A 72,089-nucleotide genomic window follows, 5' to 3' on the forward strand; every position below is an offset into this window, starting at 1 on the left:
TAAAGATGGTTTGAAGGCCTCACAGATGCAAAGCCCCTCACCCCCCTCCCCGCACCCCCCAGGATGAGCCAGGGTGATACCCAAACATGAATGCTTCAGCCCCCTGACCAAGCCCAACCCTCCTGAGGTGTCTTCCACCTTCTCCGACAACTGGGGCAGCAGTTCTGGTGCCCTTGAGCTTCAAGTCAGTAAATGGTAATGACTACTCACCTCCTCACGCCCCCTCATTAACCATTCCACCCGGTTCCCGTTTTTAAAAAGGTGTATTAAATGACACCCGCATGACTTCCCACTGGCAAGTCGGGTAATTCCTGGGAGGTCGTTGCATTCGACTTCAATCTCGTTAATGAGATTGAAATGAATGCAAATCAGGACAAATAATATTCTCGCTATTATGGGGCAAGATCTCGAACTTGCAATCAGGAGCGAGCTGACTGAATGGCAAAATGGTTCGCATCCGGCACGAATCTCGATTTTGTCCTTTCCCGCTATTCACCCAGCGTTCCTCGATTCGCAATGAATCGTTCCCAATGTCTCAAATTATATATTCTCCAGTTAATCTGCAGCAATCAAACCCTGAACAGGCGCCAGAATATGGCGACTAGAGGCTTTTCACAGTAACTTCATTGAAGCCTACTTGTGACAATAAGCTATTATTATTATTACTTTATTATTATCTTGTATTAGGCATCTGTTTGAAAACAAGTAAATGGTTGGAATGAATATCTCACTTTTGCAACATCTTAATTGCATCTTTTGCAGACAAACCACCTGCCTGCATGTTCATTCAAGCTTTTTGAAAATATTCCAGCAACAGACATATATAATAGAATCAATTAAAAAAAAAAAATCCTACATTCATCACATCTAATTAAACTCAAGAGACTGTACAGCCTACACCTCCCTCTGTTTCTTATGTAAATATATTTGTAAAACAGAAGCAAAGTTTGGAAAAAGTTTAATTTGGATAAGCACCAAAAATATGATGTGCTGGACTACCACCTCATGCTGTAACTTTTATAATATGTATATTCATTGCTGTTTCTAAATTTTAAAACAAGTCCTTGGCTGAACTTGATTCTTAAAATGACTGAATATACATCTGCCTGTGACTTCAGAACAAAAGAAGCCACTTTGCCGTTTCGGAGAACTCACACCCCGTTATCTCTGAGGAACCACTAAAAATCAACTGGGCACTGCACAGCCCAGCTTCAAAGAGAGCTGTACAAAGTCTATTTGCATCTGATAACCCAACTTGCCAGCAGAAGAAGGAAGGGCTGCAAAGACAAAGGTCCTTCAAACATTTATTTTAACTCATAATGGCTAGGACATTTGGCAGCCTTTGAGACCCAGCTGAATTCCAGACAATGGATAGACATCCTTTCTTGAAAACCTAGTGGAGAGCTGGGGAGGGTGGGGAGGGTGTGTGTGTGTGTGTGTGTGGGGGGGGGGGGGGTCATGTGACTGAGGTCGCTGGCTTGTTGAACAAGTAAATATTGCCTCACTGAGCTGAATAGCTCTGTCTGCTGCTTTAACATATGACCGGCAAACCACACAGAAGGAACACTGCCTTAGGGGATGCAATAGTGTAGTGATATTGTTTCTGAACTAGTAATCCAGAGACCCAGGGACATGCTCTGGAGATCCAGGTTCAAGTCCCGCCATGTTAGATGATGAAATTTGAATTCAGTAAAAATCTGGATTTAACAGTCTAAAGGTGACCATGAAACCACTGTCAATTGTTGTAAAAGCCCATCTGCTTCACTAGTTTCCTTTAGGGAAGGAAATCTGTAATTCTTATCTCGTCTGGCCTATATGTTGATTCTTAAATTCCCTCAGGGATAAGTAATAAATGCTGGCCCAGCCACCCCCACATTCCATGAATAATTTAAAAAAAAGTTTGGACACCTGGTCCCCAACTACTGTTGGAAGTTCTGTGCCATTGTCTATAAGACTAATTCACCTCTACGTGCCTATCCCATCTTGTGAAGTCCACACCATTGGAAGAGTTGATTCTACAGCATCAGTTTTCAGCCTCCATGAGGGAGTACCTCATTGGAGATCTATTCTGGTCTCTGGAACTCACGTAAACCAATATTTATTTTCTCTGTGATCCCTGTACTGTAAATCTTTCTTTGCGCTATCCCTCCCTTTTCTTTGTGAGTGGGGAGGTGAGGTTACAAATCCTCCTCCCCGCGTTTTGAATGTGTGAAAATAAACTAAACACTTGAGTTCATCCTATCTGGTTGCTGTGGGGTTATTAATAGAAATTTGGATTGCACAAAAAACCATGGGTTGGGGAAAATACACCATTGCTTATAAAGATGGAAACAAATCAAAACACCTTTCTGTTTATGGATGGGTGGTGAGAGAAGAAAATTGTGCTGTTCAAATTAACCCCCCTCCTGCCCAAAACAATGACTTAGCAAAATGTGGTCCAGTAAATCTTTATGAATGACATTTCGGATCTTCAAATGGGTCTGGTATAAATGTATTTCCTGATCTGGTTGTTTATGCCTCAATGAATGAATGTACTATTGTGTAATATTAAGCCAAGTTTGATTCCCGCTTTATGCAGAGGTAACTGATTTCAGTTGAAGCATTTTTTTCTTTCATGACCTGTCTTTAATAACCACATTTATATGTTGAATTAAGATCACATCTCATTCTTCTAAATTCTAGCATGATTTTAACCCCTCACTAATGCAAAATAGTCACGGCTTGAATCTCCATGGAAGCAAGAATTAAAGGAGCCAGCCTCAGTAATACCGGCTCCAAAGAAACGCCAAAGGTAGACCAAAGGAATACAATCTACGAAACTGGAGGAAGACAATTGAGGGAAACCAATCTCAGGAGGCCACGTAAACCAGCCAATAGTGGAACTGCTGCATGTTTTACACTCTGCCCAATACTCTTTCCCAGCGAACTCAATGGGAAATAAAAATCCCCCTACATCTGGCAGAGTGTGAATCGGGAAGCTGATTCACTGTGGACCATAGCTCAAGCCCAGGACCTAGTTTTCCCCCAGTATATTCCGGATTGAACAAGGAGCTTGCAACTTTAGAAACAAGTCCACAGTGCAGCACGGTGGAGCAGTGGTTAGCATTGCTGCTCACGGCGCTGATGTCCCAGGTTCGATCCCAGATCTGGGTCACTGTCTGTGTGGAGTTTGCCCATTCTCCCCGTGTTTGCGTGGGTTTTGCCCCCACAACCCAAAAGACGTGCAGGGTAGGTGGATTGGCTACGCTAAATTGCCCCTTAACTGGAAAAAATGAATTGGGCACTCTAGATTTATAAGAAAAAAAAAGAAACAGAAATCCATAAGGGAAAGAGTCGTTACCAGAGGTTGAATTTTCATCCATCAACAAGTGATCTATCACTTCCGGTGGCGGCTATGAAGGAGTAAGTTGCACATTTGATGACTCCCACTCGGGTCGGACCTTTGGACCTTTTCCCCCCGATTTTCTACCGGACTTGAATTGAAAAATTGATGACAGAGGCAATTGTGTACTGAATTCCCACATCGGTGCATGGAGAGAAGGACTAGAAGTGCTCGGAAAGGCAGAAACAGAAATACAGAGAAGGCTTGGGCTGGAGCTGCAGTGAGAGACAGCATGGCGGAGGACTGGACCGCTGGCTTGTCGACACAGCGGTCAAGGGAGCAGCTGATGCAAGTTATTCAGGGAGGCTTCGCTAAGCAGAAACGGGACTGCTTGGACCAGATAAAAGAGTCAATTGAGTGGCTGGAGCTTAGATTGGATGCCCAAGATAGAGAAGGCGCTGGCTGAGCAGGAGGAACATCAAACTGCGGTGGAGTTGGAGGTGGTGATGCTGAGAGACCAGCAGAAGAAGCTCCTGGAGAAGGTGGAGGACCTAGAGAATAGGTCCTGCCGGCAGAACTTGAGGATTGCTGGGCTCCCAGAGGGGTCCGAAGGAGCGGACGCTGGGGCATACATCGCAGATATGTTTGAGAAGCTGCTGGTGGATGGGGCATTCTCCCGACCCTTGGAGGTGGACATAGCTCACAGAGCACTCGCGAGGAAGCTGCGAATGGGAGACCCCCTGAGGGCAATGGTGGTGAGATTCCACAGGTACTTGGATAAGGAGCGCATTCAACAGTGGGCCAAGCAGGCACGGAGCTGTAAATTGGACAATAGTATCCTGCGGATCTACCAAGACCTGAGTGCGGAGGTGGCCAGGAGAACAGCAGGCTTTAAACAGATCAGGTCGATCCTTTTTAAGAAAAAGGTGAAGTTCGGACTGTTGTATCCGGCCCTTCTCTGGGTCACGTACGAGGAACAGTACTTTTATTTTGAGTCGCCTGAGGACGCGCTGGACTTTGCGAAAAGGAAAGGACTGGTGATGGATTGAGAACTTTTGAACTTTGCTGCAGCGTTCATGTTTTTTTAATTTGAAAAAAGTTCTCGTTTTTCGTTTTGTGGAAGCTGTCTCTAATGCCTTCTGAGTTTATTTGGGACCAGTGGCAGAGCTGAGTGAGTTAAGATTTACATTTGTACTGTTGGGGGATGGAGGTGTGCTTGGTTAGATTTTGGATCTCTTACTTGATCTTCGTTAGCTTTTTTTTTCTTCCTGTTGTTCCTGTCGGGCAATTGTGTGGGGATTGTATGTATGTATGAGCGGGGGGGAAGGTCGGGGAGGGAACAATAGGTGGGAGACTTTTCGGCGCCAGGGATGGGGGCCACCAAGCTAGCTGGGCGGGCTAGCTCATGGAAGCATGGTGGGGGGTGTGCATATGTTAGGTTTATTAAATGGGTTGAATTACATTGCGTTGTTACTAGGGGGGGGGAGGGGGAAAAATGGTCTGCTGATGAGGGAGGGACATGAGCTAAGGGACAGAGAGGAGGTTGGGGGTGGAGGCTGCCTGGGGGCGGGCCGGTGGAGGCGCGGAGTACGGGATGGAGGCTGGCCCAAAAGAGGGAATGGCTGATCGGTGAAGGCGGGGGCAATAAGCCCCCGCCCCCCCCCCCCCCCTCCCCCAAACTAGGCTGATCACCTGGAATGTTCAAGGGCAAAATGGGCTGGTCAAGAGGGCATGCGTGTTCTGGGGACTGAAGGCGGCGTGGTAATGTTGCAGGAGACGCACCTTCGAGTAGCTGACCAGATTAGGTTGAGGAAAGGCTGGGTCAATTAGGTCTTTCACTCGGGACTAGATTCAAAGACTAGAGGGGTCGCGATCCTGATCATAAGCGGGTGGTGTTTGAGGCGGGTAGAATAGTCTCTGATGTGGGAGGTCGGTACATTATGATCAGTGGGAAGCTAGAGGGGGTGGAGGTGGTATTAGTAAATGTGTATGCGCCAAATAGGGATGATGTGGAGTTCATAAAGAGGATGCTGGGGAAGATCCCAGACCTGGTCACGCACAGGTTGGTCATGGGAGGGACTTTAACACAGTTATTGACCCTGGCTTTGACCGGTCAAGCTCGAAAACGGGCTTGATGCCAGCAATGGCAAAGGAACTAAAAGGGTTCATGGAGCAGATGGGGGGGTTGGGGTGGATACATGGAGATTTGGGCAGCCGAGAGTGAAGGAGTTCTTCTTCTATTCACACGTGCATAAAGTGTATTCCCGGATTGATTTCTTTATTCTGAGCAGGGCCTTACTGGCAGGGGTGGTGGACACGGGGTACTCGGCGATTACAATCTCAGACCATGCTGCGCACTGGGTTGACCTGCAGGTTAGTAAAGACAGTAACCAGCGCTCACACTGGAGGTTAGATGTGGGACTTTTAGCTGACGAAGGGGTGTGCAAGCGGCTGAGGAAATGTATTCAGAACTACCTGCAGGTCAACGACATGGGGGAAATTTCAGCAGCAGTGGTCTGGGAAGCATTGAAGGCGTTGGTTAGAGGGGAGCTGATCTCGATACGGGCCCATAGGGAGAAGGTGGACAGGGCAGAGACGGACCGACTGGTTAAGGAGATACTACAGATCGATAGGAGGTATGCGGAGACCCCAGAGGCAGGGCTTTTAAGGGAACGGCGGAGGCTGCAGGCAGAGTTCGGCTTGTTAACCACAGGGAGGGCGGTGGAGCAGCTGAGAAAGGCGAGGAGGGCGATCTATGAGCATGGAGAGAAGGCCAGCAGAATGCTTGCACAGCAGCTTAGAAAGAGGGAGGCAGCCAGGGAGATAGGGAAAGTAAATGACAGAGATGGGAACCTGGTTGGGGATTCAGTAGGGGGTGAATAAGGCGTTTAGGGATTTTTACAGTAGGCTATATGGGTTGGATCCCCCACCAGGGCCAGAGGGGATGAGGCATTTCATAGGGGGGCTGAATTTCCCAAAGGTGGAGCTGGTAGAAGGGCTGGGGGCCCTGATCGGGTTGGAAGAGATAGTGGAGGGTAAAGCCCCGGGGCCAGACAGGTACCCAGTAGAGTTCCATAAAAGGTTTTCTGGGATATTGGGACCGTTGTTGATGAGGATATGCAATGGGGCAAGGGAGAGAGGGGTGCTGCTTACGACGATCTCGCTGATCCTGAAGCGGGACAAGAACCCGGAGCTGTGTGGGTCCTACAGGCCGATATCCTTGGGAATGTGGACGCCAAACTGCTGGCCAAAGTTTTGTCCTCCAGGTTCGAGGATTGTCTCCTAGACATTATTAGGGGGGACCAGACGGGGTTTTTTCATAAAATTTACAGTGCAGAAGGAGGCCATTCGGCCCATCGAGTCTGCACCGGCTTTTGGAAAGAGCACCCTACCCAAGGTCCACACCTCCACCCTAACCATAACCCAGTAACCCCACCCAACACTAAGGGCAATTTTGGACACTAAGGGCGATTTATCATGGTCAATCCACCTAACCTGCACATCTTTGGACTGTGGGAGGAAACCGGAACACCCGGAGGAAACCCACGCACACACAGGGAGGATGTGCAGACTCCGCACAGTGAGCCAAGCCGGAATCGAACCTGGAACCCTGGAGCTGTGAAACAATTGTGCTATCCACAATGCTACCGTGCTGCCCACGGTTTGTTAAGGGTAGGCAGTTGGTGGCTATCATAATATGCACCAGTATATCATGGTGCAGACACACACTGATGGACACACAGTGGGACCAATCAACATACACAACATCGCAGCCAATCACCAGTGAGAGCACACGCACTGTAAAGACAGGGGGCATCAGAGTTCCCGCTCATTCGAGTAGCAGCTAGCTAGGAGCACAGAGCTCACAGCCTGCAACACAGACATTCACCATGTGCTGAGTGCATCAACTGGTTAGGACAAGGCAAAGGTCTTTAGTTAAAGCTAGTATCGTATTTATCCACAGTTCAAGTATGTTTAAATAGTTAACTTTTTAATAAAATAGTGTTGCACTACTTTAAGTGTTGGTGACCTGTATGTGATCCAGAACACCCAACATGATGATACCAGGAGTGGTTGCATACTAGCACTTCTTAGGCCTACCTGCAAGTGATGTGCCTTCCCCCAGGATTCCGTCATCCTGCAACATGGACAACATCAGCCCGCCGCCGCCACTCCGCATCGCCGACAACCTCGGAGCCAACTGGAAGATTTTCAAACAAGTCTTCCAGCTCTTCCTCGAAGCCACGGACAGGGAGGGCGCCACGGATACCAGAAAGATTGCTCTTCTCATCTCCACGGCCGGGGACCATGCCATCCTCGTTTTCAACTCTCTCACCTTTACAGATTCCGAAGACAAGACGAAGTTCAAGACGGTTCTCCTCAAATTTGGCACTCACTGCAGCGTAGAGGTGAATGAAAGTTTTGAACGCTATGTGCTCCAGATAATGCTTGAGCAGAGTCGGGGAGAGGGGGGGCTGGCGCTGCCAAATTTTAGTAACTATTACTGGGTGGCGAATATAGCCATGATCAGGAAGTGGGTGTTGGGGGGGAGGGTCAGCATGGGAGCGTATGGAGGCGGCTTCATGCAAGGGCACCAGTCTGGGGGCATTGGTAACTGCGCCTCTGCCGTTCCCGCCGGCACGGTACTCCACCAGGCCCATGGTGGTGGCAGCCGTGAGAGTCTGGGGGCAATGGAGGAGACATGTGGGAGCAGATGGAGCATTGGCCTGGTCCCCAATCTGTAATAATCACCGGTTTGCTCCGGGAACTATGGATGGGGGGTTCCGGATGTGGCAGAGAGCAGGGATTGAGAGGATGGGGGATATGTTGATAGAAGGGAGCTTTCCAAGTATGAGGGCGCTGGAGGAGAAATTTGGGTTGGCGAGGGGAAACAAATTCAGGTATCTGCAGGTGCGGGACCTCCTACGCAGACAGGTGTCAACCTTCCCGCTCCTATCACTAAGGGGGATTCAGGACAGGGTAGTTTCCAGAGGGTGGGTGGGAGAGGGGAGCATCTCTGACATTTATAAGGAGCTTATGGGGTCAGAGGAGACGCAGACCGAGGAGCTGAAGCGCAAGTGGGATGAAGAGCTGGGAGGAGAGATAGAGGATGGTCTCTGGGCGGAGGCGTTGAGTAGAGTCAACGCGTCCACAACATGTGCCAGGCTCAGCCTGATACAATTCAAGGCCGTTCCCCGGGCTCACATGACAGTGGCCCGGATGAGCAGATTTTTAGGGATGGAAGACAAGTGTGCAAAGTGTGCGGGAGGACCAGCGTACCATGTCCACATGTTCTGGGCATGTCCGAAGCTTAGGGGACTTTGGCAGGGGTTTGCAGATGTCATGTCCACTGTGTTAAAAACAAGGGTGGCACCGAGTCCAGAGGTGGCGATTTTCAGGGTGTCGGAAGATCTGGGAGTCCAGGAGGAGAAAGAGGCAGACGTTCTGGCTTTGCTTCCCTGGTAGCCCGGAGATGGATACTATTATCTTGGAGGGACTCAAAGCCCCCGAAGTCAGAGATCTGGCTAACTGACATGGCTAGCTTTCTCTATTTGGAGAAAATCAAGTTCGTCTTGAGAGGGTCAATGTTAGGGTTCGCCCGGAGGTGGCAACCATTCGTCGACTTCTTTGCGGAAAATTAATCGTCAGCAGAGAGAGGGTTGGGGGGGGGGGGGGGGGTGGTACTTTAGTTTAGAGTAGGGGGTTAATAAAGGTGGGACCTGTAAGGGAGGGAGACGTCTTTTGCACTATGTTTATAGATTCATGTACATTGTTTATTTTGTTGTTGTTGTAATACCAAAAATACCTCAATAAAATGTTTATTAAAAAAAACATAAAAACAAGTGACCTATCAAAGCCACTAGAGTGTAGGGACAGGCATGAAAACTTCAGGCCACTTCAATTTTCCCGAACTCTAAGCAACAGGAGCTCACATGAGCCACGGGCTGATCCGTTCGATCTCCCTGTGCGGCTTATGGAATAAGAGGTCCGTCGCTGAGGAGCGAGGCCCAACAGCAAGGCTCGTTAATTTCACGAGATGAATGCCGGCCCAGAAGGGAACCGGCATCTTCGGATGGTCCCGGCTGAGACTAGGTGGGCTCTTCACTGCTGAGCGGTCTTACTGTGAGAAAGAAAATAAACTTCTTGGACTTCCCTTTTCGGGACTCCTCGCGATCACTGTAGAATTTCAAATCTTTTAGTGGCAATTGAGCTCTCCAATTCTTTCTCTGACTAAAGCACAGGAAAGCCGATTGATTTATCTTCATTTCCCCCTGTGGCCTTAACCAACCGGGAGGATTCAGTGGAAATGTCTTTAATCAGAGTACAATTCACCAGAACTATCAAGTCCTTTGTAAAAAGCATGGTCAGACATCCTGGCTGGTCATGATACTGAACAAATAGTGCTGCAGCTGCTTGGCACTGAACCATCAAATTCGACAAACTAAAGTTGGCTACAAACAGGCCTTGGAACAACTGGGTGAATGGCTCCCAGGTTTTGTGGAAGCCTTCTTCCCACCCACGGATGGTGAATTTGATTTTCTTCATTTGGAGAAATTCCGATAGGTTGGCCAGCCAGTCTGCAGCTTCGGGTGGTGTTGCTGATCGCCAGCCGAGCAGGATTCTCCGGCGGGCGATTAGGGAGGCAAAGACGAGGGCGTCCGCCCTCTTCCCCATGAATAGATTTGGATGTTCTGAGACCCCGAAGACCGCCACTCTGAGGCACGGCTCCACCATCTTGGACATTGCTTCAAAAAAGCTGTCCAAAACTGAGCACATTTGGGGCAAGACCAGAACATTTGGGCGTGGTTAGCCGGGCACCTATTGTCCTCCACCTCCGGGAAGAACCTGCGCATTCGGGTTCTAGTTTAGCTGCATTAGGTACCACTTTTAGCTGCATTAGGCTCAGCCTTGCGCATGTGGCAGTGGAATTGACCCTGTGCATTGCTTCGCTCCAGAGTCCCCAAACTATTTAAAACCCAAAGTTCTCCTCCCACCTTTCTCTCATCTTGTCCAGTTGGGTGTTAGCCCTCCTTAGTAGTCGCACACACATGTCGCAGCAATTCCCCTTCCCTAGGGTGTCCACGTCCAGTCGGTCCTCTAACAGTGATTGTTGTGGTGGTCAGTGATTTGTCCTCATTCCCCTGCGTAAGAAGTTTTTAACCTGCATATATCTTAGTTCATCCCCCCCTGTCAGCTGGAACTTCTCTGTCAGTTCCTTGAGTGTTGTCAGTCAGTTGTCAGTGTAGAAGTTCATAATTGTCAGTGTCCTCCCGTCCTGTCTCCATCTTTTGAAGGTGTGAACCTGTGGTTGTTGCAGGTGGGGGCCATGTTGGACATTTTGGTTAGCCCGAAGTACTGTTGCAGTTGGTTCCACGACCAGAGTGTTTCTATCACCATTGGTCTCGTTGAGCATTTATTCAATGGGGGTGTAAGTGGTCAGGGCCCGGAGAAGCCCTCCTCCATAAGCACCCATACGGCTTCTGGCTCTTTTACCCACCGCCTTGCCTTCTCCGCAGTTGCCGCCCAGTGTTAATATTGCAGGTTTTTGAGGACTCGGCCCCCTCCATGGTGCTTGCTCTCAAGGATCTTTTTGGGATTCCACCCCCCCTCCCCGCGCGCGCGCGCGCCCCCCCCCCCCCCCCCCCCCCCTCCTGCCCCACACTCACACACACAAAAGCCATAATCAATTTTTCTAGTAAGTTGAAAAAGGCCTTGGGGATGTAGATGGGGCTGGATCTGAACAGGAATGGAACCTGGAAAGTATGTGCATCCTGCAAGGGAGAGTGGGAGTGGGTTCCACCTCTGCAGGTCCTTTTTTATTTCCTCCATCAGGTTGATCAGGTTCCATTTGTGGATCACTGTACCGTCATGGGTGATTTGGATCACCAGGTACTGGAATTTATGTCAGGCCTGTTTAAATAGCATTCCCTTCAACTCTGCCCCTCCCCCTTGCGGGTTCACTGGGAAGATCTCGCTTTTGCTCAGGTTAAGTTTGCAGTCCGAGAAGGCTTCAAACTCTCTCAAGGGCACCATGATTCCTTCCATGTTGCTTTGCGGGTCCAAGATGTAAAAGAGCAGGTCATCCTCATTGAGTGTGACTGTGCTCTCATTCTGCTTTCCGGATCCCCTTAAATTCTTTTTCGCCTAAGCGCGATTGCCAGTAGTTTGATCGCTAGGGCAAACAGAAGCGGGGACAACAGACATTCCTGCCTTGTGCCTCTGTGCAGCTGGAAGTACTTAGTTCTGGTGGTATTTGTCCGTACGCGCTCAGTGGGAGCGTTGTACAGGAGTTTCACCCAGGTGGTGAGCCCTCCTCCAAGCCCGAACCGCACCAGTACCTCTATGAGATACTTCCATTCGACTCTGTCGAGGGCCTTTTCTGCATCCAGGAAGATGATCACCTCCACTGCAAGCTCTCTGTCCTACCAAACCCTTCCAGGGCAGAACCTTGTTGCGGCTTCTCTCCTGAAAGTCAATTTCACTCTCTTTGACGCTGAGCAGTCTTTAGCTTCACAGCTGAAGGCTATTTAAAATGAGGAATTAACCTTGTTATTTGTGAGAGCACTTCACGCTCCTGAACTCTCAAGAGTCTCCTCGAAGGCACAGGTGCCATGTCTCAGAGGAAGATGAGTGCATTGCATGACCAGCAAACTTTGATGCCTGATTAGTGTGCCCAAACTCGAGGAACATCAGCACCATAGATGCAGCAGCCAGCAATCAAACACTAAAGAGCAGGGCTTCACCACTCACAGCTAAAGGTACGTTTGTGGATGAGTGGAGGGCAGTTGAACACGGCCTCCCTAATGTTGCTGGCATGGATCTGGGATCCACGGGCTTCTGATGTAGCTGGGTGTGAGTGTGCAGAGCCAGCACAACTGGCTTGCTGGGTGGCACTCTTAGACAGTTATGGTAAGGCTCTGGAAGGCTTGGGGGATTTGAGGGTCTCGGGTTGGGACACCAACTGATTGTCAGTCTCTCTCCTTCTCCAATTCCTTTCAGATATAACAATGTTTGCTGGTGTTGATCCCGCAGAGGCTGCCCTCACATTGCTCGTGGAAGCCGAGGCGGGCAGATCCCATAGAATGCAGCAATGCCAACTCAGGCTGGAGGCGGCACCCCATGTGCAGGGGGCAACTGCTTAGCCTGAATATCCAGCCGCCCACAAGGCTGAGGAGGGACCCAGAAGGGTAAGCCAGCAAAGGCCCAAGGTGCACAGGCATTGTTGATTATTCCTCGAACTGACGGACAGCATATCCCACAGAAGACTCCATCTCAACAAAGGGAGAGAGGGGCACCTGAGCCATGCCCGCCCGTGTTGGAGCAGGACAACCACTGCCGGTGGCCGTAAAGGTCACTGCAACCCTAAACTTATACTCCACCGGGTCATTCCAGGACTTGTGCGGGGACCTGTGTGGCATATCACAGGCATCCACCCACAGGTGCATCCAGGAGGTGACAAAAGCTCTGTAAACCAGGGCATCAGATTATATCACCTTTGAGCTGAACCAGGCCCACCAAGCTGCCCAAGCTGCAGGATTTTACACCATCGTCGGGATCCCCCATGTCCAGGGGGTGCCCGATGGCATGCATGTGGTCTTGTGAGCACCAGGGCATCAGGGAGTGCCCTATATAACAGGAAGGGGTTCCACCCCCTGAATGTTAGAACATAGAACATTACAGCGCAGTACAGGACCTTCGGCCCTCGATGTTGCGCCGACCTGTGAAACCACTCTAAAGCCCATCTACCCTTATCGTCCATATGTCTATCCAATGACCATTTGAATGCCCTTAGTGTTGGCGAGTCCACTACTGTTGCAGGCAGGGCATTCCATGCCCTTACTACTCTCTGAGTAAAGAACCTACCTCTGACATCTGTCTGATATCTATCTCCCCTCAATTTAAAGCTATGTCCCCTCGTGCTAGACATCACCATCCGAAGAAAAAGGCTCTCACTGTCCACCCTATCCAATCCTCTGATCATCTTGTGTGCCTCAGTTAAGTCACCTCTTAATCTTCTTCTTTCTAACGAAAACAGCCTCAAGTCCCTCAGTCTTTCCTCAGAAGATCGTCCCTCCCTACCAGGCAACATTCTGGTAAATCTCCTCTGCACCCTTTCCAATGCTTCCACATCCTTCCTATAATGCGGCGACCAGAATTGCACGCAATACTCCAAATGCGGCCGCATCAGAGTTTTGTGCAGCTGCAACATAACCTCATGGCTCCGAAACTCAATTCCTCTACCAATAAAAGCTAACATACCGCACGCCTTCTTAACAACCCTCTCAACCTGGGTGGCAACTTTCAGGAATCTATGTACATGGACACCGAGATCTCTCTGCTCACCCACACTGCCAAGAATCTTACCATTAGCCCAGTACTCTGTCTTCCTGTTATTCCTTCCAAAATTTCCTGTTATTCCTTCCAAAATGAATCACCTCACACTTTTCTGCATTAAACTCCATTTGCCACCTCTCAGCCCAGCGCTGCAGCTTATCTATGTCCCTCTGTAACTTGTAACATCCTTCCGCACTGTCCACAACTCCACCGACTTTAGTGTCATCTGCAAATTTACTCACCCATCCTTCTACGCCCTCCTCCAGGTCATTTATAAAAATGACAAACAGCAGCGGCCCCAAAACAGATCCTTGTGGCACACAACTAGTAACTGGACTCCATTCTCAAAACTTCCCATCAACCACCACCCTTTGTCTTCTTCCAGCTAGCCAATGTCTGATCCAAACTGCTAAATCTCCCTGAATCCCATGCTTCCGTATTTTCTGCAGTAGCCTACCATGGGGAACCTTATCAAATGATTTACTGAAATCCATATACACCACATCAACTGCTTTACCCTCATCCACCTGTTTGGTCACCTTCTCAAATAACTCAATAAGGTTTGTGAGGCACGACCTACCCTTCACAAAACCGTGTTGACTATGTCTAATCAAATTATTCCTTTCCAGATGATTATACACCCTATCTCTTATAAACCTTTCCAAGATTTTGCCCACAACAGAAGTAAGGCTCACTGGTCTATAGTTACCGGGGTTGTCTCTACTCGCCTTCTTGAACAAGGGGACAACATTTGCTATCCTGCAGTCTTCTGCCACTATTCCTGTAGACAAAGATGACTTAAAGATCAAAGCCAAAGGCTCAACAATCTCCTCCCTAGCTTCCCAGAGAATCCTAGGATAAATCCCATCCGGCCCAGGGGACTTATCTATTTTCACACTTTCCAGAATTGCTAACACCTCCTCCTTATGAACCTCAAGCCCTTCTAGACTAGTAGCCTGAATCTCAGTATTCTCCTCGACAACATTTGTCTTTTTCCTGTGTGAATACTGACGAAAAATATTCATTTAGCACCTCTCCTATCTCCTCGGACTCCAAGCACAACTTCCCACGACTGTTCTTGACTGGCCCTACTCTTACCTTAGTCATTCGTTTATTCCTGACATATCTATAGAAAGCTTTAGGGTTATCCTTGATCCTACCTGCCAAAGACTTCTCATGACCCCTCCTGGCTCTTCTTAGCTCTCTCTTTAGGTCCTTCCCAGCAAACTCCGAAATGGCCACAACATCGAAGTCCCAGGTACCAACCCATGCCGCAAGTTCACCCACCTTATTCCGGATGCTCCTGGCATTGAAGAAGACACACTTTAAACCACCTTCTTGCCTGCCGGTACACTCCTGCAACTTTGAAACCTTACTCATGACCTCACTACTCTCTATCTCCTGTATACTGGAGCTACCATTCAGGTTCCCAAGCCCCTGCTGAACTAGTTTAAACCCTCCCGAAGAGCATTAGCAAATTTCCCCCCCAGGATATTGGTACCCCTCTGGTCCAGGTGTAGACCATCCCGTTTGTAGAGATCCCTCAGGGATCTCCTCGTGCTGTTCTCCTGGGTGGCCGATGGGGGGGGGGGGGGGGGGGGGGGTTGTCTCCTCAGAGCACTCCTCCGTGCCGTTCTCCCTGGTGGTGGGTGGGGGGTGGGGGAGGTGTGTGTGGGGGGGTGGGGGGGGGGGTGGTCCCCTTGGAGCTCTCCTCGTGCTGTTCTATTGGGTGGCCAGTGTGTGGGGTGGGTTAAAACTCTGGATGGCCCGGCCCCATCAGATGGAGATCCTGAAAGACAATGGACATGTTCTATGTGGTCAGTGAGAGGGAAGGATCATTTTGTCTGACATGAACTTCTCACTTGAGGCAAGTCACCTGGGTGAAGGGGCAGACGCAGGCCAACCTCGCTGTGGTTGACTGTTCTCTCATCGGGCAATACGGCAATTTTCAGGGCCTGTTCCCCATAGGTGGTGAGGACTCACATTTCAGGGATTCCGCTCCCACTCTTCCCTTTTCCGTTTATTATGGCCTATCTTCTCCTGCGGGGACAAAGGGCGGGAATTGTGAGCCCCAGGCCTGATCGGTCAGGGGAGTCTATGGCAGGTGGCATATGTGGGCACTGCAGCTGGACATGAAAGGATTGTGTTGGTGAGTGCCAGGCGGTTCTGAGGAACAAGCACGAAAGTCAGATGTGGTGAGGGTGCGAGGTGTCAGCCAGTGGATTGGGGAGGAGGGAGGTTGGTTTTGGGAATTTGATGGGTGGCAGGCAGAACTGATGCCACGAGAGAGGTGGTAAGTTACCCTTGCAGCTCAGTGGGGATCGTTGGTCTTCTTCCGGCAATGGACAACGGTCCTCCTGGTCATGCTGCCTGCACTGACAGCCATTGCCACTGCCTCTCAGGTGACATTGCTGACCCTGCTGCTGGTCCTCCGACCCCCGAGGAGGAACAGACTGCCCTGCCTCTCATCCACACCATAGTTTTTAATCTGTACGACTCTTCTCCAGAGTTACTAGGCCACTGCTGAGGGCAGGTAAGAGTCAACCATATTGCTTTGGGTCAGGAGTCACATGTCGGGACCAGATACGGGTGACAGATTTCATCAAAAAGTGGACAAATTGGTTTTCCAACAATCCAGTTGTTTCCGCATCCTTATCAATAAGACTGGCATTGTATTCCACATCTATTCATTGATTACATTTGAACCCAGCTGCCATAGTGGGATTTGAATCTATAGCTTTGGGGCATTATTCCTGGCTTTAACTATTAGTTCAGTCACATTATCACTGTGCCACCATATCCACTTCTTCACTGCCACCTCAAACAAGGCATTCAAAGATGTTTAAAAAATCCGTAATGAGGGCTGGAATTCTCCAGCCGTTGCGATTCACTCTTCCCAATGGCAGCACACCTCTGCCCGTGGGTTTCCCGGCATCGTGGGGAGGCTTCCCCATTGACAAGTGGCGGGGAAGACAGAATCCCGCTGCCAGCGAACGGTGCGCCATCAAGAAACACGTGGCTGGGGGACCGGAGAATCCGGCCCAAGGTGTTTCTTCCCTACCATACCCTCTTTACATCCCCTTTCACAAAAATCAGCTCCATGTTTATCATTATTGTTCGTGCTCAGCAGCATTGTCAGGTCTGTTTGTTCATAACCTGAACAAAGCGTACCCATAAGTTTTTCTATCAAATATTTTGATTCAAAGAATTTACTGGCACTGGTGAAACTGGTAATTGTTCCAATCCGAGGCTTCAGTTATGATATGAGCAGCACAGGTATGTTTTCAGTCCCTGTTAGCGATATCTCAGCTTATGGTACGTAAAAGAAAGTTCACATCAATCAGGCCTGACTGCATTTCCTGAGAGTGCAGGCCAGAAAAGCAGGTCAGAAACAACACACTGCAATTTATCACAAGTGCCAAAGATAACACAGCACTGCAATCAGGGGAAGAACTGAATCCATAAACAAAAGCTCCATTGATCCTGGAGAGGTCTATACATCCAACGATAAACAAACACTGAAAAGATGCTTGCACTATCAGCCATTACCCAGCCCACTACAAATTCAACTCCAGGCCAGAGTCCATTCATTACCAATGTGAGTTCATTCATTACCCAATGTGAGTTCATTCATTAGCCAGTGAGAGCTCAGTTATTATCCAGTGAGAGTCCATTCATTAGCCACTGTGGGTTCATTCATTAGCCAGTGAGAGTTCATTCATTACCCAGTGAGAGTCCAATCATTAGCCAATGTGAGTTCATTCATTAGCCAGTGAGAGCCCAGTTATTACCCAGTGAGAGTGCATTCGTTAGACAGTGTGAGTTCATTCATTAGCCAGTGAGAGTCCATTCATTACCAATGTGAGTTCATTCATTACCCAGTGAGAGTCCATTCATTACCCAGTGAGAGTTCATTCATTAGCCAGTGAGAGTCCATTCATTACCCAGTGAGAGTCCAATAATTACCCATTGAGAGTCCACTCATTACCAATGTGAGTTCAATCATTACCCAGTGAGAGTCCATTCATTAGCCAATATGAGTTCATTCATTAGCCAGTGAGAGCCCAGTTGTTACCCAGTGAGAGTCCATTCATTAGCCACTGTGAGTTCATTCATTAGCCAGTGTGAGTTCATTCATTAGCCAGTGAGAGTTCATTCATTACGCAGTGAGAATCCATTCATTAGCCAGTGTGAGTACATTCATTAGCCAGTGAGAGTTCATTCATTACCCAGAGAGAGTACACTCATTACCCAGTGAGAATTCATTGATTACCCAGTGAGAGTCTATTCATTACCTAGTGAAGGGCCATTCATTATCCAGTCAGATCCATTCATTACCCAGTATGGGTCCATTCACGGCTGAGTGAGATATTCATTAGTCAGTGTGAGTTCATTCATTAGCCAGTGAGAGTTCATTTATTACCAAATGAGAGTCCATTCATTACCCAGTGAAATATTCATTACCCGGTGAGAGTCCATTCATTGCTCAGTGTGAGCCCATTCATTACCCGGTGAGAGACCATTCATTACCCCATGAAAGTCCATTCATTACCCATTGAGAATCCATTCATTACCCAGTGAGAGACCATTTATCACCCTGTTAGAGTCCACTCATTACCCAGTGAGAGTCCATTCATTACCCAGTGAGAGTCCATTTATTACCCAGTGAGAGTCCATTCATTACCCAGTGAGAGTTCATTTATTACCCAGTGAGAATCCATTCATTACCGAGTTAGAGTCCATTCATTACCCAGTGTGAGTCCATTCATTACCAAGTCAAATGCCATTCATTACCCAGTGAGTCCATTCATTACCAAGTCAAAGGCCATTCATTACCCAGTGAGAGTCCATTCATTACCCAGTGAGAGTCCATTCATTACACAATGAGAGTCCATTTATTCCCCAGTGAGAGTTCATTGATTATCCAGTGAACGTCTATTAATTACCTAGTGAAGGGCCATTCATTATCCAGTCAGATCCATTCATTACCCAGTATGATTCCATTCACTACCGAGTGAGATGTTCATTAGCCAGTGTGAGTTCATTCATTAGCCAGTGAGAGTTCATTTATTACCCAATGGGAGTCCATTCATTACCCAGTGTGAGCCCATTCATTACCCAGTGAGAGACTATTCATTACCCAGTGAGAGTTCATTCATTACCGAGTGTGAGTCCATTCATTACCTAGTGAGAGTTCATTTATTACCCAGTGAGAGTCCATTCATTACCAGTGAGAGTCCATTCATCCCCAGTATGAGACCATTCATTACCCAGTGAGAGTCCATTCATCACCCAGTGAGATATTCATTACCCAGTGAGAGTCCATTCATTACCGAGTGAGAGTTCATTCATTACCCAGTGAGATATTCATTACCCAGTGAGAGTCCATTCATTACCCAGTGAGAGTCCATTCATTACCGAGTGAGAGTCCATTCATTACCTAGTGAGAGTCCATTCATTACCCAGTGAGAGTTCATTTATTACCCAGTGAGAGTCCATTCATTACCGAGTGAGAGTCCATTCATTACCTAGTGTGCGTCCATTCATTACCCAGTGAGAGTCCATTCATCACCCAGTGAGAGTCCATTCATTCCCCAGTATGAGTACATTCAATACCCAGTGAGAGTCCATTCATCACCCAGTGAGAGTCCATTCATTCCCCAGTATGAGTCCATTCATTCCCCAGTATGAGTATATTCATTACCCAGTGAGAGTCCATTCATCACCCAGTCAGAGTCCATTCATTACCCAGTGAGATATTCATTACCCAGTCAGATCCATTCATTACCCAATATGAGTCTATTCATTACCGAGTGAGATATTCATTACCCAGTGAGAGTTCATTTATTACCCAGTGAGAGTCCATTCATTACCCAGTGAGATAGTCATTATCCGGTGAGAGTCCATTCATTGCTCAGTGTGAGTCCATACATTACCCAGTGAGAGTCCATTCATTACCCAGTGAGAGTTCATTGATTATCCATTGAAAGTCAATTCATTGCATAGTGAGAGTCCATTCATTAACCAGTGAGAGTACACTCATTAGCCAGTGAAAATTCATTGATTACCCAGTCAGATCCATTCATTACCCAGTATGAGTCCATTCATTACTGAGTGAGATATTCATTACCCAGTGTGAGTTCATTAATGAGCCTGAGAGAATTCATTTATTACTCAGTGGGAGTCCATACATTACCCAATGTGAGTCCATTCATTACCCAGTGAGAGTCCATTCATTTCCCAGTGAAGGGTCATTCATTACCCAGAGAGCACGTTCATGACCCAGTGTGAGTCCATTCATTACCCAGTGTGAGTTCATTCATTACAAAGTGAAAGGCGATTATTAGCACAGTGGGCTAAACAGCTGGCATGTAATGCAGAACAAGGCAGCAGCACGGATTCAATTCCCGAACCGGCCTCCCCGAACAGGCACCGGAATGTGGCGACAAGGGGCTTTTTACAGTAACGTCTTTGAAGCCGACTTGTGACAATAAGCTATTATTATTATTATTCATTACCCAGTGAGATTCCATTCATTACCCAGTCAGAGTTCATTTATTACCCAGTGAGAGTCCATTCATTACCCAGTGATAGTCCATTCATTACCGAGTGAGATATTCATTACCCAGTGTGAGTTCATTCAGTACCCAGTGAGAGTCCATTCCTTACCCAGTGAGAGTCCAATCATTACCCAGTGAGAGTCCATTCATTGCCCAGAGTGAGTTCATTCATTAGCCAGTGAGAGTTCATTTATTACCCAGTGAGAGTCCAATCATTACCCAGAGAGAGTCCATCATTACCCAGTGAGAGTCCATTCATTATCCGGTGAGAGTCCATTCATTACCCAGTGAGAGTCCATTCATTACCCAGAGAGAGTCCATTTATCACCCAGTAAGAGTTTGTTTGTTACCCAGTGAGAATCTATTCATCACCCAGTGAGAGTACATTGATTACCCAGCGAAAGACCATTCATTACCCAGTGAGAGTCCGTTTATTACCCAGGTGAGAGTCTATTTATTACCCAGTGAGAGTCCGTTTATTACCCAAGTGAGAGTCTATTCATTACCCAGTGAGAGTCCATTCATTACCCATTGAGAGTCCATTCATTACCCAGTGAGAATCCATTGATTACCCAGTGAGAGCCCATTCATTACCCAGTGAGAGTCCATTGATTACTCAGTGAGAGTCCATTCATTTCCCAGTGAGAGTCCATTCATTACCCAGTGAGCATCTATTCTTCTCACAAGCCAGAGACCATCCTTTATCCACTAAAAATGATTCCTTCATCCAGCTCTACCATGGGTGGCATGGTAGCACAGTGGCTAGCACTGTTCCTTCACGGCACCAGGGTCCCAGGCTTGATTCACAGCTTGAGTCACTGTTTGTGTGGAGCCTGCATGTTCTCCCTGTGTGATGTTTCCTCCGGGTGCTCCAATTTCCTCCCACATGTCCCGAAAGACATGCTAATAGGTGATTTGTACATTCTGAATTCTCGCTCCGTGTACCCGAACAGGCGGCGGAGTGTGGCGACAAGGGGCGGGCTTATCACAGTAACTTCATTGCAGTGTTAATGTAAGCCTACTTGTGACAATAAAGATTATTATTATTATTATTAAAAGTGCACTCATTATCCAGCTAGATCCATCGGATATGCATCATCTGTCCATTGTCCACCACGGAGCCCATCTCCTCACTATTAACCATTTCTCAGTTCAGTATCATCTATTGCCATGCCTACCTGCCCAGAATTCATTCATCGTTAAAGTCTTAGATATTTTCCAACCTGCATTACTCACCCTTTTTCCAGCTTCATATTCATGCCTTCCCTAGTCACTATCCATCCACTATTAGAGTTATTTTCCAACTTTTTCCCAATTTGTGATCCATCAATTTCCCAACTTACTTTTCCAGGAAAATGCTTATTCATGTTTTTAGAAGGAACAATGCTGGGTTAATGAAAGATAGGTTAACCATGATCGAATTAAAAACCGGTCCAGATTCAAGGGACCGAATAGCCTACTCACGGTCCTGTACTCTGGAAAAAAAATCACAGTTTCTATAAGAAAATTAAACTCTACATTATCAAAATTTGGTGATTCTATTTGGATACATTCCTAAGTGACAGAAATATAGACCCCGATATTTATTGGAGTGGGGGTTTCAGAGTTGGGGGGTGGTTATGGTCGGCCAGCAATGTGCAGTTAATTTCCTCATCATGCATGAGACCTGTCTTCAGACTTCCTGCCGAGAAGGTCGACTGATTGACAAATTAGGGCGGGATCAGGGATGATCGTGAGTGGAGGAATAAGCTTCCAGGTGCAAGCAACATTGGTATTGTGCAGTTGTGGTGGGGGGATTATTAGAGGTACTTGTAATGTTGTCAGAGATGATCATCGCGGATTTAATTTTGATCACACTGGAAGTTAACAGATCATCGGAGTTGATTTCAGGGGTCTCAGATCTGATTGCAAGGAGGGAGCTGGCAGATCACAGGCAAAAATACAGGGGGACCATTGGTGCAGAGAGATTTGGGGAGATCAAGGAGATGGGAATCTTCACCTAGACCTAGAGGCAACTCTCCTGCTGCTCTTTGCCCGCAAGGAGTCCCGTGAATGTAATTATCTTCTCATTTCCATTTACCTCCCAGGTTTCCTGAGGTTACAGAATAAATAATATATTAATAATCGCTTATTGTCACAAGTAGGCTTCAATGAAGTTATTGTGAAAAGCCCCTAGTCGCCAAATTCCGGCGCCTGTTTGAGGAGGCCGAATCGGGAATTGAACACACGCTGCTGGCCTTGTTCTGCATTACAAACCAGCTGTTTAGCCCACTGTGCTAAACCAGCCCAGAAAACCAGACAACTGCATTGACATATAGAAACTTTATCATAGCTTCCTTGAAAGGGTGCAAGAACTAACCCAAATCTGGGCACATTAATCATGTTTCAACTGAGAGAAGAGCCTAGTTTTTGATTTTTTTGGCCAATAGAGCTTGTTGGTTGGATAACCATCCTCACATTGCAAAGCTCCTCACCATTTTGAGTTTCTGACGTCATTTCCATTCATCAGGTGAGCTGGGGGTTACCAAGCAAACCACCCTCCACCAGCTCCCCTCCACTCAACGCAGCTCACTAGATTTGTCAGAGGACAACTTCCCCCTCGACGTTCACTCGTGGTGTGGTGGGTGTGGGTGTCGGAGAGGCTACTGATCACAGTGAGTGGGGAACCCATGGTGGCAATGCCTCAGCTTGCTCCCTTGGGCCTCACAAGAACAATCCTAGACACCTTGGCTGGTCCCCTTTCCTTCTGTCAGGAACTGGAACTTAACAGCGTCTACGCTGTGCAGGACCTGCTCAGGCCCTACCCAAACCAGGATGCTATTTACAGACTGGGAACTAGAAGTCCATGCTTCAAGAAATGGGTGGGCACTTTGGACAGCCAGAAGTAGGTCCCTTTTAAAATGGTGCCGGGCACATCACCTCATGTTAGCAAGGCGCTAAGCCCACCAACCCTATTTTGAAGCTGACACTGCCCTGGTTACGTCAGGTGAGGTTATGAACCAGAAAAAAGACTAGGTATCATGGTGTAGCCAAAATCTGCCCTGACCTCATGTTGCTCTGGCTCTATGTCCCAGCCTCTACATAAATGATACAAGATAATCCTCGATCAAATTATCTTTACAGTGGCTTGTTCTTTAGCTCCACTTAATTGTTGATACTTAAATATGCACTTTCTATATAAGAAATAATGGTATTATATTTGCAATTGTTATGGATGCCGGGAATTACATTGACTTGAATTACTCTCTGATTCACCGACAGGGCCAGCTATGATCTGGTGTTTGAAATGCAATGGGTTAGCTGCTAACTGCAAGATAACCAGACTAAACTGTGTGGCATTCACCTGAAGCTGTACTGCAGGATTTTGATAAAAATGACACATTTCCTGACATTCTGAATGTTTTATGAGTCAATGTCAGCAGCTAGTTTGTAAATAAATGATCACCGAGACAACAAGAGACAGAATACTGGGTCTATCCATCAGGATGCTTGTGTACTCATATGGGGACGAGGAGCTAGTTCGCCTCTGTCTATAGAAGTCGTAATTTATAATAAAGTCTTGCGATTTGGATACAGACTCTGAGAGGCACAGTTTACTAAATCAAGAGTAGGTTCTCTGGGATCACAGCAATAATTTAAAGTGAATGAAAAAGCCATGGCCGATCACTGAAGTCAACTCCATTACATCCCCCAAATCCCTCCACGCTCCTGGAATTGCTTTTTCCAATTCCACATTTTCCCAGTTTCTCAATGCATTATATTCTGCCTGGATTTGCTTGATGTAAGTAACCTGTAAGCTCACTGTGCTGAGATCCTCCTTGTCACTGTCATAATATACACACAAGTATATGATGGTGCACAGACAGACAGTGAGTGACACACAGGATGACCAATGAACATACAGAACACAGCAGCCAATCACCAGACAGGACACGGCCACTATATAACCAGGGGCACTAGTTTTCCCGCTCTCTCGGGATGCAGCCTCTGAGACAGTCAGAGCATGTGAGCAACAACTAGAACATCCACTATGTGGTAGTAAGATAGTCTGGTCAGGTTAGCCTCAGGTCTCCAGTCAACTCAGCATAGTGTCAACCCACAGTTCAAGCATGTTTATTAGTTGAGAGTTTAATAAAATCGAGTTGCATTTATTCAAATGTTGGAAGCCTGTCTCTCTCTCTGCTGCAGTAAACGCAGTCCTCGCAGACCCAGCTTACCCAACACATCATGGTACCAGTGAGTTATGTTTGAGTTTGACGGACCCACCTTGAGATAGTCTGCCTTTGACCAGCGATCAGCCATCCGGTAACATGGACGGCGTCCGCCCTCCCCTGCCGCTCCGCATCGCCGGCAACCTCGGTGCGAACTGGAAGATTTTTAAGCAGAAGTTTCAGCTGTATCTTGAAGCCATCAACCTCGAGGCCACATCGGATAGCAGAAAGATTGCCCTCTTCCTCTCTACAGCCGGGGACAATGCTATCCACATTTTTAACTCACTCACCTTTGCTGAAGGTGAGGTTCAAAATAGTCCTGCTGAAGTTCGACAGCCACTGTGACATCGAAGTCAACGACAGCTTTGAACACTATGTGTTCCAGCAGAGGCTTCAGGGTAAGGATGAATCTTTTCAGTCCTTCTTAACCCATCTCCGTATCCTCGCGCAATCCTGCAACTACGGCTCCACTTCCGACTCCATGATCCGCGACCAAATCGTTTTCGGGTCTATTCCGATCCCCTTCGCCAGCAACTCCTCAAGGCTAAGCAGTTCACCCTCACCATCGCCATCGAAACCTGCGTCCGACATGAGCACTCTAATGACCGGTACTCCCATATCAAGGCGGCAGAGATGGCGCAGCAAGGTCCCCACGATGCAGAGCGGGTGCAGGCCGTAAAACAGCTCCAGGGCCTGAGTCTGGGTGAGGGCAGCCATTTCGCGCGCTTTTCCCGGGCTTCTGCGCATGCGCACAATGACCGAGGGGACGGCGAGGCCGAGGATCGAACTGCGTATGTGCACACATCTTTCGACCGCACCGCGCATGTGTGGTGGCGTACGGAATGTCCTGACGTCGGCGTCATGACGTGCAACAATTGTGGCTCCGCCCACTTAGAACAAAGAACAAAGAACAAAGAAATGTACAGCACAGGAACAGGCCCATCGGCCTTCCAAGCCCGTGCCGACCATGCTGCCCGACTAAACTACAATCTTCTACACTTCCTGGGTCCGTATCCCTCTATTCCCATCCTATTCATGTATTTGTCAAGATGCCCCTTAAATGTCACTATCGTCCCTGCTTCCACCACCTCCTCCGGTAGCGAGTTCCAGGCACCCACTACCCTCTGCGTAAAAAACTTGCCTCGTACATCTACTCTAAACCTTGCCCCTCTTACCTTAAACCTATGCCCCCTAGTAATTGACCCCTCTACCCTGGGGAAAAGCCTCTGACTATCCACTCATAGATCATAGAATTTACAGTGCAGAAGGAGGCCATTCGGCCCATCGAGTCTGCACCGGCTCTTGGAAAGAGCACCCTACCCAAGGTCAACACCGCCACCCTATCCCCATAACCCAGTAGCCCCACCCAACAGTAAGGGCAATTTTGGACACTGAGGGCAATTTATCATGGCCAATCCACCTAACCCGCACATCTTTGGACTGTGGGAGGAAACCGGAGCACCCGGAGGAAACCCACGCACACACGGGGAGGATGTGCAGACTCCGCACAGACAGTGACCCAAGCCGGAATCGAACCTGGGACCCTGGAGCTGTGAAGCAATTGTGCTATCCACAAGGCTACCGTGCTGCCCCTCATAATTTTGTAGACCTCTATCAGGTCTCCCCTTAACCTCCTTCGTTCCAGTGAGAAGAAACCGAGTTTATTCAACCGCTCCTCATAGCTAATGCCCTCCATACCAGGCAACATTCTGGTAAATCTCTTCTGCACCCTCTCTAAAGCCTCCACATCCTTCTGGTAGTGTGGCGACCAGAATTGAACACTATACCCCAAGTGTGGCCTAACTAAGATTCTATACAGCTGCAACATGACTTGCCAATTCTTATACTCAATGCCCCGGCCAATGAAGGCAAGCATGCCGTATGCCTTCTTGACTACCTTCTCCACCTATGTTGCCCCTTTCAATGACCTGTGGACCTGTACTCCTAGATCTCTTTGACTTTCAATACTCTTGAGGGTTCTACCATTCACTGTATATTCCCTACGTGCATTAGACCTTCCAAAATGCATTACCTCACATTTGTCCGGATTAAACTCCATCTGCCATCTCTCCGCCCAAGTCTCCAAACAATCTAAATCCTGCTGTATCCTCTGACAGTCCTCATCGCTATCCGCAATTCCACCGACCTTTGTGTCGTCTGCAAACTTACGAATCAGACCAGTTACATTTTCCTCCAAATCATTTATATATACTACAAAGAGCAAAGGTCCCAGCACTGATCCCTGTGGAACACCACTGGTCATAGCCCTCCAATTAGAAAAGCATCCTTCCATTGCTACTCTCTGCCTTCTATGACCTAGCCAGTTCTGTATCCACCTTGCCAGCTCACCCCTGATCCCGTGTGACTTTACCTTTTGTACTAGTCGACCATGAGGGACCTTGTCAAAGGCCTTCCTGAAGTCCATATAGACAACATCCACTGCCCTACCTGCATCAATCATCTGAGTGACCTCCTCGAAAAACTCTAGCAAGTTAGTGAGACACGACCTTCCTTTCACAAAACCGTGCTGCCTCTCACTAATACGTCCATTTGCTTCCAAATGGGAGTAGATCCTGTCTCGATGAATTCTCTCCAGTAATTTCCCTACCACTGAAGTAAGGCTCACCAGCCTGTAGTTCCCGGGATTATCCTTGCTACCCTTCTTAAACAGAGGAACAACATTGGCTATTCTCCAGTCCTCCGGGACATCACCTGAAGACAGTGAGGATCCAAAGATTTCTGTCAAGGCCTCAGCAATTTCCTCTCCAGCCTCCTTCAGTATTCTGGGGTAGATCCCATCAGGCCCTGGGCACTTATCTACCTTAATATTTTTTACGACACCCAACACCTCGTCTTTTTGGATCTCAATGTGACCCAGGCTATCTACACACCCTTCTCCAGACTCAACATCTACCAATTTCTTCTCTTTGGTGAATACTGATGCAAAGTATTCATTTAGTACCTCGCCCATTTCCTCTGGCTCCATACATAGATTCCCTTGCCTATCCTTCAGTGGGCCAACCCTTTCCCTGGCTACCCTCTTACTTTTTATGTACGTGTAAAAAGCCTTGGGATTTTCCTTAACCCTATTTGCCAATTACTTTTCGTGACCCCTTCTAGCCCTCCTGACTCCTTGCTTAAGTTCCTTCCTACTTTCCTTATATGCCACACAGGCTTCGTCTGTTCCCAGCCTTTTAGCCCTGACAAATGCCTCCTTTTTCTTTTTGACGAGGCCTACAATATCTCTCGTTATCCAAGGTTCCCGAAATTTGCCGTATTTATCCTTCTTCCTCACAGGAACATGCCGGTCCTGAATTCCTTTCAACTGACACTTGAAAGTCTTCCACATGTCAGATGTTGATTTGCCCTCAAACATCCGCCCCCAATCTATGTTCTTCAGTTCCCGCCTAATATTGTTATAATTAGCCTTCCCCCAATTTAGCACATTCACCCTAGGACTACTCTTATCCTTGTCCACCAGTACTTTAAAACTTACTGAATTGTGGTCACTGTTACCAAAATGCTCCCCTACTGAAACATCTACCACCTGGCCGGGCTCATTCCCCAATACCAGGTCCAGTACCGCCCCTTCCCTAGTTGCACTGTCTACATATTGTTTTAAGAAGCCCTCCTGGATGCTCCTTACAAACCCCGCCCCGTCTTAGCCCCTGGCACTAAATGAGTCCCAGTCAATATTGGGGAAGTTGAAGTCTCCCATCACCACAACCCTGTTGTTTTTACTCTTTTCCAAAGTCTGTCTACCTATCTGCTCCTCTATCTCCCGCTGGCTGTTGGGAGGCCTGTAGTAAACCCCCAACATTGTGACTGCACCCTTCTTATTCCTGATCTCTACCCATATAGCCTCACTGCCCTCTGAGGTGTCCTCCCGCAGTACAGCTGTGATATTCTCCTGAACCAGTCGCACAACTCCACCACCTCTTTTACATCCCCCTCTATCCCGCCTGAAACATCTAAATCCTGGAACGTTTAGCTGCCAATCCTGCCCTTCCCTCAACCAGGTCTCTGTAATGGCAACAACATCATAGTTCCAAGTACTAATCCAAGCTCTAAGTTCATCTGCCTTACCCGTAATACTGCTTGCATTAAAACATATGCACTTCAGGCCACCAGACCCGCTGTGTTCAGCAACTTCTCCCTGTCTGCTCTGCCTCAGAGCCCCACTGTCCCTATTCCCTCGTTCTCCCTCAATGCTCTCACCTTCTGACCTATTGCTCCCGTGCCCACCCCCCTGCCATACTAGTTTAAACCCTCCCGTGTGACACTAGCAAACCTCGCGGCCAGGATATTTATTCCTCTCCGGTTTAGATGCAACCCGTCCTTCTTATATAGGTCACACCTGCCCCGGAAGAGCTCCCAGTGGTCCAGATAACGGAACCCCTCCCTCCTACACCAGCTGTTTAGCCACGTGTTTAGCTGCTCTATCTTCCTATTTCTAGCCTCACTGGCACGTGGCACAGGGAGTAATCCCGAGATTACAACCCTCGAGGTCCTGTCTTCTAACTTTCTACCTAGCTCCCTGAACTCCTGCTGCAGGACCTCATGCCCCTTCCTGCCTATGTCGTTAGTACCAATATGTACAACGACCTCTGCCTGTAAAGCGGCAATGTCCCGCGAAATCTCGACGTTGTCTCCAGTGTGGCAAGCTTGGCCACTACACAGCCCTGTGCAGATCTGCTTAACTGCCCACCACACAGCGATCCCAGCTGCAGGGAAGGAACGTCTGGTCAGTGCGGCAACCCGTTGCAGACTCCGACTCCGACATGGTTCCAGATCCTGACACTGGGGATGTCACATCCTCATTCCCGGTGGACATCATCACCAAGCATACAATGCTGAGCATTGATCCGGACGATGAGTGGTATGCCACCCTAACGGTCAACGAATCTCGCATACACTTCAGGCTGGACACCGGCGCTTCAGCGAATCTCATTTCGAAGTCTGACCTGGATACCATCCACGTCAAGCCGAGCATTCTTCCATCGGCCTGCCAGCTCATTGACGACAATGGCAATGCCATTGCTGCCAGTGGCTCATGCCAGCTTGTGGTTTCTCATCGTTCCTTAAGAGCCACCCTGCGTTTCGAAATAGTAGCATCCAACAAAGCTTCCTTGCTCGGTGCTCAGGCCTGCAAAATCCTGAATCTTGTGCAGCGAGTTCACTCCATGTCACCCACTGAGGCATCAGCCTCGCCAAATGCCAACTTTCAAACCCAATTAGATGACATTGTACGATACCACAGCATCTTCGAGGGTATGGGCACACTCCCCTACACATACAAGATACTTCTGAAACCGAATGCCACACCCGTGGTTCATGCACCGCGTCGGGTGCCGGCACCCCTTAAGGACCGCCTCAAGCAGCAGCTGCATGACCTCCAGGACCAGGGCGTCATTTCTAAGGTCACGGAACCCACGGACTGGGTTAGCTCCATGGTTTGTGTCAAAAACCGTCAGGGGAACTTCGCATTTGCATCGACCCCAAAGATTTGAATCAGAACGTCATGAGGGAACACTACCCCATCCCTAAGCGAGAAGAGCTCACTAGCGGAATGGTTCACGCCAAGTTATTTACGAAGCTGGATGCCTCCAAGGAGTTTTGGCAGATACAGCCAGACGCATCCAGTCGAAAGTTCTGCACTTTTAACACCCCATTTGGTCGTTACTGTTACAACTGGATGCCCTTTAGCATCATTTCCGCCTCGGGGGTGTTCCACCGAATAATGGAGCAAATGATGGAGGGCATCGAGGGGGTGCGAGTGTACATCGATGACATCATTGTCTGGTCCTCAACTCCTCAGGAACACATCAATCGCCTCAAGCGAGTGTTCCATAGGATCCATGAGCATGGCCTCCGACTCAACAGAGCCAAGTGCTCGTTCGGTCAAGCAGAAATAAAGTTCCTCGGTGACCATATTTCGCCGTTCGGTGTGCAGCTAGACGCAGATAAGGTGTCGGCGATCAACGCTATGAAGACACCAGAGGACAAGAAGGCGGTCCTCCGCTTCCTAAGGATGGTCAACTTCCTTGGGAAGTTTATCCCCAACCTTGCATCTCACACCTCAGCTCTCCGCAATCTTGTAAAGAAAACCACCGACTTCAAGTGGTTCCCCGATCATGAGCGAGAGTGGCGTGAGCTCAGGGCGAAACTCACCAAGGCCCCGGTCCTGGCGTTTTTCGATCCTGCCAAGGAGACGAAGATCTCCACCAGGCTAGCATTGGGGCAGTACTCCTCCAGCACGACGAATCCTCCTCCTGGGCCCCAGTCGCATATGCCTCTAGAGCCATGATGCCTACTGAGCAGCGATATGCTCAAATCGAGAAAGAGTGCCTGGGCCTCCTCACGGGGATTGACAAATTCCATGATTACGCATATGGACTCCCCAAGTTTATGGTCGAAACGGACCACAGGCCACTGGTTCACATCATACAGAAGGACCTCAACGATATGACACCACGCCTACAGCGTATCCTCCTCAAACTCCGGCGCTATGATTTTGACCTGGTCTACACCCCGGGCAAGGAGCTCATTGTGGCCGATGCACTCTCTCGCTCCATCACCACATCATGCGAGCAGTCGTACTTCGCCTGCCAGATCGACGCCCATATTGGGTTCTGCACATCCAACGTTCCGGCCACTGACGAAAGGGTTGTGCAGATTCGTCAAGAGACGATCAGGGATCCTTTACTCCAACGGGTCATGCGCCATCTCACGGATGGTTAGCAGAAGGGCCAGTGCCCACAGTTCTACAATATAAAAGACGACCTGCAGTGGTCGATGGCATACCAATGAAACTGGACAGGATAGTAATACCACAGAGTATGCGAGAGCTCATCCTCGGCCAACTCCATGAGGGTTACCTGGCATCAATGACAACATCGCCAACACTGTCCTGAATTGCCCAACATGCCAACGGTACCAGCCGGCTCAGCCGAAAGGGACTTTGCAGCCACATGAACTGGTGGCGTCCCCATGGACCAAGGTTGGCATTGATCTCTTCCACGCAAAAGGCCGGGACCACATCCTCCTCGTGGACTATTTTTCAAATTACCCCGAGGTGGTCAGACTGCATGACCTCACATCAGCAACAGTCATCAGGGCGTGCAAAGAGACAGCTAATGGCCCGTGCTTATTCAGTCAGGAGTGGACGGATTTTGACCGACGGTACAATTTCACACACGTCACTTCAAGCCCCCCACTACCCCCAGTCAAATGGGAAAGCAGAAAAGGGGGTACACATTGTAAAACGCCTGTTGTGTAAAGCTGCTGATTCGGGTTCAGATTTTCACCTGGCACTGCTAGCCTACAGGACGACTCCTTTGTCCGCTGGCCTGTCCCCAGCACAGCTGCTAATGGACCGCACACTACGGACGACGGTGCCAGCTATCTCGGACCTTGACAATTTTCCGGTCCTGCAAAGAATGCAACTGTCTCGGGCCCAATGCAAGTCGGCGTATGATGCCCACGCCACAGAACTCCCTGCTCTGGTCCCTGCTGACCGAGTTCGTGTTCAGCTACCTGACGGTGGCTGGTCTGCCACAGCTGTGGCGGTCAAGCAAGTTGCCCCCAGATCATTTCTCGTTCGCATGCATGATGGCTCTTTTCTTCGCCGTAATAGGCGGGCACTGCGGCTGCTTCCACGCTCGCCACCTGAACGTGATGTCCCGCCTCGCCAGCTGATTCCTCAGGACACACTCTTCCAAGAGGTCACCGATCTGCCGTTTCTTTTGCCACCGTCTACGTGGGACGCAGCTCCGCCCATTCCAGTTCAGGCGGCCCCTGACCCACCCTTGAGGCGGTCAACCAGAATTTGTCACCCGCCACAGAGACTGAATTTATAGACTGAATGTTGCATTGCCTTGTGCTTCGTTTACACATATTGTTTCTTCCTAATTTGTTGTATGCACTCTATCTGCACTAGACACCTTCCCATGTAAATACGTTCACGTATTTTGTATATAGGTCAGCTCCTACTCATGTAAATACGCTCACATACTTTGTACATAGTCAGGCTCATACACACACCCACTATTTATTGACACATACACACATTTTTTTGAAAGGGGGGAGATGTCATAATATACACACAAGTATATGATGGTGCACAGAAGACAGTGAGTGACACAAAGGATGACCAATGAACATACAGAACACAGTAGCCAATCACCAGACAGGACATGGCCACTATATAACCAGGAGGCACTAGTTTTCCCGCTCTCTCGGGATGCAGCCTCTGAGACAGTCAGAGCCTGTGAGCAACAACTAGAACATCCACTATGTGGTAGTAAGATAATCTGGTCAGGTTAGCCTCAGGTCTCCAATCAACTCAGCATAGTGTCAACCCACAGTTCAAGCATGTTTAATAGTTGAGAGTTTAATAAAATAGAGTTGCATTTATTCAAGTGTTGGAAGCCTGTCTCTCTGCTACAGTAAATGCAGTCCTCGCAGACCCAGCTTACGCAACACATCAACCACCATCCCTTTTTCTGGAATCTCTTTTTAAAAAAGTTTTCCTTGGGATGTGGGCAGCATTTGTTCATCTCTAGCTGTACTTGAAAATGTAGTGGTGAGCCGCCGCCTTGAACTGCTGTCGGGGTACAGCAGATGAGTGACAGCAGTTCAAGAAGGCGGGAGGGAGTACCAGGATTTTCATCCAGGGACAGACATATCTTTTCAATCTCAATGCTATGAAACGTGAGGCAAAGCGAAGGAAGTGGGAATTAAAGCAGGGCCAGTGTTCAATTCTGTTTGCAGCATTGATCGTGAAAGTTTTTTTTTCATTGTCCTGTCAATGAAGCCACTTTCACCTTTGAAGCACAGGACAGATCATTTGTCCACTTTTCTTGAACCAATGCTGGCTCACCCACTTGAGCCATCCTAATCTCCAACTCCTTCCCTGAATCGGGATAGTTTATAATGTGAGGGCTGATTGGAATCCTTCTGAAATGCTGTGACTGTCTAAGCCTGGGGAACACTTCCATTCATTATCCTATATGAAATAAACTCCTTCTAAACTCCCCCTTTTGTGCTTCTAACCTACATTCTGATCTTATGCTCTTTTATTATTGATCCACTGCCCAATGGGAATTATCTTTATGCTGTTTGTTGTCCCTTTTCATCATTTTGACAACTTATCTAATCATATAAAATTTAATGTACAGGAGTATATGGTTTTGGAATGGGCGTATAGGGGTAGGTTAAAACCAGGGCAATTGACAGAACAATAGAAGTGGGCTCCAACTGACCAAATTCAACATTTAACTGCAACATGTTAGGTTGTGTTTAAGCAACCGACTCGAGAGAGTTGAGTTATGATTTTCCACATGCGAGTCACTCAATTAGAGTAATATTGAAACCCTGGGCTGAATTTTTATTCAGGAGGCTAGAACACGAGTTGAAGGTTGTTTCATGACACGACGCATGTTGTAAACAAGTCCATCACTATTTTGATATGGGGACATTTAAAGTACCAGGAAGCGGGCTCGCCATCTAATCAGGCATGGTAAGCGGGCCCCTGAGGCTAGGGGGCCAATGGGCCAACTTCCAGCACACAGAGATGGGCACTACTACTGACTGAGGTGGAAGCTGCCGATGGAGACAGTGAGGGAGAAGGACACATAATTTAATTGAGTTTTAAAATGGTTATAGCTGTCTGTGAATAGTCGTAGAGGGGCAACAGCTCCAAGGCATGTCCAACGGCTACAGCTGTGTATCGTGGGTCATTACCAATTTTGAAATGGGGACCAATTAAAGGGCCAGGGATTCCCAAAATCCACCAGTCAAAGCATTGCGAGCACATTGTGACAATTGAACGGCTGAAGCACCTCTGGTAAAACTAGCAATAAACACTTTGCAGTAACAATTGTGTCCTCTGACGCAAACTCTCCCCCACTGTCCCGCTTCACCATTAGCTCTCGATCACTGAAACTGTGAGAGACCAAGCAAAACTCCAAATATCTGATTAGTTCCAGTTATTTGTGAGTCTCTGAGCTGCTGTGTGTTCAGCAGGATGGTGCCAGAAAGACAAACAGTAGAAACTGGGAAATAACAATCCTGGTCCCCACTGCTCTTGTATACAGGCAGTCCTGGTCTTTACGACTTTCGAGTTACGACAAACGGCTCTTAGAATGTTTATAAATTGACACCCTGTGGCGAATTTACAACATCGGTTTCGACTTTGCAATGCAATGCCAGTGAATAAGTTCAAACATTGATACATGTTCGCCCATGTTCTGCGTTGCACATCTCCCTGACTCAAAGTGCTCAAAGTTGATGTACCAAAGTGTTTTTACTTGGTGAATATTTCTGTTTCCAAACTTTTTTCTTAAAATGTATATTTTATAATATTAATTTATTGATGCATTACTTTTTAAAAATAGTTGATTGAGTACACAATTCTGGGTTATTTTGGCGATAATAGGATATCTGGCCTTGGTTCAGGAACCAATCCCCCATTTATAACATTGTTCTTATGGAAAAATTAGATCTGGTTTACAACGTTTAACTGAAGCCGCATTTTTCAGGAACCAAGGGCTGGATTCTCCGCAGCCCCGTGCCGAAACCACGTTCAGCGCGGGGGCGGAGAATCCAATTTCACACCGAAATCGAACCCGACGCTGGTCCGGCGATTCTCCGGGACCCGAGAATCGGCGTGATCGCGGAGTATGCCGCGCGGTTGGGGACCCATTGACAGAGGCCAGCCCAGCGATTCTTCACTCCCGACCAGCCGAGTTCCCGACGGGGTGGAACTAACCTTGTATTGCCGGTCGGGATTCTAGCGTGGTGGCTGCGGACTCAGTCCGCGGCCGTCCTGGTGGGGTCAGGGAGATCGCACACCAGGGGGGGCCTTATAGGCGGCCGAGGTTAAGATCCGCACGGTCAGAACCGTGGGCGCGCAGTCGATTGGGGAGGGGGTCTAATTTTTCAATCTGTCTCCGTGGTCCGAATCCGCCATGGTGCTTGGTGCGGCCGCTGAAGGCTGCCACTGTGCGCATGCGTGGACTCAAAACCGGAAATGCGGGGCCCGTATCCAGTTATTGAAAATATGGAAAGATGTGTCATTTGAAACATGGAAGTCTGGCAAAATCTGGTCTGAGAGAAACATGAGAGGATACAGGGAAAGATCCCACAAAGGGTTAACAGCAGCTGCAAAGAGCAGGACTGTAAAATGCAGATATCCTTGGTCAAGCAGGCTTAGCAAACAGGGTTTTGAATGAAGCCAAAAACAATGGCTCACACCTTCATTGAAAGTAACTATCTTAGTAAGCAGCTGGAAAAGAAAGGATGAGGTTCAGTTGAATTTGGTGACAATTCTAGGTGTGAAACTTTGCCAATACCAGTTAATTAAATAAAACTGGAGACTATCAGTCTACGAGAAACATAATTCAAAGCCAAAATCAAAGTCAAAATTATGAGCTGAGGACGCAATTGGAAAATAAAACTATAGAAATGACAGGAACCAAACCAAAATTCACAGCTCTTGAAACCAAAGCATTTTTGAATATAACAAAGGAACTTTGAACATCACAAAAGAAACAATGTAATCAGAGACCGGAGAGGTGAGGTCATGTCAAGATGAATATTTAGTTGGATTAGAATGTTTAGATCAAAGATTCTTTTTAAAATCAAAGTGATAAGAGTTACTTTACAATAAAGTCATAAAAACTAGATAACTGTTAGAAAAATATATAAACCCGAAGAAAGGGGACAGCAGGCAGAACCAGAACTCAGAGAGAGGCGGAGAAGCAGAGAAGGAACAAGCAGCTCAGAGTCAGATTATTCCAAAGTCTACTTTACTTACTTAGCAATGCGGGACCCAGGATCGATTCTACTAAGTGGTAAGTCGATGAAATCTTCGGTGAAGGTATGGGTTATACCGGGGGAGAACTTGAAAACATAGTTTGACCTGAATAGCACCCACTGAAGCCTGCATCGGAGTCAGGGAGTGAGAATCCTTGTTCACCATTTAGAATGTTGGCCCTTTTTGGTACAGGGGGACTTCTAAAAATAGTGGTGAGTTTTCAAAAACAATCCGCAGCTAAAGCTGCGTGAATTACTCCGGGTCCCTGCTAGCCCCCTGCAGGGCATTGAATTAGCTGTACTTTTTTGCAGGAATCTTTAGAGTAAAACTCCAGCGTTCTTACGCCGGCGTGGGGACATAGGCCCATTTTGGGAGAATCCAGCCCCAATAGTTTTATAAGTCCAAGGACTGACTGTATCTGAACGTGGAACACCGGTAAAAACAGAGATAAGAACACTAGCCTGAACTATTTTTTATATTGGGGCTCCTTCAGGAGGACTCACCTCCTCTGTAGGCTCATTGTCAATGACCTTCATTGCCTTGTAATGCATGTGTGAAGATCCTGTGGGAGTCAAAGGACATGAATTCATTCTGACAACATGAGAAAGTTAGCATACATTAAATTGGCAAGTTATCATCATGAAGATGATCATACTGCATTTGCTGTTAAAATCAACTCAACCTGACTGAGTACAGTATGAAATGTAGGTGGCTTTTATTTCATTATGGCACCAGGTAGCTGGGGGCTCACCTTCTCACATCTTCAATGGCCTGGGACGCCATAGCTCACTGATTCCCCAGTGCCTCCTCTTCTGCACTTATCATTTGCAATATGTTTGGATGGACCCTCTTCCTCTAAGGGCGGCCCGGAGTGTACTGTGCACTCTCCTCCTGCCAGGAGGGAAAGAGGAGACCTGTGAGTGGCTGAGTGATTCATCAGATGTGTGGAGTGCATTTAATGATGGTAACTTGGAGGGGGATGTGTGACATTGCTTCAGGATAAGGTGCGTGGAATTAGGGATATGAGGAAGTGCAAAGTAGAAGGATGGGTGTACTTTTTAAAATAATAATCTTAATTGTCACAAGTAGGCTTACATTAACACTGCAATGAAGTTACTGTGAAAAGCCCCTAGTCACCTTATTCCGGTGCCTGTTAGGGTACACTGAGGGAGAATTCAGAATGTCCAATTCACCTAACAAGCACGTCTTTCGGGACTTTTGGGAGGAAACTGGAGCACCCGGAGTAAACCCACGCCGACACCTTGGGGAGAACATGCAGACTCTTCACAGACGGTGACCCAAGCGGGAATCGAACTTGGGACACTGGCGCTGTGAAGCAGCAGTGCTAACCACTGTGCTACTGCTATTATAGATCCAAGAATATACAGTGCAGAAGGAGGCCATTCGGCCTATTGAATCACCACCGGCCCTTGGAAAGAACACCCGACTTCAGCCAACACCTCCACCCTATGCCCGTAACCCAGTAACCCCATCTCACCTTTTTGGACACTAAGGCCAATTTAACATGGCCAATCCACCTAACCTGCACATCTTTGTACTGTGGAAGGAAACCAGAGCACCCGGAGGAAACCCACACAGACACAGGGAGAAAGTGAAAACTCCACACAGTCACCTGAGGCCAGAATTGAACCCTTTCTTTACCTTGAAGAGTTACCTGCGCTGAATCTTGGGAGCATAGCTGCCTTGTTCCTGCTTCTGACATTCACCCAAGGGAGTAGATGGACATTAATTTAATGCATAACCTGAAAGGTGGCACCGAGCAGTGCAGCACTCCCTCAGTACTGGCCCACTGCAAGTGCAGCATTCCCTCGGTACTGCCCGCCTGACAGTGCAGCATTCCTTCGGTTCTGTCCCTCTGACAGTCCTTCGCTCCGTTGGTATTACCCCTCTGACTGTGCAGCACTCCCTCAGTACTGCCCCTCTGACAGTGTAACACTCCCTCAGTACTGCCCCTCTGACAGTGCAGCATTCCCTCGGTTCTGTACCTCTGGCAGTGCATCGTTCCGTGGGTATTGCCCCTCTGACAGTGCAGCATTCCCTCAGTACTGCCGCTCTGACCCTGCAGCATTCCCTCGGTACTGCCCCTCTGACAGTGCAGCATTCCCTCGGTTCTGTACCTCTGGCAGTGCATCGTTCCGTTGTTATTGCCCCTCTGACAGTGCAGCATTCCCTCAGTACTGCCGCTCTGACCCTGCAGCATTCCCTCGGTACTGCCCCTCTGACAGTGCAGCATTCCTTCGGTTCTGTCCCTCTGACAGTCCATCGCTCTGTCGGTATTGCCCCTCTGACAGTGCAGCACTCCCTCAGTACTGCCCCTCTGACAGTGCAGCACTCCCTCAGTACTGCCCCTCTGACAGTGCAGCATTCCCTCGGTTCTGTACCTTTGGCAGTGCATCGCTCTGTCGGTATTGCCCCTCTGACAGTGCAGCACTCCCTCAGTACCGCCCCTCTGACAGTGCAGTACTCCCTCAGTGCTTTAAAACAGGGATGAGGAGGCATTCCTTCAGGCTGAGGGTTGTGAATCTGTGGAACTCATTGCTGAGGAAGGCTATGGAAGCAAAGTCACTGGGTGTCTTTAAGACAGATAGATATGTTCTTGATTAATTAGGGGATCAGGGGGTACGGGGAGAAGGCCGGAGAATGTAGATGAGAAGTGCATGGTAAAATAGGACTGAGTCAGCACGGCTTCGTCAAGGGGAGGTCATGTCTGACAAATCTGTTAGAGTTCTTTTGTTGCCTTTTCTCCTGTGCGGCTCTGCTGTAACTATGGAAATCAGTGGGTTTGCCCTTCTTTCCTTTAGTATCTATATTCTAATGCTCAGAGTCGCCAGGTATCAAATGATACCACCACAAGGTTTAACTGGCTATCGATCAAAGAGCCAAACCCCAGTTAGTTAGTTCAAGGTCAAGGGTACTTTATTTACACACAATTAGTCATGCAACATAAACACTGATAGTTAACTATACGTATCGACTAAGACAACCTGTATGTAATTTCAGGCACCCGGCTTAGGTCAGAGGAATAGTGGCCGTTGTTTGATTCTGGATCTATTGAGTCTGGAGAAGTAACTGCTTCTCAGCTAGGCTCATCCGCCTGGTAGTGGGCGAGAACTTGTTCGTCCAAGAGAGGACGAACATATGGTGGACTCTCTTCTTATGCTCGGGGGTTTTCGCGCTCTTTTGGGCGGTCCTTCTGTTTGGACCCCACTAATTGGGTGATCCCTGATCACACTGTTCGATTCCTAACCAATAAATGGGCAGGGGGCCTGGATGGCTGGGCATGTCCCAAGTGGTCACTGACCCCGTTGTTTACGCTTCCCTTGAACAGGGAGTGGCACCGAAATGTCTGGGACTGTACCGGTCGCTCGAGTACCAGTCCTTTGTCTTGGTGGAGATGAGCCATCAAATGCTAATCGGCCCATCAAAATACTAATTGGTCGGAGTTTCGATACCGTCTGGACTCCTTGCTTGCAAATACACATTTCAGGCTCTGAGCCTGCCTGAATCTTGCTTTGTCCATTTTACCCGCTAGGCTTTGTGAGTTTCTCTGTTCCTGGTTGTATGTGGCCATCCCAGATGGCTACACTTTGAGGAAGTAATAAGGAAGTTAGACAAAGGAGAACCAGTGGACTTGATTTATTTAGATTTCCAGAAGGCCTTTGACAAGATGCCTCATAGGGGACTGTCAAATAAGTTAAGAGCCCATGGTGTTCAGGGTAAGGTCCTGGCATGGATAGAGGGTTGGCTGACTGGCAGAAGGCAGAGAGTGGGGATAAAGGAGTACTTTTCAGGATGGCAGCCGATGACTAGTGGTGAATCTCAGGGGTCGGTGCTGGGACCACAACTTTTCACAGTTTGCATTAATGATCTGGAAGAAGGAACAGAAGGCACGGTTGCTAAGTTTGCAGATGATACAAAGATCTGTAGAGGGGTAAGTAGTATTGTGGAAGCAGGTGGGTTTCAGAAGGACATAGACAGGCTAGGAGAGTGCACAAAGAAGTGGCAGATAGAACATAGAACATAGAACATTGCAGTGCAGTACAGGCCCTTCGGCCCTCGATGTTGCGCCGACCTGTGAAACCACTCTAAAGCCCATCTACACTATTCCCTTATCGTCCATATGTCTATCCAATGACCATTTGAATGCCCTTAGTGTTGGCGAGTCCACTACTGTTGCAGGCAGGGCATTCCACGCCCTTACTACTCTCTGAGTAAAGAACCTACCTCTGACATCTGTCTTATATCTATCTCCCCTCAATTTAAAGCTATGTCCCTTCGTGCTAGACATCACCATCCGAGGAAAAAGGCTCTCACTGTCCACCCTATCCAATCCTCTGATCATCTTGTATGCCTCAATTAAGTCACCTCTTAACCTTCTTCTCTCTAACGAAAACAGCCTCAAGTCCCTCAGCCATTCCTCATAAGGTCTTCCCTCCATACCAGGCAACATTCTGGTAAATCTCCTCTGCATCCTTTCCAATGCTTCCACATCCTTCCTATAAAGGATGGCCAGAATTGCACGCAATACTCCAAATGCGGCCGCACCAGAGTTTTGTACAGCTGCAACATGACCTCATGGCTCCGAAACCTAATCCCTCTACCAATAAAAGCTAACACACCGTACACCTTCTTAACAACCCTCTCAACCTGAATGGCAACTTTCAGGGATCTATGTACATGGACACCGAGATCTCTCTGCTCATCCACACTGCCAAGAATCTTACCGTTAGCCCAGTACTCTGTCTTCCTGTTATTCCTTCCAAAATGAATCACCTCACACTTTTCTGCATTAAACTCCATTTGCCACCTCTCAGCCCAGCGCTGCAGCTTATCTATGTCTCTCTGTAACTTGTAACATCCTTCCGCACTGTCCACAACTCCACCGACTTTAGTGTCATCTGCAAATTTACTCACCCATCCTTCTACGCCCTCCTCCAGGTCATTTATAAAAATGACAAACAGCAGTGGCCCCAAAACTGATCCTTGTGGTACACCACTAGTAACTGGACTCCAGTCTGAACACTTCCCATCAACCACCACCCTTTGTCTTCTTCCAGCCAGATGGAATACAATGTGGAAAAGTGTGAGGTAATGCAGTTTGGAAGGAGAAATGGAGGCATAGACATTTTCTAAATGGGAAGATGCTTCGGAAATCAGAAGCACAAAGGGACTTGAGAGTCTTTGCTCACAATTCTTTTAAGGTTGATGTGCAGGTTCAGTCGGCAGTTAGAAAGGCAAATGCAATGTTAGCATTCATGTCGAGAGGGCTAGAATACAAGACCAGGGATGTACTTCTGAGGCTATATAAGGCTCTCACCAGACCCCATTTGGAGTACTGGGAGCATTTTTGAACCCTGTATCTAAGGAAGGATGTGCTGGCCTTGGAAAGGGTCCAGAGGAGGTTCACAAGAATGATCCCTGGAATGAAGAGCTTGTCGTTTGAGGAACGGTTGAGGACTCTGGGTTTGTACTCGTTGGAGTTTAGAAGGATGAGGGGGGATCTTATTGAAACTTACAGAATACTGTGTGGCCTGGATAGAGTGGATGTGGAGAGGATGCTTCCACTTGTAGGAAAAACTAGAACCGGAGGACACCATCTCAGACTAAAGGGATGATCCTTTAAAACAGAGATGAGGAGGAATTTCTTCAGTCAGAGGGTGGTGAATCTGTGGAACACTTTGCTGCAGAAGGCTGTGGAGGCCAAATCACTGAGTGTCTTTAAAACAGAGATAGATAGGTACTTGATCAATAAGAGGATCAGGGGTTATGGGGAGAAGGCAGGAGAATGGGGATGAGAAAAATATCAGCCATGGTTGAATGGCGGAGCAGACTTGATGGGCTGAGTGGCCTAATTCTGCTCCTATGTCTTATGGACTGAATAAGCTACCCCGGGGCAAGCGAGTCAGTGGGAGGCCGCCGCAAGCGTGGCGTGATTGAGGTGTAGAAATAAACTTTTGTTTGAGAGGCTCAATATTCTGAGATTTTCCGTCACCGGTGGGATTTGCACCATTTTTCACACCGGACCTGACAACTTTGCCGTTTTTTAGTAAGATTCTGTCCTTTATTTCAGATTTTCAGCATCTGGTATTTTCTTTTCCTCGGCGTTTTATTGGTGGGATTTGTTGGTGGGCTGCCTTGAAACAGAAACTGGTGAGCTTGGTTGGCAAAGCTCATTAGTTGCTCCTGAATGCCGCAAATAAAATGAGTTACTGTCAACCTGTGCCTGTGGCTAGCAGCAGATCCCGCAACTCCCCCATCATTGCACAGCCTGTTCCTTCACTGGGCAACAAAGGCCAGAGTCTGAGGCTGTCAAGGTACTGGTGACCTGGGATTTTCACTGCAAACTGCACAAATACTGACAGCTCATTAACCACCATTCAACTACTGGTCCTGCAAATAACAAAGTTCTGGATTATCAACAATCATGAAGAATCAGAAAATGGAGGTAACAGCATCCTGTCAAAAAGGAAGGTCTGTGGACAAAACTTAAGGACCATAAAGTGTACCAAGGTGAGTGGAATAGAAAATTGAAAGAAGCCATGTTTGACTTCTGTCAATGCATTTTGCCAATAGGTATGAGTTCACATTGTGAAACAGATCTGTGACTGGGCGAAGAATCTATAAACAAGTCAGATCTAAATATTGATTTTAATACGTTTTGATTTCAGTCTGTGCAGCCTTTCTCCTGAATCCACCCATTCAAATCCCCTGCTTTGCCCCCTACATTCGGAAGCCAGACCTAACTTCTTCCTTGACTCCCTGGTGACTTTTGAAGTACCTGATTCAGATGATCTTGGTACAGTGTAAACTGTAGAGCACTTGAAGACTTTTACCATCAACTTAAAACTAATTTACAAGAGACTAAATCCATCTTCCCTCATTGCACAAGTGATACACAATCAATACCCTCGAGACAAAGTGGAGTCATATCTAATCGGTTTTAATCAGCTAGAACTGTACCCAGCAGCGATGATACAGAAAGTGAAGGCTGCTGCGACGGCATTGGTTCTTATATCGCGCCTCTCAGGGCGGGGCTATGTACATTATCCAATGGTAGACCCCTCGGTCTAGCCAATGGTCATTCCCCTCTCAGGTACTGCAATACCTGGTATTACCACATTCACCCCCTGTTAAAAAAGAACCCAGCGGGGTGATGGCCAGCGTTACTGTCGCCTTTTGCATGGTAGGACCAGGTCTTGCAGGTACCATGAGGTCGAGGGTAACAGAGAAATTTTTTATTGTTTTATGGTGCAGCAATCAGACGATCGGGTGGCCTGGTCGACTTTCTGGAGCATCTGAGTTTTGGCGACGATCCTGGTGGTGGCCCCGGCGGTTGTGACTCTGGGAACGTGGTGTCTTCCTCCCAGGCAGCTTCGTCACCCACTGTTAGGGTGAAAAGTGGGCAGGGGGAGGGGCACCTGTAGGGGGCATCAGTGCCTGTTCGGCACTGGGTAGGGGCTCCGGCAGCAATACTGACCCACTGGTCAGGTGCTGCTGGGGGGGGGGGGGGGGGGTGGTGGTGGGGAGGGGGCAATGGTGCGGGCGTGCGTGGGGCTCCGGCAGGCGCCAGGTCCCGATGGGAAACCGTGTCTTGGCGGCCGTCTGGGAACGCTACGTAGGCGTACTGGGGGTTGGCATGCAGCAGGTGGACCCTCTCAACCAACGGGTCTGACTTGTGCGCCCTCACATGTTTCCGCAGCAGGATAGGTCCAGGTCTCGCTAGCCAAGTGGGGAGCGAGGTACCGGAGGAGGACTTCCTGGGGAAAACCAGGAGATGTTCGTGAGGTGTCTGGTTTGTGGTAGTACATAGCAACGACCGAATGGAGTGAAGGGCCACTGGGAGGACCTCTTGCCAAGGAGATGGGAGATTCCTGGACCGAAGGGCCAGCAGGACGGTCTTCCAGACCGTTCCGTTCTCCCTTTCTACCTGCCCGTTTCCCCAGGCGTTGTAACTGGTCGTCCTGCTCGAGGCGATGCCTTTGCTAAGCAGGAACTGACGCAGCTCGTCGCTCATAAAAGAGGACCCCCTATCACTGTGGATGTATGCGGGAAAACCGAACAGTGTAAAAATACTTTGGAGGGCCTTGATGTTGTGGTAATCTCCGGGCAGGGGATGGCGAAAGGGAACCGGGAGTATTCGTCAATCACGTTCAGGAAGTACGTGTTGCCGTCGGTGGAGGGGAGGGGGCCTTTGAAGTCCATGCTGAGGCGTTCAAAGGGACGGGAAGCCTTTATTAGATGCGCCCTCTCTGGTCGGTAGAAGTGCGGTTTGCACTCGGCGCAGATTTGGCAGTCCCTGGTGATTGTCCTGACCTCCTCGATGGAGTAAGGCAGGTTTCGGGTCTTAACGAAATGGAAGAACCGAGTGACCCCCGGGTGGCAGAGATCCTCGTGGAAGGCTCGGAGGTGGTCTGCTTGTGCGGTGGCACAGGTGCCGCGGGACAGCGCATCAGGAGGCTCGTTCAGCTTCCCGGGACGGTACAAGATCTCGTAATTGTAGGTGGAGAGTTTGATCCTCCACCGCAAGATCTTGTCGTTTTTTATCTTGCCCCGCTGTGTATTATCGAACATGAAGGCCACCGACCATTGGTCCGTGAGGAGAGTGAATCTCCTGCCGGTCAGGTAATGCCTCCAGTGTCGCACAGCCTCTACTATGGCCTGGGCCTCCTTTTCGACCGAGGAGTGGCGAATTTCGGAAGCATGGAAAGTGCGGGAGAAGAAAGCCACGGGCCTGCCCGTTTGGTTGAGGGTGGCCGCCAGAGCTACGTCAGACGCGTCGCTCTCGACCTGGAAGCTGAGGGACTCGTCGATGGCGCGCATTGTGGCTTTTGCGATGTCCGCTTTGATGCGGCAGAAGGCCTGGCGGGCCTCCGTCGACAGGGGGAAGGTTGTGGACTGGATCAGTGGTCGAGCCTTTTCTGCATAATTAGGGGCCCATTGTGCATAATAGCTAAAGAAGCCGAGGCAGCGCTTTAGGGCCTTGGGGCAGTGAGGGAGGGGGAACTCCTTGAGGGGGCGCAAGCGTTCAGGGTCTGTGCCTATGACTCCATTTCGCACTACGTAGCCTAGGATGGCTAGACGGTCGGTGCTAAAAACGCATTTCTCCTTATTGTAGGTCTGATTAAGGAGGTGCGCGGTCTGGAGAAATTTACTGAGGTTGTTGTCGTGGTCCTGCTGGTCATGGCCGCAGATGGTGACGTTATCGAGATACGGGAACGTTGCGCGTAAGCCGTACCGGTCAACCATTCGGTCCATCTCACGCTGGAAGACCGAGTCCCCGTTCGTGACACCGAAGGGAACCCTTAAAAAGTGGTAGAGCCGCCCATCTGCTTCGAAGGCAGTGTACTGGCGGTCACTATTCCGGAGGGGTAGCTGGTGGTAGGCGGACTTGAGATCCACCGTGGAGAAGACCTTGTATTGCGCAATCCTGTTTACCAGGTCGGCAATACGGGGAAGAGGGTACGCGTCCAGCTGCGTAAACCGATTGATGGTCTGGCTATAGTCGATGACCATCCTATGTTTCTCCCCGTTCTTTACCACCACTTCTTGAGCCCTCCAGGGGCTGTTGCTCGCTTCGATGAACCCTTCCTTCAGCAGCCTTTGGACCTCGGACTTGATGAAGGTCCGGTCCTGGGCGCTGTACCGTCTGTTCCTGGTGGCGATGGATTTGCAATCCGGGGTGAGGTTCGCAAACAGGGAAGGCGGGTCGACCTTGAGGGTCGCGAGGCCGCAGACAGTAAGGGGGGGGTATAGAGCCTCCAAATGTAAAAGTCAGGCTTTGTAGGTGGCACTGGAAATCCAGCCCGAGAAGGGTGGCTGCGCAGAGGTGCGGTAGCACGTACAGGCGGAAATTGCAGAATTCCCTGCCTTGGACGATGAGGTTCGCGAGGCAGAACCCTTTTATCTGCACTGTGTGTGACCCGGAGGCCAGGGCGATCCTTTGTTTGACAGGGTGGGTGACCAGAGAACAGCGCCTTACCGTGTTGGGGTGGACAAAGCTTTCCGTGCTCCCGGAGTCGATCAGGCACGACGTTACGTGGCCGTTGATGGCGATCGTTGTGGTGGCCTTCGCTAGCGTCCGGGGCCGACTCTGATCCAGGGTAACGGAGGCCAGCTGCAGCAAGGAGGAGTTCTGGTCGGGCAACGCGTAGTCAGCCGTGCTGGGGGCTTGAGGCCCCATCCAAGATAGCGCCGGCCATGGGTCGCACATGGAGTTCCGAAGATGGCGGCGGCGAGGGACAGAATGGCGGCGCCCACCCATCCAGCGTGGTTGCCGGGGGGCAAAATGGCCGCGGCCGCGGGTCGCACGCTGCCTGGAAAGACAAAGGCTGTGGTGGGCGTTGGACGACCGGGACCTGCAAAAAGGACTGCGGTGGGCCTTGGGCTGGCGGGACCTGAAAAAAATACTGCGGTGGGCCTTGGGCTGCCGGGACCTGGAAGAAAGGCTGTTGGTGATCGCTGGAGACCGCGGCCACAGCGTGGGCCAGGCAGACTGCGGCATAGTGGCCTTTCTTGCCGCACCCTTTGCAGGTGACGGTGCAGGCCGGGCAGCGCGCGGGCGGGTGATTCGCCTGGCCGCAGAAGAAGCAGCGTTGGCCATCTTGCCGCGCAGGCCTGCGGAGTTAGTGGGTAAGTCTGCGGGGTTAGTGGGTAAGTCTGGGGGGCTGCCGCGGCGGGGTGCCACGCAGCCCAGGGGGGCGCCGTGCGCGCGGGGGCATACGCGAGTGCGTTCTTGTACGCAACGTCCATGGACCCTGCCAGGGCCCGGGCCTCAGTGAGGCCCAGTGTGTCCATTTCGAGGAGCCTTCGGCGGATGTCGGGGGAAGCTATACCTGCCACGAAAGCGTCCCGAATTAAAAGTTCTGTGTGCTCGTTCCCCGTCACTGCTGGGCAGCCACTGTTTTGGCCCAGCACTATCAGTGCCCGGTAGAAGTCTTCGAGTGTCTCATCTGGGTTCTGCCGTCTCGTTGCCAGCAGGTGACGGGTGTAGACCTGGTTCAGTGGACGGATGTAATGTCCTTCAAGCAGCTCCATGGCTTTATCATAGTTCGCCGCCCCTTCGATCAGGGGGTAGATCGCCGGGTTGACCCGCGAGCATAGGAAGTGTATCTTCTGCCTTTCCGTGGGGGTGTCGGCAGCCGTTTCGAGGTAGCTCTCAAAACACGCCAGCCAATGCTTAAAAATAGCAGCGGAGGTTTCTGCGTGTGGGCTGAGCTGATGGCATGTCGGCTTGATGCGGAGATCCATCCTTCAAAAGTACTAGCTGATTAAATTCATACACAATCAATACTCTCGAGACAAAGTGGAGTCATATCTAATCGGCTTTAATCAGCTAGAACTGTATCCAGCTCGATGATACAGAAAGTGAAGGCTGCTGGGACGGCATTGGTTCTTATACCCCGCCTCTCAGGGCGGGTCTATGTACATTATCCAATGGTAGACCCCTCGGTCTAGCCAATGGTCATTCACCTCTCCGGTACTGCAATACCTGGTATTACCACAACAAGTATCGCTTGTTTTCTTTAAAAAAAAATATTTATTCAAATTTTCCAACAAATTTTTAACAAAACTCCCCCCCAACAAGAAAAAAGAATCAAAAACACAACAATCAGAAATTATACATTGGATTTCCCCCATATACAATAACCCCCCATATAACATTTAAAAACACAAAATAGGGAAAAAACCCACCTTCACCGAAACGCCACCCCAAAAGAAATCCCCCCCCCCCGCCCCTGGGCTGCTGCTGCTGACCTCCTCCTAACGCTCTGCGAGATAGTCTAAGAACGGTTGCCACTGCCTGGAGAACAGACCCTCGCAAGGCAAACTTTATCCTCTCCAGCTTAATGAATGCTGCCATGTCATTGATCCAAGCTTCCACACTAGGGGGCTTCGCATCTTTCCATAGTAGCAAAATCCTCTGCTGGGCTACCAGGGACGCAAAGGCCAGCGTACCGGCCTCTTTCGCCTCCTGCACTCCCGGCTCGTCCGATACCCCAAATAATGCCAATCCCCAGCTCGGTTTGACCCAGGCATTCACCACCTTGGACATAGTCCTCGCAAAACCCTTCCAAAACCCATCCAGCGCCGGGCATGACCAGAACATATCGATGTGATTTGCCGGGCTCCCCGAGCACCTCCCACATCTGTCCTCCACCCCAAAGAACCTACTCAACCTCGCCCCTGTCATATGCGCTCTGTGAGTAACTTTGAACTGTATTAGGCTGAGCCTGGCGCAAGAGGAGGAAGAATTAACCCTACGCAGGGCATCAGCCCACAGACCCTCATCTATCTCCTCCCCAAGCTCCTCCTCCCACTTGCCCTTTAACTCCTCCATCGAGGCCTCCTTCTCTTCCTTCAGCTCCTGGTAAATCGCCGAAACCTTGCCTTCTCCAACCCAGACGCCCGAAATCACCCTGTCCTGAATCCCACGTGCCGGAAGCAGCGGGAATTCCCTCACCTGCTGCCTCACAAAAGTGCTCACTTGCATGTACCTGAAAGCATTACCCGGGGGTAGCCCAAACTTCTCCCCCAGTTCCCCTAGGATTGCAAACGTCCCATCGATGAACAGGTCCCCCATTCTTCTAATCCCTGCTCGATGCCAGCTCCGAAACCCCCCATCCATCCTTCCCGGGACGAACCGATGGTTCTCCCGAATCAGTGACCAAACTGAGGCTCCCACCTCGCCCCTATGTCGTCTCCACTGCCCCCAGATCTTCAGCGTCGCCGCCACCACCGGACTCGTGGTGACACCTTGTCGGCGAGAGCGGCAGCGGTGCCGTCACCAGCACCCTCAGGCTTGTGCCCGCACAGGACGCCATCTCTAGCCTCTTCCATGCCGCCCCCTCTCCCTCCATTACCCATTTACGGATCATCACCACATTGGCAGCCCAATAATAGCCACACAAATTCGGCAGCGCCAGCCCCCCCTGTCCCTGCTACGCTCCAGAAACACTCTCTTCCCCCTCAAGGTCTTATTCGCCCATACAAATCCCATGATGCTCCTGCTTACCCGTTTGAAAAAGGCCTTGGGGATCAAAATGGGAAGGCACTGGAACACAAAGAGGAACCTCGGGAGGACCGTCATTTTGACCGACTGCACCCTACCCACTAGTGAGAGTGGCAGCATATCCCATCTTTTAAAATCCTCCTCCATCTGCTCCACCAACAGCGTCAAATTGAGCTTGTGCAGGGCCCCCCAGCTACTAGCTACTTGGATCCCTAGGTACCGAAAGCTCCTTTCCGCCCTCGTCAGCGGTAGTTCATCTATCCCCCTTCCCTGGTCCCCTGAATGCACCACAAGGAGCTCACTCTTCTGTACGTTGAGTTTATACCCCGAAAAGTCCCCAAACTCCCTAAGGATCCGCATGACCTCCGCCATCCCCTCCACTGGATCCGCAACATACAACAACAGATCATCGGCATACAACGACACCCGGTGTTCCTCTCCCCCCCGGACCAATCCCCTCCATTTCCTAGATTCCCTCAGTGTATTTTGGCCTGTGCTTGTTATAAGTGAAGGTGAGGGGTTCGCAACGCACCCAGAAACATTTCAGGCAATTGAGCCATTACGTCACAGGAAGAGGTTCTGTGACTCACAATGGCCTCATCCTGCATTCTCCTTTATAGGTAATGAATCTTTCTGAACTCAATATGCATGGAAAATCTTGAATTATGTGATTCAGTTCCGAGATGTGTTTCCATTGCTCGGTTAAAATTCCTCTGCATTCTATTGAGTGTGGGGAATGGAGGGGATCAGGATCCGTGATTGGTTATTGCGAGATCAACAGAGGGTGGGATTCTCCGACCCTCCACCGGGCTGGAGAATCGCCGGGAGGGCGGCGTGAATCCCACCCCGCCGCCCCGACACCGGCTGCCGGATTCTCTGGCGCCGGTTTACCGGCGGGGCGGGAATCGCGGCACGCCGGTCGGGGGCCGTTGGCAGTGGCCTCCCCCGGCGATTCTCCGCTCCGCGATGGGCCGAGTGGCCGCCCGTTTTCGGCCAGTCCCGCCGGCGTAAATCAAACAAGGTCCTTACCGACGGGACCGGGTTCTGCGGGCGGCCTGCGGAGTCCTCGGGGGGGGGATACGGCCCTGGCCCCGGGGGTGCCCCCACGGTGGCCTGGCCCGCGATCGAGGCCCATCGATCTGCAGGTGGGTCTGTGCCATGGGGGCACTCTTTCCCTCCGCGCCAGCCGCTGTAACGCTCCTCCATGGCCGGCGCAGAGAAGAACCCCCATGCGCATGCGCCAATTCGCACCGGCCAGAGGAGGCCCTTCGGCGCTGGTTGGCGCGGTGCCAACCCCACCGGCGCCGGCCTGGCCCCTGAAGGTGCGAAGGATTCTACACCTTCCGGGCGGCCCGACGCCGGAGTGGTTCATGCCGCTCTTTGGTGCCGGTATGGCCCACCCGCTGGATTCCAGAGAATCCCGCCCAGAGTGTTTGAGTGGGCTTTCTGCAGTTCTCCATCTTTGACTGTCTGAGCAACACCTCTTAATAAGCCTCGTATTGTGTTTTACAAGAATCCAGAGTGTGGGCACCGCCATACCTTTTCTCTTTGTGGAAAAAAAGAAATATGATATAATATAAGTAATAAAAATTGTCCTCATGCTGTCATTCTCTGGTGTTTCTCTGGTTGGCAATCAGTAGCTAGTGGTGTCCCTCAGGGATCAGTGTTGGGCCCACAACTGTTCACAATTTACATAGATGATTTGGAGTTGGGGACCAAGGGCAATGTGTCCAAGTTTGCAGACGACACTAAGATAAGTGGTAAAGCAAAAAGTGCAGAGGATACTGGAAGTCTGCAGAGGGATTTGGATAGGCTAAGTGAATGGGCTAGGGTCTGGCAGATGGAATACAATGTTGACAAATGTGAGGTTATCCATTTTGGTAGGAATAACAGCAAAAGGGATTATTATTTAAATGATAAAATATTAAAACATGCTGCTGTGCAGAGAGACCTGGGTGTGCTAGTGCATGAGTCGCAAAAGTTTGGTTTTCAGGTGCAACAGGTGATTAAGTAGGCAAATGGAATTTTGTCCTTCATTGCTAGAGGGATGGAGTTTAAGACTAGGGAGGTTCTGCTGCAATTGTATAAGGTGTTAGTGAGGCCACACCTGGAGTATTGTGTTCAGTTTTGGTCTCCTTACTTGAGAAAGGACGTACTGGCGCTGGAGGGTGTGCAGAGGAGATTCACTAGGTTAATCCCCGAGCTGAAGGGGTTGGATTACGAGGACAGGTTGAGTAGACTGGGACTGTACTCGTTGGAATTTAGAAGGATGAGGGGGGATCTTATAGAAACATGTAAGATTATGAAGGCAATAGATAGGATAGATGTGGGCAGGTTGTTTCCACTGGCGGATGAAAGCAGAACTAGGGGGCATAGCCTCAAAATAAGGGGAAGTAGATTTAGGACTGAGTTTAGGAGGAACTTCTTCACCCAAAGGGTTGTGAATCTATGGAATTCCTTGCCCAGTGAAGCAGTAAAGGCTCCTTCATTAAATGTTTTTAAGATAAAGATAGATAGTTTTTTGAAGAATAAAGGGATTAAGGGTTATGGTGTTCGGGCCGGAAAGTGGAGCTGAGTCCACAAAAGATCAGCCATGATCTCATTGAATGGTGGAGCAGGCTCGAGGGGCCAGATGGCCTACTCCTGCTCCTAGTTCTTATGTTCTTATTCTTCCCCTTTCCCCCCTCCCCCCCCCCCCCCCCCCCCCCACCCACACCCACACACATACATAAGTATTAGAAATATGGGGAGTTAGTGTCCAATAATAACAAGGAAAATAATATATATGGTTAGTCCTTGAGGCATAGATTTTAAATTGTGTAGCCGATTTGGGTTAGTTAGACTCGGTCAGATGTAAAGGTCTCAGGTCACTGGTGAGTTTCAGGTAGAGTTGACTTCTCATACTGGGTGATATTCTCATTCCAAAAGAAAGAGAGGGAGAGAGAGAGACCCTAAGCCTGTTTCCTCTGATGAAGAACTTTCTCCAGCTCCCGTGTTACGTGCGTCCTTGCCTTAAACTTCACACATTGTGGGCGGATTCTCCCGCAACTGTCCGGATGGCTCGACGCCGGCGCCAAGAGCGACGCGAACCACTCCGGCGTCGGGCTGTCCGAATGTTGCGGAATCCTCTGCACTTCCGGGGGCTCGGCCGGCACCGGAGGGGTCGGCGCCGCGCCAATCGGCGCTGAAGGGCCGCTGTCGGCTGGCGCATGCGCAGAACTGCCGGCGTGTTCTTGCGCATGCGCAGGGGGTTTCTTCTCCGCGCCGCTACAGAGGCCGGCGGGATGGGAAAGAGTGCCGCCACGGCACAGGCCCGCCCACAGATCGGTGGGCCCCGATCGCGGGCCAGGCCACCGTGGGGGCTTCCCCATGGCCGGATCCTCCCGCGCACCCCAGTGGACTCCGGTAGACGGCCTTCTAGCAGGTCCCGCCGTGATGGACCATGTCCATTTCACGCCGGCGGGACTGGCCGAAAACGGGTGGCTGCTCGGCCCATCGGGGCCTGGAGAATTGCCGGGGGGGGGGGGGCGTTGCCAATGACCCCTGACCGGCGTGCGTGATTCCCGCCCCCGCCCGAAAACCGGCACCGGAGAATTCGGCAGCCGGCGTCGGAGTGGTGGGACGTGATTCACGCTGCCTCCTGGCGATTCTCCGACCCGGCGGGGGGGGGTCGGAGAATCCCGCCCTCTGTATTTCCAAGAGGTTTTAGGGTATGTCTGCCTACGGCAGCTATTGTTTCAATATCCAGTTCTTTGCACAGAAAATGTGTTTTCCTTAGAAAATATTGAGTTTTTATAGGTCTCAAGATTACAGGAAATGTCTATGGAGTCACACTCTCCTGAGGATGGTTTGTTTGTATCTCGCCTTCACCCTGGAATATGACATGACATTTTTGAGCAGCTTTCTCTGTCTCAGTCAAGATTTTTAAATTTCCAGTCAGTTAAATGTTAAAAAATCATGGGCTGATTGTCCATTTCTGAGACTAAGGGCGGGATTCTCCATTGGCTGACACCGAAATCGGGAAACATGATTGGGCAGAGAATAGGTTTCAAATTCAAAATTGTGGCGGGTGTCGATTTGACTCCAAATCACAATTCTCCGTCACCTCTACAGCGCAATCCGGAACGCACGTGCAGTAAACACCGTTTGCTTGTCATTAGTGGGCCAGACCCGGTATTCTCCAGTGCCTCCGCGATGCTCCCTCCGCCTCCGATCGGCCGATTTCCCGACAGCGCAGCTCCGCCATTCAATGAAATCATGGCTGACCTTTTGTGGACTCAGCTCCACTTTTCCGCCTGAACACTATAGTTTGCTGATAGCTATGCCGCCGGTCGGGGGGCTTCTGCCAGGGCCAGGGGGAGTAGCGTGGGGTGGTCAGGAGGTGGGCTGTGGGATCGGGGTGGAGGGTACGGAACACCATTGCCGCAGCCTGCAAAGCAGCCATGCAGCTGCACACGCCACTGATAGCATACTGTGAAGTTAGGACCACGGGTTGTATGGGTCCCCCCCCCCAGCACCCCCCCCTCGGAGCCCTCTGACCCAAGCTGATCCATCAGCTGCATGGGCGGGCTCCAGTACAACCAGTGCTACCTTGCTGGCTGTGATGATGTGTGTGGGGAGTGAATGATGTGTGTGGGGAATGAAGTGTGTAAATGAGGCTGCAGCTTGTTAGCCTCCCGAGTGCCAATCACTGACCCGGCGAAACCAGTACCGTTTTTAATTGGAATCGATTGAGTCCCACGTGCGTTGATGCTAGCCCCTCCACAGTCACTGAATCGATGCAGGTTCGGCGCCAGTTTTTCTGTCGTGAAAGTCCACAGGCTGGATTCTCTGTTTGGGAGACTAAGTCTCCACTCCGGCGTGAAAACAATGGTGCTTTACGCCAGGAAAACTGGCGCAAAACAGCCACCGATTTGCCATTTTGCTGGGGACTCGGAGGGATGCAGCGTAGAGCTCTTAGCTCTAGCTGCCGATATGACCCTGAGCATTTCCGTGTCCTTGGCCATCCATTGCCACGGCGGTGGCCTGCAGCGGCCGTGCCGTGCTTCATGGCGGACTCAGCCAGCGGACCCGGACCGCAAAAATAGTACCCCCTTCGGCTGCGTGCCTCCCCCCGACTATGGAGGTGCTGGACTGAGTCTGCAGCCGCCACGCTAAGTTCACGATGGGTGAGACCACACATGTCCCATGCCGTCGGGAACTCGGCCGGTCGGGGACGAAGCATCACGGGGCGGGCCTGAGGGCGTGGATACATGGCGCGGTGTACTCCTAGAGGATGCTGCTTTTCAGGGGGCACAGCATCGCGAGAGCCCCTGATATTGGCGTCATCGGGGATTCTCCACCCCCTCGCCGAGCGCAATTTTGGCGCTGGGGAGCAGAGAATCCAGCCCCACGAATTGTGTGCCGGTGTCAACACATTGGGTGGGATTCTCCATTTCTGAGACTAAGGGCTGGATTCTCTGATTTTGAGGCTATATCTGGAGCATGTGTCTAGTATTACGACGAAAAAAATCGACGCCGCCCCCGAGCGATGCTTCACCTGCTAGCAGCCAATTCACGTAAAACCTTTGGCTTTATCTGCAGATACGGATGGAGAATGGCCGGGTCCATGGCCGCACATGAGCGCAGCGGCGATCTGCAGCAGTCGCACCGTACAACATGGTTCCGGCCGCGCGCAGACCCGGCCTGCCAAATAGGGCCCCCCTGTAACCCGCCTCACCACCTCTTCGAGCAGTGCCTGCTCGTACAGCTGCATGGCATCCACCAGGACTGCACGACCAGCAGTAAGGCCATCAATGCTGGTTGAATTCCAATGTCTATTCTGCAGGGGCGAAAGACCAACATGTTAGTTCTGTGCCCAACCAAATCCAATGGGCTACATGGTGGCCCTGGTTGGCACTGTGGGCTCTGCTCCTGCCTGTCCCTCCCCCCCATTTCCGCACCCCTGGCCCCGTCGGTGGCTTGCACCATGGGGATCTCTGGCCCTGGCGCTTGTCCCTGATGCCAGGGGTACATCAGCAGATGCTGCCCTTGCCAGAGGTATGCTCTCTGGCCCCGCCTGTCAGCCAACAGATAAACACGCCCCGTTTTCTTTAAATAAGGGGGCATAGATCCACGATAGATTCTATAATCGGTGGTGCAGACAGCTCCTTTTCTAACCTTGATCTCAAATATTGAATGGTTTGTTGATTTCAGGTTCTACTATTTGGGACATTACAGAGCAAATACAAAAGTCTCCGGAAAGTGAGCAGCAAAAGACTGTTGTTCAGGTACAAACCAATGAAGTGGATAGGAATAGGTTTGAGGTGCTGGAATGGGATTTTCAAGGTCATGAATCCTTGAGTGAAGAGCACAACCTGTAGGATAGCAATTCTGGATTACTCCCAGTGCCACATTCTGGACCAGACAAGGAGAGAAAGCTATCTTGTCAAGGAATAGATGGAAAGATTGTGTAGAAGGCAGTATTTCAAATTCTGGGGACATTTTTGTGGCATGGGTTAACTGCACATTTGGAACAACCTCACCTAAACTGAAGAGATGCCCATGTCCTTTTTTAAAAGGGCAAAAAGACTTCAACCAGGTAAGGGCGTAAGAGGACAGATTTAGAAAGTAGATGATTCTCCTCACTCCCAGTTGCCTAACCATTGGTGTTCTTACCACAGAGGTCTATGGAGAGGAGGAAGTCTGTTATTTGTGACTTGTGAACAGACTTTAAATTCCTGTTTGTGCTATTTAACACATTATTCATCAGAGGTTAAGGACCGGTAAAACAGCACTGACAGGTGATTAATGTGAACACGTTGGCGACAGTCTAAAAATAGCAGCCAGGAAATTAAATACGCTGCTTGGCATTGCTATCCATCCATTCCTCTCTGACAGGATGAGGAAAACTGCTGACGTAAAATTTTTCAAAAATATGGAAATTATGAACAGATTACTTATCTCTATAGTTTCTTCAGCAGGTTGTAGGAAAAAGAGTGAGCTGATATAGACTAGCAGGGTGGCCAGTGATATACAAAAAAGAGAACTGATCAGCTGGAGTGTCCCATACTATTTAAATTGATGACCTTTATAAGACCTGCTGATGTGCTTTATGCTCTGGGAGTATATGCATATTTGAGCTCCTGCACATTCATGTGCACCTTTAATGTTTGCGACTTTAAAAAATCCACTGACGCTATTTGAAGATGTGTACGGCATCTCTCCCCAGTGTCCTAATCCATATTTATCCATTAAACAAAATTACTCAAAACAGAACTGGTCATTATCTTATTGCCGTTTGTGGAATTGGAATCTGTGTGTATTGGCTGCCTCTAATTCATAGAATCATAGGATCCCTGCAGTGCAGAAGGAGGTCATTCATCCCATTGAGTCTGCACCGAGCCTCCGAAAGAGCACTCCAAACAGGCCCACTCCACGGCCCCATCCCCAAACCCCTACTTGACCTTCAAGGGGCAACTTATCATGGCCTATCCATCAAACTGCATGGGCAGGATTCTCCGTCCCGCCGCACCCATTTTCTGGTGCAGCATGCCCCCACCGGTACCGGATTGTGGGCAACCCCACGCCATCGCAAAATCCGTGGGTGTGAGTGCGCTGCTGGAGGATCCCACTGATGGAGAATCCAGCTCTTTGGTTTGTGGGAGGAAACCAATAAAGACACGGGGAGAATGTGCAAACTACACACAGTCAACTTTACAACAGCGACCACAATGTAAGGAGTTCTTCAATGTCTATGGAAAAAAACGGTTGCAACGCAACAACAAAGTTTACAAGGGAACATTGTCATGGGACCTTTAATATCCACTGAACCACTTTTTATTTAGCACGTGCAATAATCACCAAGCCGGGCATTTCTTCAGCGGCTAAATGGATCTCTCTGAATCCTCTGCTGAATTTTGTCAGGGGGCAGTGTTCAATAATGTGAGTCGTTGTTTGGAACAGCATTCGCGTCACACCACCTGTTGGCACCGAGTAAAGTCTGGGTGTGATGAACGGTTACTGCCTTATCATCATGTAAGGTGATGTCCCCTTTAAGACCAGGCTTGGAACCCTGGGGACTCCGCCTCTGGCTCCGCCCATCTGGGAGCCATACATAAAGGCCTGCCTCATGGTCTGTATAGCAGTCAGCTCTCGTCCAAATCTGTAGCATAGTTATTAGCCTAATAAAGCCTTCTTTACAGTTTAATATCTAAGCATCATTATTGAGGGTACCTCACTGGGGAAACCACCATCCGACAAGCAAACCCAATTCAGCAAACTCAGGCATCGAGAATCCCGGTATCACCACATCTAATACCACCAGAAATAGGAATTCCAGTAGGTCCCTCACCACGAGACCTGCAGTCCGCATCCTACAACTCAACGTTGAGGGGCTAAACTGCTACCAACCTGAACCACTGAAACAAGCAGATAGAACTTGATTTCTTTAGCCCAGAAATAGCATTTGCAGCAAACACGGTAAATTATATTTCTGTTCCTCGCTTTTCACGGTTTGTCAAAATATGTGAAATGCCAGTCCCTTCATATCAAACTCTGATCAAATTCCATGCCATATCCAAAAACAGGCAGGTGACCTGTTAAAATGCAAATTCAGCAGCCGACTTTACCGTTTGCTTTCCTGACTGTTGTTTGCTCAAATACCTTGGGTGGAATTTTCCATATTTTTGGCAAAGTAAGAACTCGGGTGGGAAAAATAGGGTGTAGCCTGTTGGCTGCATTGCTTTTCCCACCATATTTACAAGCATTTTGCCCCCAAAAATAGGAATCAGATCCCATGACATCACGCTGGCTGGATGGGTTCTGAATGAGCCCATGCCATCAGCAACGGTGACTCTTAAAATAAGAAGGAACCCCTCCCCACCACGGAATCATTTCCCCTTAAGGACCTTCCCAATGGATGCACCGCCCCCCCCCCCAACTTACTGGCCATACCCCTTGACACTGTCACCCCACCAGGGTTATATTTACCTGTACATTCCCGGAAGGGACTATGCGTCAGGTTCCAATTTTACAAAACCTGTTGCAAACACTGCTGATGAGCCATCACGCCAGCTGGGGGGGGGGGGGGGGGGGGGGTGGGGGGGGGGGGGGGGTAGAATCCACATGTGCATGGATGATACAGTGAGGATGCCGGCTAAGGTGTATGCTAATGGCGTTCCCGAACTTTCATGGCTCATTTCAGTGTATGGGGAGTGGCGGGCGGGTTGGAGGGAGTGGCTGATGGTTGTAGCCGGGGGAAGGGTGGGCGTAGATTTGTTCTGGAAGGATGAGCTGGGAAGAACAAATGACTTCATCCAGGGATTTGCCCTGTTGTCATGGTCCGGTTTGACGTGGCATCCCAGGTTTCCTGATTAACAGTCTGACAGAGGAAGAATGAGGAAAATGAGAGTTGGAGCAGGAAGCCGATGGGAGAACCCATCATCTCAGTTTCCTGTTGCTTCTGCTGTTATCCAGCTCCGTTAACAGGGTCACAAAAGTGATGGAGAATCAAGACTAGCATTGTTATTTCCTTACTTTGACAAAATGTATGGTTGTCTGAGAATGTTCATGAATGCAGATACCTGGTCCAGCTCACAACCATCAATAGGAAATCCACCCCAGTTGGATTTGGATTTTGTTTAGTGTCACGTGTACCGAGGTACAGTGAAAAGTATTTTTCTGCAAGCAGCTCAACAGATCATTAAGTACATGAAAAGAAAAGAAAATACATAAAAAGGCAACACAAGGTTGTGCACAAGTTGTGAGTCCGAAGTAGTCATTTACCTGGAATGTTGTCTCACAGCAAGAACATAATCAGCTATCAATGTGACTGTCAGCAGGAGTTGCAGGAGACTGTGTTTTAATGCGCATTCTTTGCTATATTTTTATGCTGTTCCTCAGCTCAAATTGTTCCTTTCTTATCTCCAGATTGTTCTTTTATTTGGATCTGTCGACTGGTCTCTGTTCTGATTTGTTCCAAATATTAACTATATATGTACAGAGTATTACAATTCCCATGGGGATTGATGACTTAAGGCAAACATGACTTTCTCAGTGACCAACTCAAGGATTACATGAGAAAGACTTCTACTGTAACAAACATATTAAAATCAACATAGACTAAAAGGTTCTTAGTGGACAACTAAAACACTGAACCACAGAAAACGCATTCCTTATTAATTTCACAAATAACACAAATAAAAACTTCATGTCGCTTTTCTACATTATACAGCAATCGCAGCACAATTGTTACCTTGTGTTTAAATATTCCAAGCTGCTCCCAGCTTTAACATGGTATCTTCTCTTTGCCCCACCAAGGTGAATTGTTCGTGTACTTTAAAACAAATCCCTTGACTCACTCTGCAGGGCATAATCAAATGGACTTCAAGGAGCAAGGTTATTCCTTGGGCATTAAGTCACCACAATTGTTGTTTCCTTGAACAGGGGGCAGGATTCCCTGATCCGTCATAAACGCCGTCAACATGCCCTCAGGAGCAGCGATTCTGACCCTTACAGGGTGCCAGCATAGCACGGGAGCAACCCACACCGCTCCAGCTGCCGATCCCGGCGTCAGGTGGCCGCCATGGGTCTGTGCATGTGCAGTGGGACCAAGGCCAATGCGCGCATGCGCAGTGGGACCGGCGCGATTGCGCGCATGCGCGATGGCTCCCTTCTCCGCGCCGGTCTCGACGCAACATGGCGTAGGACAACAGGGGCCAGCGCGGAACAAAAGAGGCCCCCAGCCCAAGAGGCCGGCCCGCCGATTGGTAGGCCCCGATCATGGGCCAGGCCACAGCGGAGGCCCCCCCAGGGTCGGACCCCCCCTCACCCCACCACCAGGCCACCCCCAGATGGATGCACGCCGAGGTCCTATCGGGTAAGACCACACGTGGACGGCCCCGGCGGGACTCGGATTTTATTTAAGACCATCCTGGGCGGAAAATGGCGCCTGCGCAGTCGGTGCGGCACCGGTCAGGGGCCGCTCTACGCGCCCCATCCCCGTCCAGGATGGCCTTAAATAAAATCCGAGTCCTGCCGGCGCCATCCACGTGTGGTCTTACCTGACAGGACCTCGGCGTGCATCCATCTGGGGGCGGCCTGGTGGTGGGGTGAGGGGGGGTCGCAATCGGCGGACTGGCGTCGGGGCGGCATCGCGTGATTCGCGCCCAGCCCGGTGATTCTCCGGCCTGGCCTGGGCTGAGAGAATCCCGCCCAGGGTTCCGTCATCATCAACCCTTCAACCCTTCTCTTCGTCTTGACATTGTAGCACCTGTTTTTGGTCTCCTACCCAAATCTTTCGATCTGACTGTGCCTCAGAGCCCGTGAGACTGGATGCAGCAAGGCCAGCTACATCCTCCTTTGTGAACAGGTGTTAAAAATTGTCTTTTAATTTGAAGAAGTTTCAATTTGAATTTCTGTCTCCAGAATAAGTGGGGCACATGGGTTTTACCCTGGGAAAACTCAGGTATGTGGTGACATCAACTTGTCTCCAGACAGATTCCTTAGGAGGCCCCATCCCTTACCCCAAACTATTTGAATTAAAGGAAGCAATTTAAAACATAACAATCTTATCAAGATCCAGCATTTGTAACACCTCCTTGCTAAAAAAATTGAAAATGTATTACTGTAGTATCTTCCTCTTCTTCAGAGTCTTCTGTCTTAAGTTTGGTTTCAAACACCCAATTATATCGCTCAGGACAGTTTATTGCATAATGGAACTTAGGATCACACCTGAAACAATGATTTCTGGAGTTCATTTTTCTGTTGAAATTTCTCAATTCATTCCTCCTGCCATCAATGTTAAAGGTGTTTCTGTCCTTTATTTTTAGCCAGACTCCTACCAGGCCCCCCCATAAGAGAGACGCCTGCTTGGAAGTCCCCAGAAGAGACCTCCTCTCTCTCTCACACACACACACGCATTCATAACTCCTCTCCCTCTCACACACAGTCTTATATCTCTCTCACACACACACCTCAACATCTCTCTCACACACACTCGAACATCTCTCTCTCTCACACACTCCTACATCCCCCTCTCGCATACTCACTCCTACATTTCTCTCTTACACACATACTGCTCTGTCTCACACTAATGTACTATTACATCTCTCTCGCTTTCTCTCTCAGACACAGACTCCTACATCTCTCTCTAAGACACAGTCATACATCTCTCTCACACACACACACATGTACACACACCTACATCTCTCTCTCACACACACACACACACTCCTACATCTCTCTCTCTCACACGCACACACGCACAATCCTACATCTCTCTTTCTCACACATACACTCCAACATCTCTCTCTCTTACACACAGATTCCTACATCTCAAACAATGACAAGTCAAAGTACAGGAGAGAGATTGAGAACTTAGTGGCATGTCGCAATGAGTACAAACTGTCCCTCAATGTCAGCAAAACTGAGGAGCTGGTCATCGACTTCAGGATGCAAAGTGTCACACAAACCCCTGTCCGCATCAATGGTGCCAAGGTGGAGATGGTTGACAGCTTTAAATTCCAAAGTGTAAATATCACCGGCAATCTTTCCAGGTCCACCCACGTTGAAGCAATGACCAAGAAAGCACAACCATGCCTATACTTCATCAGGAAATTAAGGAAATTCGGCATGTCCAAAACAACTCTTACCAATTTCTATCGATGTACCATAGAAAGCATCCCATCTGGCTGCATCACAGCCTCGTATGGCAACTACTCAGCCAGACCGCAAGAAACTACAGAAAGTCGTGAACACAGCCCAGTTTATCATCAGGGCCTGCCTCCCATCCATTGACTCAGTCTATACCTCCCGCTGCCTTGTAAAAGTGGGCAGCATAATCAAAGACCCCTCCCACCTGGGCTATTCTCTCTTCCAACCTCTTCCATCACGCAGAAGATACCAATGTTTGAGAACATGTACCAGTATATTCAAAAACAGCTTCTTCCCCGCTGTAACCAGACTCCTGAATGGCCCTCTGATCTAACAGAGTGAACTGATCTTCCTACGCACCTTCTCTACAATTGTAGCACTATATACTATATACTTAGAACATAGAACATAGAACAATACAGCGCAGTACAGGCCCTTCGACCCACGATGTTGCACCGAAACAAAAGCCATCTAACCTACACTATACCATTATCATCCATATGTTTATCCAATAAACTTTTAAATGCCCTCAATGTTGGCGAGTTCACCACTGTAGCGGGTAGGGCATTCCACGGCCTCACTACTCTTTGCGTAAAGAACCTACCCCTGACCTCTGTCCTATATCTATTACCCCTCAGTTTAAGGCTATGTCCCCTCGTGCTAGCCATTTCCATCCGCGGGAGAAGGCTCTCACTGTCCACCCTATCTAACCCTCTGATCATTTTGTATGCCTCTATTAAGTCTCCTCTTAACCTTCTTCTCTCTAATGAAAACAACCTCAAGTCCATCAGCCTTTCCTCATAAGATTTTCCCTCCATACCAGGCAACATCCTGGTAAATCTCCTCTGCACCCGTTCCAAAGCCTCCACGTCCTTCCTATAATGCGGTGACCAGAACTGTACGCAATACTCCAAATGAGGCCGTACCAGAGTTCTGTACAGCTGCAACATGACCTCCTGACTCCGGAACTCAATCCCTCTACCAATAAAGGCCAACACTCCATAGGCCTTCTTCACCACCCTATCAACCTGGGTGGCAACTTTCAGGGATCTATGTACATGGACACCTAGATCCCTCTGCTCATCCACACTTTCAAGAACTTTTCCATTAGCCAAATATTCCACATTCCTGTTTTTCCTTCCAAAGTGAATCACCTCACACTTCTCTACATTAAACTCCATTTGCCACCTCTCAGCCCAGCACTGCAGCTTATCTATATCCCTCTGTAACCTGCTACTTCCTTCCACACTATCGACAACACCACCGACTTTAGTATCGTCTGCAAATTTTAAATGCCCTCAATGTTGGCGAGTTCACCACTGTAGCAGGTAGGGCATTCCACGGCCTCACTACTCTTTGCGTAAAGAACCTACCCCTGACCTCTGTCCTATATCTATTACCCCTCAGTTTAAGGCTATGTCCCCTTCTGCGCCTTCCTCTAGGTCATTGATAGAAATGACAAACAGCAACGGCCCCAGAACAGATCCTTGTGGTACTCCACTTGTGACTGAACTCCATTCTGAACATTTCCCATCAACCACCACCCTCTGTCTTCTTTCAGCTAGCCAATTTCTGATCCACATCTCTAAATCACCCTCAATCCCCAGCCTCCGTATTTTCTGCAATAGCCTACCGTGGGGAACCTTATCAAACGCTTTGCTGAAATCCATATACACCACATCAACTGCTCTACCCTCGTCTACCTGTTCAGTCACCTTCTCAAAGAACTCAATAAGGTTTGTGAGGCATGACCTGCCCTTCACAAAGCCATGCTGACTATCCCTGATCATATTATTCCTATCTAGATGATTATAAATCTTGTCTCTTATAATCCCCTCCAAGACTTTACCCACTACAGACGTGAGGCTCACCGGTCTATAGTTGCCGGGGTTGTCTCTGCTCCCCTTTTTGAACAAAGGGACCACATTTGCTATCCTCCAGTCCTCTGGCACTATTCCTGTATCCAATGATGACATAAAAATCAAAGCCAATGGTCCAGCAATCTCTTCCCTGGCCTCCCAGAGAATCCTAGGATAAATCCCATCAGGTCCCGGGGACTTATCTATTTTCAGCCTGTCCAGAATTGCCAACACCTCTTCCCTACGTACCGCAATGTCATCTAATCTATTTACCTGGAGCTCAGCATTCTCCTCCACAACATTATCTTTTTCCTGAGTGAATACTGACGAAAAATATTCATTTAGTATCTCGCCTATCTCTTCAGACTCTACACACAACTTCCCATCCCTGTCCTTGACTGGTCCTACTCTGTCCCTAGTCATTCGCTTATTCCTGACATACCTATAGAAAGCTTTTGGGTTTTCCTTGATCCTTCCTGCCAAATACTTCTCATGTCCCCTCCTTGCTCGTCTTAGCTCTCTCTTTAGATCCTTCCTCGCTACCTTGTAACTATCCATCGCCCCAACTGAAACTTCACACCTCATCTTCACATAGGCCTCCTTCTTCTTCTTAACAAGAGATTCCACTTCTTTGGTAAACCACGGTTCCCTCGCTCGGCACCTTCCTCCCTGCCTGACCGGTACATACTTATCAAGAACACGCAGTAGCTGATCCTTGAACAAGCTCCACTTATCCAGTGTGTCCAACACTTGCAGCCTACTTCTCCACCTTATCCCCCCCAAGTCACGTCTAATGGCATCATAATTTCCCTTCCCCCAGCTATAACTCTTGCCCTGCGGTGTATACTTATCCCTTTCCATCCTTAACGTAAACGTCACCGAATTGTGGTCACTGTCCCCAAAGTGCTCACCTACCTCCAAATCCAACACCTGGCCTGGTTCATTACCCAAAACCAAATCCAATGTGGCCTCGCCTCTTGTTGGCCTGTCAACAAACTGTGTCAGGAAACCCTCCTGCACACACTGTACAAAAAACGACCCATCTAATGTACTCGAACTATATCTTTTCCAGTCAATATTTGGAAAGTTAAAGTCTCCCATAATAACTACCCTGTTACTTTCGCTCTTATCCAGGATCATCCTCACCATCCTTTCCTCTACATCCCTAGAACTATTTGGAGGCCTATAGAAAACTCCCAACAGGGTGACCTCTCCTTTCCTGTTTCTAACCTCAGCCCATACTACCTTGGAAGATGAGTCCCCATCTAGCATCCTCTCCGCCACCGTAATACTGCTCTTGACTAGCAGCGCCACACCTCCCCCTCTTTTGCCTCCTTCTCTGAGCTTACTAAAACACCTAAACCCCGGAACCTGCAACATCCATTCCTGTCCCTGCTCTATCCATGTCTCCGAAATGGCCACAACATCGAAGTCCCAGGTACCAACCCATGCTGCCAGTTCCCCTACCTTATTTCGTATACTCCTGGCATTGAAGTAGACACACTTCAAACCACCTACCTGAACACTGGCCCCCTCCTGCGACGTCAAATCTGAGCTCCTGACCTCTATACTCTCATTCTCCCTTACCCTAAAACTACAATCCAGGTTCCCATGCCCCTGCTGCATTAGTTTAAACCCCCCCAAAGAGCACTAACAAATCTCCCCCCCAGGATATTTGTGCCCCGCAGGTTCAGATGTAGACCATCCTGTCTGTAGAGGTCCCACCTTCCCCAGAAAGAGCCCCAGTTATCCAGAAATCTGAATCCCTCCCGCCTGCACCATCCCTGTAGCCACGTGTTTAATTGCTCTCTCTCCCTATTCCTCATCTCACTATCACGTGGCACGGGCAACAACCCAGAGATAACAACTCTGTTTGTTCTAGTTCTGAGCTTCCATCCTAGCTCCCTGAAAGCCTGCCTGATATCCTTATCCCCTTTCCTACCTATGTCGTTAGTGCCAATGTGGACCACGACTTGGGGCTGCTCCCCCTCCCCCTTAAGGACCCGGAAAACACGATCCGAGACATCACGCACCCTTGCACCTGGGAGGCAACATACCAAACGTGAGTCTCTCACGCTCCCACAAAATCTCCTATCTGTGCCCCTGACTATAGAGTCCCCAATTACTAATGCTCTGCTCCTCTCCCCCCTTCCCTTCTGAGCAACAGGGACAGACTCTGTGCCAGAGGCCCGTACCCCATGGCTTACCCCTGGTAAGTCCCCCCCCTCACAAGTATCCAAAGCGGTATACTTGTTTCTCAGGGGAACGACCGCAGGGGATCCCTACACTGACTGTTTTTTCCCCGTCCCTCTTACAGTTACCCATCTATCTCCAATCTTTGGTGTAACTAATTCCCTGAAGCTGCTATCTATGACCCCCTCTGCCTCCCGAATGATCCGAAGTTCTTCCAACTCCAGCTCCAGTTCCCTAACTCGGTCTTGGAGGAGCTGGAGATGGCAGCACTTCCTGCAGGTAAAATCAGCAGGGACACTAACGGCATCCCTCACCTCAAACATCCTGCAGGAGGAACATTGCACTCCCTTCCCTGCCATTCCTCTAACTTTCTACCAAGATCTGGCTAACAACTAAATTAAATTTTTTTATATATAAAAAAAAAATTATTAATAACAATAATAAAATATGGTACTTACCTCACACCAAAGGGTTTTATTATTAGGTTAGAGGAGGCGGGCGGGGGGGAGACACTACACGTGTAGTGTCTCGGATTTCCTCTCCACCAGAATTTATTGGTGAGGGTCTTCCCAGAAGTCCGCGGGTCAACTTCCTGTTCCCACCTTAAACACTAGAATTTAAAAAAAAAATTTAAAGGAGAAACTTACCTCCCAGAAATCACTTCCGCACTGCCCCCGCTGAAATGGACTAGCCTGCTCCGCTCCTGCTGAAATCGACTTGGCCTGCAAGGTAAGTAAGTTGTTAATCTGTACTCACCTCACCACAGGCAGCGACCTTTTAAATGGTCCCCTCTGCCTCGCAGCCCCCGCGCTTTTTCAAAATTCCCGCGCTGATTCTAAGGTCCCAGCTCTCACTCCCGAACTCAACAGCTGACCTGCAAGGTAAGCAAGTTAATCTGTACTCACCTCACCACAGACAGCGACCTTTTAAATGGTCCCCTCTGCCTCGCAGCCCCCGCGCTTTTTCAAAATTCCCGCGCTGATTCTAAGGTCCCAGCTCTCACTCCCGAACTCAACAGCTGACCTGCAAGGTAAGCAAGTTAATCTGTACTCACCTCACCACAGACAGCGACCTTTTAAATGGTCCCCTCTGCCTCGCAGCCCCCGCGCTTTTTCAAAATTCCCGCGCTGATTCTAAGGTCCCAGCTCTCACTCCCGAACTCAACAGCTGACCTGCAAGGTAAGCAAGTTAATCTGTACTCACCTCACCACAGACAGCGACCTTCTCCCGCTGTCAATGCTTATGGATTTTCATTATGTATCCTCATGTATTTATCATATGGTCCATGTTTTCATGTATGGAACGATCTGCCTGGACTATACGCAGAACAATACTTTTCACTGTACCTCTGTACGCAATAAATCTTAATCTTTTTCTCACACACACACTTCTACATCTCTCTCTCTCACACACATACACACTGCTACATCTCTCTCATATGCTCCTACATCTCTCTCTCTCAAATACTTCTATATCTCCCTCTCACACACACATTCCTACATCTCTTTCTCACACACACACACGCATTCCTACATCTGTCTCACACACATACATACTCCTACATCTGTCTCACACACATACATACTCCTGCATCACTCTCTCTCACACACACCTCTCTCTCATTTAGACACACTCCTTCATCTCTCTCACACATACACCTCTGTCTCACACATACACACATACACACACACACAGTCCTACATCACTCTCTCTCTAACACAATGTTTTTCAAACTTTTTTTCCTGGGATTCACTTTTGCTCACCAGCCGACCTTTACGACCCAGGCGGCCGAACTTTGCAACACCCACCAGATTTGCTTCCCTTTAATGTGAAAGGAGAGCCTACTTGGTCAACACACTCCAGACAGGTTCACAACAGGAGGGCAACGTGCATATCAGGGACAGATTTCAGCCCATTCCTTTGTGCAGTCTTCATCTTTATGAAATTGGGAAATCCAACCTCACATATGTAGGGTGCCGTGAAGGGCAATAACAACAAAATGCTTGTTTTACTCAGCACTGAATTCCCCTGGGAGATGCTACTTCAGAATGCTAAAGCCTCCTTGGATTTTGGCATGTTTTAAATGTGATCTCACAGTTCATGGAAGTTCAGAACAATGGCATGTGTAATAATAAAACAGCAGCCCCGTTAATTGGCACCCAATCCACAAACATTCACTTCCTCCACCGACGACGCACAGTAGCAGCCATGTGTACCATCTACAACATGCACTGCAGAAACTCACTCAACCTCTTTTGACAACACGTTCCAAACCTATGACCACTACCATCTTGAAGCTCAAGGGCAACAGATACATGGGAACGCCGCCACCTGGAGGTTCAGCTCCAAGCCACTCAACAGCCCAACTTTTAAATATACCGCCGTTCCTCTACTGTCACTGGGTCAAAATCATAGAATTCCCTCCCTAACAGCACATTGGGTATACCTACACCACATGGACTGCAGGGGCTCAAGAAGGCATCTCACCACCATCCTCTCATGAGCACCCATGGATGAGCAATAAATGCCGACCTAGCCAGCAGCACCCGTATTCCATGAATGAATTTTAAAAACACCATTTATATATGTTTCCTTACTGCAGTCAATATTAAGGAGCCAGATTTTTCTGAAAAAGTAATGGCATGTTTTTTTTGCAGAAATACAAATTGGCTACATCTTAAGTTACTGATCGATTTGCAAAAAAGGTTTTCTTGCCTTTAATTCCTTGGTGGTTTCATGAAGTTTGCACATCAATTGAGCCTTACATTTTCTTCAGAAAGCCAACTGTAATGACTAACAGAACAAGGACCCCGTTAATGATGTGACAATTGACAATGACAGCCAATCAACAGCTTCAGAAAAAGCTGATAAAATGTCTCAAATCAGTTCATGTGCATAATTGAAAGACATTCCTTGAACAAGCAATATTTGACAAACAGCAATTAAACTACAGATTTCATTTGGTTGACGGTAATCATGGCAATAAAAGTGGAGATCTGTCAGCAAATATATCACAGCTGTACAAAGTAGCATTGCAAAGTACTAAGAAATTTATTTAGTCTTTGAACACAAAATACCTTAGAAAATGTCAAAACAATGAGAGGAAGTCCCAAAGTGCACCCGATCTGATTGCAATCGGTTGGTAGCGGCCCATCCATCTTACTCCCCAGGTCATTTGAATAGGCCATGCGACTCATAAGGACTGAAACCATAAATATGAAGTTATAAAATAATCCAGCTATAAATAGGGAGATATAAGATTTAAAAGTGTGATTCTCTCCTGAAGTAGCGATTCAAAATTAAAGCTGTGTTTTTCTGTTGGACATAAGTTTAAACATTTATAAACGTGACTAGGCATAATGGTATGCTCAAGGACAACAACATCCGGTAGCATTTTCTCTTAACACAAGGTAGTTCTGAAAGAAAAAGCAGGAACTGGTCTTTACATCACCTTAGCTACACATTGGTGAATTGTAAGATACTACATTGTAACATTGCGGAAAATCCTAAATAATCTGTTAACTGAATCCATGAAACTGGGAATTAGACAAAAGTGACCACTGTCTGCACCTATTAGTATCTTGTATGATTGAAGGATGTTGATGAAAAATGAAGGATGTTGTCCAACATGAGTGCTCAACAGGCTTCCTGATGGTTTAGCTCCTTTAGGGTATAAATATGAAAACTACATAGTAGGAATTTTTAATTCTTTGGATTCACTCCAGCGCACCTCAAGGTAAAGGTAGCAGAGTGATGATAGTTTACTTCTTAATTGGGAGATAAAGTTATCTTGCTAGATTCAGTAGCTTTCCACTTGAGAATTTAAGGTAAATATTACTTTAAATATTGATGGGCATCCTAAATATCTCTCTGTAACATTAATAAGATCTGCATTCTCTGTTAGAAACAGGATTATACTTACTTTTCCTAGAATTGTTAATGTTGTGAATGAATAACCATCAAAACTGAGTAATTTAGAAAATATATTATCTCATATACTCTTCTGTATCCAAAATCAAAAAGCCATCTGCATGTACTCTTCAGTGGAGAGGCACATTGTTGAGGAGAGATGCCCAGAGTCTTATAATATCTGAGTTATAATTTCATAGAAGTTATTTCATAGAAGTTACGGGCAGAAGGAGGCCATTCGGCCCATCGAGTCTGCACTGGCTCTTGGAAAGAGCACCCTACCCAAGCCCACGCCTCCACCCTATCCCCATAACCCCATAACCCAGTAACCCCACCCAACACTAAGGGCAATTTAGCATGGCCAATCCACCTAACCTGCACATCTTTGGACTGTGGGAGGAAACCGGAGCACCCGGAGGAAACCCAAGCACACACGGGGAGAATGTGCAGGCTCCGCACAGACAGTGACCCAAGCTGGGAATCGAACCAGGGACCCTGGAGCTGTGCAGCAATTGTGCTAACCACGATGCTACCATGCTGCCCCATAATCTAGCTAAAATTTGTTAAAAAGGCTACCTGAAGTACGGTAATATTCTCTGGTGGTTACTTTCCTTTGGGGAGAGTTAGATCAGTTCTTCAGACCCATTAAGTGTCTGTGAGGCCCGTCTTTCTCATCTTTAAGTGGGATTATCATCTGAGGAGAATGCCTGATCTGGAATAGCCAAAAGGGGCTACAATTATAATCCACTTCACCCTGACCCTAACCTGTCCCCACTCTGTGCGCTTGAAGAACATGGAGGAAATATATGCCAACTTGTAGGCCTGAAAGAACTGTAGCTGAGATCTGAATTGTTGGGATTAGGGTCATTCCAATTATTCTTGGAAATTGGGAAACAGAATTATTTATTTTTAGCACTTTCCTGTGGAGTTTTTAGTCTGACCCTGGAGCTCCTCAAAGCTGTTCACACTATTAACAATTATGGGAGTTGATTGATCACTATCATTCACCATATTAAAGCAGATAAATCATGCGAGCATGAACATACCCACTATATATGAAGATTTTGGTATTTTATAAAGATTATGTTGTGAAAAGATTGTCGATCTTTTTTTCATAATGCTCTTACAACCACTGAAGCCACAATGGTAGCAATCTTGAGAATTTAAACCAATCCACTGGTAAAATATCTTCCAAGCAGTTCCATAGTGCAAGTGGGCGGAGTTAACCTTTCGAGAGACGGGAAGTGTTGACGTTGAGATTGAATTGCGTGAGCTTCGCGTTCCTGTTGGGGGCGCCAGAGCCCCAGAGCTATTCAGGACACGTTAATGGGCCCGCACTCTGCCCACGTGAAACGAGTGCAATTCTCATCTGTGTCGGCATCGGAGTCGCTGGGGTGGGAATTAGCACTGGAGAGGTTGACAAGCTGGAGCTGCTTACAAGCACTGCACTCCCCACCCACTCTCCTTCTAGCCAAGAAGATGGCCCAGAGAAGAACTGTTCCATGTTTCACAGACCCGCAGCTAGACAGGTTGCTAGATGTGGTGGAGGAGAGGTGGGGTACTCTCTACCCCAGAGTGGGCAAAAGGCTGCCACCTGCAGATGTAAACCGGGCCTGGGCAGAGGTGGCAGAGGCGGTGAGTGCCATGGGCCTCACCAGGCAGTCTGGTCTGCAGTACCCTTGGGTGAGAAAGAAAATAAGCAGCCGCCTTAGATCAGCCCGGGTAATTCACCACCTCTGTGTCTTTGACATCACTCCCGTCCCTTACCCCCGCAACCCCGCCTCTTAGAGGACAAATAAAACCCATCTGCCAGCTTGCCCCTTACATACCACTCTGCACCAAACCCCAACACTTGTATTGTCCTCTTTGGTCAGGTGCCTGGCACACACATGCCACCAGCTACAGACCCCCATCTGACTCATGCCTAAATGTTTCACAGTGTTCATTATCTATCCCCTGGGAGAAGACTGCCAATTCCAAAGGGAGCGTGAGAAGATCACAGGGGACCGCCGGACCTAAGGGTACTGTCCACCGCTGAGGAGAAGGTGATGGAGCTAGCCACGGGAGAGAGGGCTATCTCCCAGGGAGGTGGGAGAGAGGGCTATCTCCCAGGCGGATGTTGGCATGCATCAACCAAGTGAGCCCCTAATGCATAGTGATGTCCCTATAGCAAATGTGTCACCCCCGCTCTCCCACACCACCCCTACCTGAGATCTCAC

The sequence above is a fragment of the Scyliorhinus torazame genome, chromosome 17, assembly GCF_047496885.1.
Source record: "Scyliorhinus torazame isolate Kashiwa2021f chromosome 17, sScyTor2.1, whole genome shotgun sequence".
NCBI classification, from domain to species: Eukaryota; Metazoa; Chordata; class Chondrichthyes; order Carcharhiniformes; family Scyliorhinidae; genus Scyliorhinus; species Scyliorhinus torazame.